Consider the following 72,089-nt stretch of genomic DNA (forward strand, 5'->3'; position numbering starts at 1 on the left):
TCCTTCTCAACATGAACAGATTGTAAATAAATAAAATGTTGTTAAAAAAATGATAATCACTAATAAATAACATTAACAAATTTTCACCATGAATATCTTAAAATATTGTGGATTGTGGTTAACACATTTATTTAGTTGATAATTCCATTGGCCAGCTAATAGATGGGATTGTTGTAATACCGTAGGTACTATTAAAACAGAGAAATCTAGTCAAAAATTATGAACTGTAAACCATATTGTCCCACATCATAATTTTCATACATAACTTTTCGAACTTTACCATTAGGCTTAAATTTTATTTTAAGTGCTGTATCGTATTTTTTATACGTTTCACGCTTATATGAAACTCATCATAACTGACTATGGTCTAAAATTTCGTTTTTATTTATATTAAAAATTGATGGAAGTATTAGAACTGTATTCTATTCTAAATCTCCACCTAAAGGATTCAACAAAGAAAAGGAACAATTCTTTCGGTACATTGTATGGTGGTGGCTCATAGTGCCTAAGCTCACAGCGCCACAACGTGAATTTGCTCACAGCGCCACAACGTGAATGTGCTCACAGCGCCACAGCTCATAGCGCCACAGATTTGGCCGGAGTGCTCACAGCGCCAACACAACCGAATAAATAATCGGGTCCATGCTCACAGCGCCACAGCTCATAGCGCCACAGATCTGGTCGAGTGCTCACAGCGCCAACACAACCGAATAAATAATCGGATCCATGCTCACAGCGCCACAGCTCATAGCGCCACAGGTCATAGCGCCAAAGATTTGGCCGGAGTGCTCACAGCGCCACAGCTCATACATAGCGCCACAGATTTGAGAGTGGGGGAAACACCCGCTGGAGGGGTAACCCGCCTTCCCTGTACCAACCTCCAAGTTATAATTCCCGTGATAACCAAGAAACATTGTTTCTATTGTTTGAACCGGTATTTTAAAACCTATTATGTGCTAATCACGTTTGTATTAATTAATTAACCTTTGTGTGTATATCTGTATTTATAATGTTTAAAAATAGATTGTTATTGTTAATGAAATAATAGTAGAACAGGTATTAATTATCACGAATTGATTGTAGTTTTTTATTTTCTGTACACATCAGCTTTATGTCATTGTGAATTTGCATGTTGTATTGAATTGAAATCACTTTAAAATTAGTCCTCACACTCGTACATGCATAATTGTTGTTAACATGCTATTTTGAACTATGTGTGGACTATGTGAATACTTTTTGGTTTTAGTTAAAACAAGTTTTATCATGTACCTATACATTTTTTAAATGATCAGATTGTTTTAAATTCTTCATGAATGACATGCGTATTTGAAAAAGAATACAGTTATTGTTTAAGGGACGTTCAGATACCTATGTAGTGTACTAGACCTGAACTTGTATTATTACATACTAACATTAACAATATTGTATGTATTTAGTAATAACAAGTTCTTGCATAATTTGAATTTGCAAAGATAAAAATGAATGTCGTGGTGAAAAATCCTTAGCGGGGATCTGTTTTTGAAAACCCTAGCCAAAGCTTGCAATCAGGCCGCCTGCTTTGGCCTGCGACTAACGGCAACTCTCACTCTTTCCACATTGTTCGGTGTTTGAACAGTTTGTAGACTTCCCTCAGTTTTATTTTGGGTAGAGGCCGTATTTGTAAATGAACTTACCCAGATTTTAATTGTTTTTAGATCTTGAACAGCGCCGTGCCAACCAATGTAAAAAGTGAGTTGTAAAAAATCTGTGAGTTTTTACATAAGAATCACTGTTCTTAAAACGTTTCTACAGCAAAAGCATGTTGGTCAGTACTTATTTTCTTGGTTACATGATGGTTATTGTGTGCAGTGTAATCGCTCACCTTTAAATTTGAAAATAGGCCTACATTTTTACAATAAACTGCTGGAATAGTTTTATTGACGGGTGAATATATGAGAAACAGTCATTAGCCGCTAAATAATATAAATCACACAAATTATAACACTTTCAGCCATCCTCATGTGCTTCCTCTTTTAGATCTCAATAATAGTTTTTCTTTAACTGTAACCAAAAGAAATGTATATGATAATAATGATTTATTTTCTTTCTAAAGTTACAACACAGTACTTGTCGGAAAAATTACTGTCCAATTATACAGTATACAGACAGCAAGAAGTGAAAAAAATATTTACAAGTATTAACGTTTAAAATATACTTAGCCTAAGTGAAATATATATACAAAAGCAAAGATACCAGACGTAAATAACGTCGGCATTCCGTAGCGTTAAAATTAATTTACAAGTAAACAGAGATCAAATGATTTTTCACACACAAAATTAATAAACCACAAGTACCTTTTAGTTTGCAATATTATAATAAGTAAGTTACAACAGAAAAGAATATTTAATTTTTAATATAAACCATAAGTTTAGGTTGATACTGAGTTCAAAAATTCAATAATATTATTTTGAAATAGTCGTAGTCTATTTCATTTAATCTTATAACTAATGTAGTACTAAAGTATTTCGGTCCGGTGTATTCAAAACATACTGTAATCTGAACTGAATAAGTGCATTTATTACGAAGCATGTGTGATCACATCGACCTCATAATATGTAATATTATGTAATAAAATATTTTGTTGTGCATTGTTGAAATTAGTTAATCCAAGAAAGATTTTTATCCAAAAATTAATCCTACATATTTAAAATTAGAACAAGTCCTATTATTTGACAGTTTCAATTTGCAAAATTAACACAATTACAATTTGAGTTGTGATTTTTTAGAGTATGTTGAAAAGTGTAGCCTCTGAGATCAAAATTAACAAACAAGGTTTTACTTACGACTTGCATTTAATTTATATTACACCAATTTAAAATGGAAAGAAGATTTAATTTAATTTCTTTTAAAAATCTCTGAATGGTTTTGTCAGAATAAAAATTGCAACATCATAGGCAAAATGTTTTATTTGTACATGTATATTCTGCTTTATAGATGTTTAATGGACATTAATAAAAGGCCTCCTGTGGTACTCCTAGCGCGACAAGCATGAGCTGACTCAGACGGTAAACGGACTGTAGGTCCACGTCGTAAAACTGCCGGAAGCATTTCTTACCTACTTCTTAAGGGATGGACAGTGGGTCCCAGGCCGGGACCGTGGACCTACTGTCCGACTCACGGGTTTCTTTTGACGAGGGTTTGACAGGGGATCGCCGTACTCACTCTACTGTCCTTGAACGGATGTTTCGAGATCTATACTCTGTATATTTTAACTATTATTCATTAGGCTACTGTGTTTTTACTAGTTCTTTCTAACTAGCTGCAGTATACAGCTACAGAAAGAATGAAACAAAAAGCTAAATGCATAAATGAAAGTCGGGTTTATTTTCTTAAGTATATTGTTAAGTAATACACCATTTATAACTTAAGAATTGCTGTAACGATTATAATGGTCTTTTAAAACAACTATTAAACTATCGTAAAATGCACGGAAAAATTAGGTAATTAGAACAAGAATTTTATATAATACGAGTCTGTTAAACTGTTCTGTTTAAATGTATGATAGCACAATCATATGTGTAATAATTTTACCATTATTTTCAATTTATTTATATTTGGTGTTGAAAGCATAGAATTAGCTTGATAGTAACCACTACTTATTTAACCTTTTATGCAACCATTGTTGAACACATAGTAACAAAAATATTCAGATAAGAAAATTAAAAGTTTTGGTAATAAAGATCTACTTTTAATTGTACACTTTAGCAAATATTGAGTATGCAGAGTTTGGTGAGTACTGTAAAGCTGATATCAAAGAAGCATTTACTATATAACTTTTACTATAAATTTAAAGACTGTTCTAAAACGCAAACTTGATCGAGCAAACAAAGTAACAAAGCGAACTAAGGCACAAAATATATTAAGCCAGGAATAAATACAATCACTATAAGTATACACTTTTAGACATATTTCCTGGATCGTAGGAACAAAGAAATCTCAACGTTGGTGTCGGAAATATGAATTATGCGAACCAGAAGTGGTCATACGACAGCTGTCTAAAATTGTGTAAGAAACCGCAGGGAACTACTAGTTTTTAACATATTGTAATCGTGGCCTTTCAACACTTTTACATCATTTGTATTTTTTATTAACTAAGATGTTCCACATTTTTAACGGTTTGATTTATTTTAAAGAGGAATAAAACTAATAGGGTTTAAGAAGCTATTAAATAGTTTATTGTGGCCGAAGTCGCTGGTAACTTGCTAGTAACTAAAAATATTATATACTGTGTTTCCGGGATTTGAACGAACTTAAAATTATGTCGTAACGGCATATAGCCATGAATAGCAACTGCAAGTTTGAATGGAACTTAAAAATCTCTTGTGTCCGGTGCAAATACGTTTATTTTATGCGTCAATGCTTAAAGGACTTCCTTCTTTAGAAATTAATTTACTTTAAGTGGATCTAATGTCCACATAAACATTTCCCATGTAATATGAAAGGGGCATGTCATCTCACCTATGTATCATCAAAACTAAAATATAATAGGTCAAATGCCTTTAAATACTGTCCTCGTTGTAAATGTAATGATACGATTGTTTAAATCCAAATTTGCTAAAATATGATGTCAGTTTTTTAAGATAATACTTGGATTGTCATAAATGTTTGTGGTTTAGCACGTATATTATGACAGGATTAAACTTGTCCCAGCAAAACCGTGAATACCAAATAACATAGCAATTCACTGAGCAGAACATGTTACATAAAATAGGTATACAGGTGTTTTCTTTATCAGCTACATTTCTAACTTTGTAAATGTACAGTTTAACTTAAAATAGAGGTATAATATTTATTTTAAGACTAACATATAAATCTCTAGCGCTAAACAATAATAAAACATACAAAGATGCAATAAATTTCATGTTCATAACATTTCTGTTGAAAATATTATTCTATTGTTAATCGTCCTCCTTCTAAAATTGTACTATGGATATAAATACATATATGAGTAATATACGTTGTTTTAATTTATCACCTATCTGGACTTTGGGCAATAGTCCCGCTTATTAAATTTGTATAAGTTATTGTTTTCTTCAATAAGAAGTATCCGTCGGTAAAGTAATTTTCTTCTAAAATTATACTCAATTTGTAAGTCGAAAGTTAACTTACATTTTAGGTTAATCTAGCGGTACTATCCAATTCAGCATTTATTTGTAAATTGTAATTAATCATGTATTGGTAATTCAAAAATAAGAATTTTTAATATGAGACCATAATTAGTTTTCATAACACTTTGTAAAATTGTCTATACTGCAAGTTGTTTTTTAATAAACATAAAGTTCGTTGTTAGTACAAATAATCAACAAATTTCCCTAATTGAGTTATACCTATTTTAAAAGATTAATTTTTAATAACGTCTTACCTCCTGAGACATGTTAGTACTCGTATATACTCGCACTCTTTTGTGTAAGCTAATATGTCTCTGAAGACAAGAGAGAAATTTTGGTTTATAGGCCAAGAGCCACTATTTAAGGTAATACAATATTTTGCCTATCTATAGTTATATATTTAAAGTAATTTGATACAATTATAAATGTGATATATTAAATATGATCTAAAGTGTAGTTTTAATTAATAACAGTAATAATAAAACAATCAACTATCCATTTCAATTAACATGTTGCCTACTATGAGTGACGTGTCTACTCGCATATACTGTATTACGCTAACGATGGACCAAGATAAGGTATAATAAAATTATAACAAACTGACTGTAGATGTTTATCATTCATTAGGATATTGTCGAATTACTCAGATAGTAATGTAGTGATGTATGGAATTTGTTCAAATTTAATCCCAATTAGCAACCCACTTCATATGTGATACCTTGAGTTTTGGTTTGAGTAAGCTGTTATATTTACTGCCTAAGCAGTACGCTGTGCGTGTGTAGTGGAAGTATCACTCACATTCTTCCACAGATTGAAGATTGAGCGCAGGTAGAAAAGTTATTTCACGGCCAGGTCAGTTTTGAAAAGTAGGACAGTTAGTTCACGCCGACACCCGTGGACTAACTGTCCTACCCTGCAGAAAAGTGACGTCAGCCACCCTCGTCAAAACTAGGCGTGGACCTACAGTCCTACAATCATTTTTGGTAAAGCCACCATAAAGTTTTGACCAAGACTTGGTAGGATTAAATTTATTAGGTTTTCCTTTTAGATTTTTCAAGATATTCCATTTTTAACGACAACAAAAAAACGCACACTAACCGACAGAGGGGAAATTAAGCAATGTAGATCCATAATACTCAGTATATAAATGTATGTTTTGACCTAAGCAATAACGCTTTTGAAAATACAGTAGTATATTTATTGCTACGTGTTTAAAAATTGTTTTCAACTTTTTTTTTTAAATTATAGTTGAACTAACTGATATGGATATAACTGAATGATATTGATTCTTGTAGATATAAAATAATATTTAAATTGTTTGTCAAGTGTGTTTGAATTATACTATTCAGTTTAAATAGTATAATTCAGTTGAGATGCGTCATTAAAAATAATTGGCTCTTAGCCGTCACAAAATTACAATTTCACGCTTCTAAATTTTCCCGCTTTTGGTTGGTATTCGAAAAATTAAAATAAATAAATAATTGTTTTTAAATTGGTTAATAGGTTGATGTAATCTCTGAACATGTATATTTATTACACATGCCGGATTTACGCAATATCAGTTCCTCTGCGTTGTTCGTACCATGATTCCAAATTAATTTTATTCTAAAATAACCCTGTATTTGAATGCCTAGAACCTAGTTGTTTACTTAAGTATATTTCATGCATAGTATTTTTACAATTGGTAATGAACTGTTTCTTTTTGAAAATATTAAGTAAACTACAGCAATGCAGTAAATGTACTCATTGCATTATATTTAAATTATTATATATATATATATATATATATATATATATATATATATATAATATTATATATATATATATTATATATATATAATATTATATATATATATATTATTTTATTTTATTTAAAAATAAATCGCAATATGGTTAAACGATTATATATTCTATTCCGTTGGGGTAATTATTCATCTCATCAATACGGCCCAGATTCAAGGGGGTGCTAAATCAGCACATGAGCACGGTCAAGGCGCTGAATTAGGACCCCGCTATTCGAAGGGGGTGCTTATTCAGGGCCTGGACACGGCATCTGTGCTGATTTAGCACCCCCTTTGGTGACGTCAAAATGACGTCAGTAGCGAGGGGGTGCTATGTCCAGGGGGTGCTAATTCAGGCGCACCATGCCAATCGCCTCCAATTTAAATAAGAAAAATAAATATACTTTCGTAAGGCTTAAAAAGTGGTATAATACTTATTTAAACTATTATTATTTATATAATAATAATTTACTATTTTATCAAAGAACTTTTTAGTAAAGGAATCACTTGTTATTCTAATTGTTCTATTATAAATTTTATGCCACTTGGAAACATTGCAGTTTCAAATCTTATCCTCTTGTATATGAACCCTTTGAACACGAAGAATAATCTCTGAAGAACTCATGACTGCAACTGCTCCTGAAGTCTCACATCTATCAAAATAACCCACATAGCACCCAATAGTATCAAAAATATTTCATTTAAATATTGGTAATGTTTCAGATACATTTCAAAATGTATCTGCTTAGTTTCAGACACGTATCTAACTGACAAGAATGTCCTCTCATGTTTCGTCACAAATATGTGTATATGTTTCAATGTAACATATCAGATACGTTGCAAAGTAACATATCTGATACATTTCAAAGTAACTTATACAATATGTTTCAAAGTAACATCTGATATGTTTCAAAGTAATATATCGGTTACAATAATGAACAAACACGTAACTAGCATGTTTCAGGTGCATTTATTTACTATTAGTCTTTGAAATGTACATGGTATTAGAAGTTTATGTGAATAGCAAGAATGAACAAGAAAAATTCAAATGCATTATTTTAAGTTTAGTTACTTGTATAATACAGTTTTTGGAAATTCTAAATCTGGTCTTAACTGTGTTTATTACAAAATATCCATTATTTCATAGCTACGAATATGATTACACAATATTTTTATTATAGGAAAAGTTTTAAATAATTGAATCAATTGAAAAACTGTTGAATATAAATAATACAGTTGACACACACACACACATATAACGAGACATAACATTGGTATTAAAAAACAACAAACACATGTTATTAAAGTTTATTTCGGACAAAAATCACAGTTGAACATAAACATATTTGAACTAAAGAAAACTGAATTAAACTAAGACTGCAGGACATTTTTCTACAAGTGTGGAAACACCGGAAAGTTGGTCTTATGTCAAACTAATAATTTTTTTTTATAATACAAATTTAAACTAACAATTTAAAAACAAACACAACTGAAATTAACTTTTAAAAATACAACAAATACAAAATATTTTATATAGTCATGAAAAAATAACATTTAAACAACAAACAAGACATTTCAAAATTTACTATGAAACATTTTAATTTTATATATTAAAATATGTCTGATTAACAAGAAAACATTAAATGCATTCAAAAAAATAAACTATGAATATAATAAAACAATTTTTAAATTAAATTAACTTTTAGTTATACAATAAATAACTAGATTAATGCATGTACTCCAATTTCCCAACATTTGAATTACTGCTTTCTTTGGAGATGCTGCTACTGGTCCTCTCCTTTCTGTAATCAAACGTTCAAGTATATTAAGAGGCCATCATGTAAGTTCATTCAATAAGTAGTAGTTCTTACTATCTAAGACACATATAGTTTAATAAAATAAAATTAGTTTAGTTCATTAAATTAGCATCTGCCTACTTTTATTCTTATAAGCTAATCGAGAGTATTTGGTCAAGATAACATCAAATGTAATCGATATTGTCAAGTCCTCTGGAGAATCACAGAAGAACAACAGCCAGAGAAATCTATAGCTCATTTCATTCTCGAGATGTTCTGCGGACACCTAAACTGAAATTCAATCATACAAAATATACAAGGTACATTACGTATTGTAACAAACCGGGGTTGCATGCACATTTTCAAATCTATAGCTCATTTCATTCTCGAGATGCTCTGCGGAAAGCTAAACTGAAATTCAATCATACATAATATACAAGGTACACTACGTATTGTAACAATCTGGGGTTGTATGTAGTTTCAAATCTATAGCTCATTTCATTCTCGAGATGTTCTGCGGACAGCTAAACTGAAATTCAATCATACAAAATATACAAGGTACAATACGTATTGTAACAAACTGGGGTTGCATGTAGTTTCAAATCTATAGTTCATTTCATTCTCGAGATGTTCTGTGGACACCTAAACTGAAATTCAATCATACAAAATATACAAGGTACATTACGTATTGTAACAAACTGGGGTTGTATGTAGTTTCAAATCTATAGCTCATTTCATTCTCGAGATGTTCTGCGGACAGCTAAACTAAAATTCAATCATACAAAATATACAAGGTACAATACGTATTGTAACAAACTGGGGTTGCATGTAGTTTCAAATCTATAGCTCATTTCATTCTCGAGATGTTCTGCGGACACCTAAACTGAAATTCAATCATACAAAATATACAAGGTACATTACGTATTGTAACAAACCGGGGTTGCATGCACAATTTCAAATCTATAGCTCATTTCATTCTCGAGATGCTCTGCGGAAAGCTAAACTGAAATTCAATCATACATAATATACAAGGTACACTACGTATTGTAACAAGCCGGGGTTGCATGCACAGTTTCAAATCTATAGCTCATTTCATTCTCGAGATGTTCTGCGGAAAGCTAAACTGAAATTCAATCATACAAAATATACAAGGTACATTACGTAATGTAACAATCTGGGGTTGCATGTAGTTTCAAATCTATAGCTCATTTCATTCTCGAGATGTTCTGCGGACACCTAAACTGAAATTCAATCATACAAAATATACAAGGTACACTACGTATTGTAACAATCCGGGGTTGCATGCACAGTTTCAAATCTATAGCTCATTTCATTCTCGAGATGTTCTGCGGAAAGCTAAACTGAAATTCAATCATACATAATATACAAGGTACACTACGTATTGTAACAATCTGGGGTTGCATGTAGTTTCAAATCTATAGCTCATTTCATTCTCGAGATGTTCTGCGGACACCTAAACTGAAATTCAATCATACAAAATATACAAGGTACATTACGTATTGTAACAAACTGGGGTTGCATGTAGTTTCAAATCTATAGTTCATTTCATTCTCGAGATGTTCTGTGGACACCTAAACTGAAATTCAATCATACAAAATATACAAGGTACATTACGTATTGTAACAAACTGGGGTTGTATGTAGTTTCAAATCTATAGCTCATTTCATTCTCGAGATGTTCTGCGGAAAGCTAAACTGAAATTCAATCATACAAAATATACAAGGTACATTACGTATTGTAACAAACTGGGGTTGCATGTAGTTTCAAATCTATAGCTCATTTCATTCTCGAGATGTTCTGCGGAAAGCTAAACTGAAATTCAATCATACAAAATATACAAGGTACATTACGTATTGTAACAAACTGGGGTTGTATGTAGTTTCAAATCTATAGCTCATTTCATTCTCGAGATGTTCTGCGGAAAGCTAAACTGAAATTCAATCATACAAAATATACAAGGTACATTACGTATTGTAACAAACTGGGGTTGCATGTAGTTTCAAATCTATAGCTCATTTCATTCTCGAGATGTTCTGCGGACACCTAAACTGAAATTCAATCATACAAAATATACAAGGTACACTACGTATTGTAACAAATCCGGGGTTGCATGCACAGTTTCAAATCTATAGCTCATTTCATTCTCGAGATGTTCTGCGGAAAGCTAAACTGAAATTCAATCATACATAATATACAAGGTACACTACGTATTGTAACAATCTGGGGTTGTATGTAGTTTCAAATCTATAGCTCATTTCATTCTCGAGATGTTTGCGGAAAGCTAAACTGAAATTCAATCATACAAAATATACAAGGTACATTACGTAATGTAACAATCTGGGGTTGCATGTAGTTTCAAATCTATAGCTCATTTCATTCTCGAGATGTTCTGCGGAAAGCTAAACTGAAATTCAATCATACAAAATATACAAGGTACATTACGTATTGTAACAAACCGGGGTTGCATGCACAGTTTCAAATCTATAGCTCATTTCATTCTCGAGATTCTCTGCGGAAAGCTAAACTGAAATTCAATCATACATAATATACAAGGTACACTACGTATTGTAACAATCTGGGGTTGTATGTAGTTTCAAATCTATAACTCATTTCATTCTCGAGATGCTCTGCGGAAAGCTAAACTGAAATTCAATCATACAAAATATATAAGGTATATTACGTATTGTAACAATCTGTGGTTGTATGTAGTTTCAAATCTATAGCTCATTTCATTCTCGAGATGTTCTGCGGAAAGCTAAACTGAAATTCAATCATACATAATATACAAGGTACACTACGTATTGTAACAAACCGGGGTTGCATGCACAGTTTCAAATCTATAGCTCATTTCATTCTCGAGATGCTCTGCGGAAAGCTAAACTGAAATTCAATCATACATAATATACAAGGTACATTACGTATTGTAACAAACCAGGGTTGCATGCACAGTTTCAAATCTATAGCTCATTTCATTCTCGAGATGCTCTGCGGAAAGCTAAACTGAAATTCAATCATACATAATATACAAGGTACATTACGTATTGTAACAATCTGGGGTTGCATGCACAGTTTCAAATCTATAGCTCATTTCATTCTCGAGATGCTCTGCGGAAAGCTAAACTGAAATTCAATCATACAAAATATACAAGGTACATTACGTATTGTAACAAACTGGGGTTGTATGTAGTTTCAAATCTATAGCTCATTTCATTCTCGAGATGTTCTGCGGAAAGCTAAACTGAAATTCAATCATACATAATATACAAGGTACATTACGTATTGTAACAATCTGGGGTTGCATGTAGTTTCAAATCTATAGCTCATTTCATTCTCGAGATGTTCTGTGCACCTAAACTGGACACCTAGGTGTCTGGCAAAAAAGGACACCTAAACTGAAATTCAATCATACAAAATATACAAGGTACATTACGTATTGTAACAAACTGGGATTGTATGTACAGTTTCAAATCTATAGCTCATTACATTCTCGAGATGTTCTGCGGAAAGCTAAACTGAAATTCAATCATACAAAATAAAGTTGACTCGAAATTGACCCACCAAGTTACTACATAATTATGTTTTATTTGTTGAAATAGTTCTACATGTGTGCAGACAGACATACAAAAATGAAATTTTCCAGTCTCTTCGCTAACGCTCCGCCAATAATACGTTATACATTTGCACGTACTTAGAAAAGACCACGAAAAGAAAAAAATGACATTTCTATTTTCAAAACACATTATGGCATGTTTTAGTACATTTTAAAAGTTAATTTTTAAACACTAATGGTCAAGTCAAGTTTCACTTACTAAATCGAATGTGAGTAGATATGTTTTAAATTGGTTATATTAAAAGTAAACGTGTCATGTAAGCTAGATTCCTAATCAGTTCCTTAATTTTAAAGCATTTACGTAAGAATTTAATGACTATGATCATGAGAATGTTCATGATATTTGGGAAGCTGTGCTTCCAGTCACTAAAATGTGTAAAGTTTTTGCATCACCTGTTTGAAATAAATAACATTCAATACAACATAAATTATCACCTGACTGTGAGTAATAACCAATCCTATAAACAACATCCATATTAGGAAAGGTGCGCTTAAATATATTTCCATACAATGCTTTTTCCATCATAGTAAGTTCGCAGGAATTATATCTCCACTATTATTTTTTGTTTTCATCATTGTCATTTGTCTTAGCATTCCAAGTAGAAGGATCATCTATGGAAAATGATGAATGGTTACCTCAACCTGTGATTGTACACTAATTTCAATTGGCTGCTGAAAAACTTCAGGCTCATCATTTAGGTTAACGTTGTTGCAGGGCTGATCAATGTGTGTATCTAGGCCTAGTAATTCTTCTTCTGTAAAGTTAAACGAGGTCGATGAAGAAGGTTAATGATAAGTCATCTCAGCATTCACAGGTAGGCGTTAAATTATTAATGTATGTCCTATTTTAGGTACTTTCTTAAATAGTTTGTTGCGACCCAGCCTTTCAGCAGTGCGTTTTTTGTATTCAAACAATAATTACATGAGCTAATAAGATGTGCAGGTGACGTTATTTGGTTGATGAGAGGATGGAAATAACACATACGCTCACGACCCAACTACAGACAGCAGTGACGATAAAATAGACTGGAAGTGTGGCCAAAGCCACCAACTGCAATTTATTGGACTTTTTTAAGCAGAGGGAACCTTCAAAAGATACCAACGTCCCGGTTATAATGGACTTTTACCCCACTAAACCACTCTGCTGCCACGTCCTTTCGTGGCCGTACAACATCTGGATCCTATGTCCACTGGTTGTAGAGTGTACGCTTAGACAAAATAAAATTGCATATATAATTTAAGCGTATTGGCTGGGAATGCAAACTGAAACAAAGTCCTGACTTGCTAAATGGTTGTGGTCCCTGACAAGGAACGCCGTAGGTCCTTTCGTGGACCCGTACCTAATAGTGGTCCACACTAAAAGTTCATACTTAATAAATAAATTAAACCTAATTAATACTTAACGAATAAGTAATAATATTCATATAATAAACTACACTGTGATTTGATAATAAAGAGAGAGGATTATAGTTATACTTAATCAATTTTAAGATATTTTTTATAATCTAGACAAGTAAATAGTGGGATTTAGAAGAACAGTTTTTATTTTTACATTATAAATTATATGACAATAGTAAACATTACAATTATGAAGAGCTGGAGACGGAATACAGTCAACTTGAAACCATTAATCAGCAACCCCAGTGAATTGTGTTCAACTGTAAAGTGTTCGATATAAAATTGTTGAGCGGACGGCCAAGAGTGCTGTAGCTTACAATGAGAAATTTGGCAACTGGTGAGCATCCACAATGTAACTTAGAACTGGACTTTGCGGATTTTCATATTAGATGGTATTTATTATCAGATTTGAAATTGACAGCCAATGGCACTTCAGACTGGAGAGTAATAGTGCAGCGGCTGCAAACTAGAATTTTGGTATCTGGTAAGTATCCACATCGGACCTTCACACTGAAAGAGCAATGGTGCAGCGGCTGCAAACTGGAATTTAGGTACCTGGTAAGAATCCACATCGGACCTTCACACAGGATGAGCAATGGTGCAGCGGCTGCAAACTGGAATTTAGATATCTGGTAAGTATCCACATCGGACCTTCACACTGGATGAGCAATGGTGCAGCGGCTGCAAACCGGAATTTAGGTATCTGGTAAGTATCCACATCGGACCTTCACACTGGATGAACAATGGTGCAGCGGCTGCAAACTGGAATTTAGGTTCCTGGTAAGTATCCACATCGGACCTTCACACTGGATGAGCACTGGTGCAGCGGCTGCAAACTGGAATTTAGGTTCCTGGTAAGTATCCACATCGGACCTTCACACACTGGATGCAACATGGTGCAGCGGCTGAAAACTGGAATTTAGGTTCCTGGTAAGTATCCACATCGGACCTTCACACTGGATGAGCACTGGTGCAGCGGCTGCAAACTGGAATTTAGGTTCCTGGTAAGTATCCACATCGGACCTTCACACTGGATGAACATGGTGCAGCGGCTGAAACTGGAATTTAGGTTCCTGGTAAGTATCCACATCGGACCTTTACACTGAAAGAGCAATGGTGCAGCGGCTGAAAACTGGAATTTAGGTATCTGGTAAGTTTCCACATCGGACCTTCACACTGAATGAGCAATGGTGCAGCGGCTGCAAACCGGAATTTAGGTATCTGGTAAGTTTCCACATCAGACCTTCACACTGGATGAACAATGGTGCAGCGGCTGCAAAGTGGAATTTAGGTTCCTGGTAAGTATCCACATCGGACCTTCACACTGGTTGAGCAATGGTGAAGCGGCTGCAAACTGGAATTTAGGTTCCTGGTAAGTATCCACATCGGACCTTCACACTGGATGAGCAATGGTGCAGCGGCTGCAAACTGGAATTTAGGTTCCTGGTAAGTATCCACATCGGACCTTCACACTGGATGAACAATGGTGCAGCGGCTGCAAACTGGAATTTAGGTTCCTGGTAAGTATCCACATCGGACCTTCACACTGGATGAGCAATGGTGCAGCGGCTGCAAACCGGAATTTAGGTATCTGGTAAGTATCCACATCGGACCTTCACACTGGATGAGCAATGGTGCAGCGGCTGCAAACCGGAATTTAGGTATCTGGTAAGTATCCACATCGGACCTTCACACTGGATGAACAATGTTGCAGCGGCTGCAAACTGGAATTTAGGTATCTGCTAAGTGTTCACAATGAAATTCCAGACTAAATGATCAATATTGTAATTTTGGCACGTGCTGGTGAGTATCCTTGGTTTAACTTCTAAACTGATGAGTAGTTCAGATTGTGAAGCAGGAATGTAGCATTAAGTTTGGTCTTGTGTTGAATTGTGGTAAGTGCAGAGATTTGTTGTTGGCTGTTTTAGTACATTCCCTGGGGTTTTTGATTCCATTTTGCATTTCCATTTTTTTCTCTTTATATTAATTTTCAGTTTGCAGAAGTAGCAAATTTAAAAAACTGCCGGTACTACGGCTTTTGGAATTTATATTTCTTCTCATTCTCTGTTATTCACATCAGAACATGGGGCACATCAGGAATTTTATAAGATTGTAACATAAATTTATCCAGACATATTTCTTAAACAACTTTTTAAATTTTAATGATTTTTTACTAAGCTATTTCTATGGTTACAAAATTGCCCAATTGTTGATTTTGAAATGACATATCAGAATGAATACCGTTTATTTTTTTTCAAATTCTACCTTTAGTATGGCCCGTAGTATAAGGGGAACAACTCCAGTTATACTAAGTATGGAGTAGTAAAAATAATACGAGATTTAGTTACTTTAATTAAATTGTTATAGTTACTCTTAGTGTCAGCGTTACTTTAGAGCAAAATTTCCACGTGAGTGTAAAATGCACTTTTTAAAATTATAGGCCTACTTATACTACGCACATTAGTATAATGTGAACTGAAATTCGTGTAATTGCCAAATTATTAAAGAATATGAAAATAGGTTATTAATTAAACAGCATTAGATAAATATTACATTAAATAATTATTTACCCAATGAAATAAAATATTATTTTGCAGAGGGCATTCGATATTAAAATACAGCTACAAAGAATATTAGTTTACTTTTTCAATATTATCATAATTAATGCGACTCAATAATATGTTTTATAAATACAGAAGGCTAAGTTAAATCATATACTAAATTTGTATGTACACCTTTACGTAAGAGTTTTTAACAGTTTGACCGCAAGGAGGAGGTGAGTGTGCGGCAGACGCCGTAAGTAGAGTCATTAAGATTACTCAAGGTTACTCAGTATTGAGCCGCAGTGAAGATGTTAAACATTAAAGGTTCTACAAGATCCTCTTCATCGCTTATCGGCTGCATTGAGCGAGTGAATAGATTCTTAATTGAGGCACTACACTAAACTAACAAAGCGACAAAGATTACTTTCAGAGAGTCCAAGATAGTTCTTGAAATCGTTTGGGGTTTTCTTGTCTTAATGTTCCTAAAAAAAAAATGCAACGTCACTAAACTTATTCCTGTTCTCAAGCCATTCTCCAATTATTATAAACATGGATATCTTGGAAAAATGCAAATAAAAAGGTATAGGCCCTTTTATCTATAATATGTATAAAAGAAAGTCGTGTTAGTTACACTATTTATAAGTCAAGAACGCCTGATCCGATTTGGCTGAAAATTGGTAGGGAGGTAGCTAAGAACTGGGATAAGAACATAGGATACTTTTTATCCCGTTCCCGATTCAGGATTCCGCCCCACTGGTCTCTAAAAGTTACATAAATACCCGTAAGAAATGCATTGCAGCAAACATATGTTATTAAGTGAAAGAGCCTTTTCAAATTTAATCAGCTGTTCTTTGTAAACATGTATAATGCGACAAAAGAAACATATGTTTATATCATTTAATTACTATTTTACATTTCTTTACACTTATAGTTTGAAAGCATAGAGTAAGCTTAAGAGAAACAGCAAATTTTGTTTCAACTGTTTCTGCAATCACTGTTAAACATAGACTTTACTATCCAGATAATACAATTCAAATTTTAATTTTTTACAATTGAAAGCAATTATCTCTGCATCTCCCAAGTCAGATTACATTATTTGCTATCATCATTTCGACATGCTTTCCATCTAACCCATCTAACCTATGGCACAAATACAAGGATAATATGGCAGAAGATATTTTACATCAAATTCGTGTCAATTCAAGAAATCCCAATCTTGAAATGAATTAGGAGATACATAATAGGGCCTTGCTTTTGATTTAAGACATGTGCTATCTCATATGCGGTAGTTTATTAGTCAGGTTAGGAATGCCAGTACCAAATTGTGAAATGAATGACGCATTTAATCGAGAATTGGAACGGAAACGTAAATATGATCACCAGGAATTAGATTTAGAAGTTCAAACGAATGTACCCCTGATGAATCCCCAACAAATGGAAGTTTATGATACATTAATGAAGGCAACTGATGATGGAAATGGTGGTTTCTATTTCCTGGATGCCCCTGGTGGAACTGGTAAGACATTCCTCATGTCAGTAATTTTAGCCACTGTTCGTGCAAGATCCAACACTGCGGTTGCAGTTGCTTCTTCTGGAATAGCAGCCACATTACTAAAAGGATGTCGTACGACACATTCTGCATTAAAATTGCCGTTAAATCTGGAATATATTGAAAAACCAACATGCAATATGGCACTCCGCTATGGCCAAAGTTTTATTAGAATCGAAGATCATCATCTGGGACGAATGCACAATCGCGCATAAACGTGCATTGGAAGCACTCTACCGAACATTGCAAGATCTACGTAATGACTCGAGATGTTTTGGAGGCTCAATGATTTTACTGCCTGGCGATTTCCGCCAAACATTGCCAGTAATTCCCAGATCGACTGCTGCCGACGAGATAAACGCTTGCCTCAAATCATCGAATCTATGTTAAGAAACTTCAGCTGACAACAAACATGAGAGTAGCATTGTTGAACGATACATCTGCTGAAGATTTCTCTGAGCAATTGCTGACTATCGGTAATCGTCGAGTACCTGTCGACGAATCGAGCGGGTTGATTTCATTTCCTCCGAATTTCTATAACTTTGTCTCATCGAAAGACGAACTCATTAACAAAGTATTCCCAAACATCATTAATAACCTCAAAAATAATGAATGGTTGAGTGAGCGAGCAATTTTGGTAGCTAAGAATAAAGATGTAGATGACTTAAACTACATAATTCAGAATGAGATCATTGGTACACTGCATTCTATCAAATCTATTGACTGTGTAGCAAATGAAGGTGATGCCACCAACTATCCAATTGAATTTTTAAACTCCTTGGATGTACCTGGCTTACCACAGCACAATTTACAACTAAAGTTTGGTTGTTGTAATCATGCTTAAAAACTTAAACCAGCCAAAACTGTGCAACGGAACACATTTGGTGGTAAGTAAATTGATGAACAATTTTATTTACGCCACAATACTCAAAGGAAAATTCAAAGGTGAGGAAGTTGTCATTCCGAGTATCCCGATGATTCCAACCGACATGCCATTTCAATTTAAACGACTTCAATTTCTGATCCGTCTTGCATTCGCCATGACTGTAAATAAGTCACAAGGCCAATCGTTAAAAGTTTGTGGTCTTAATCTCGAACATCCATGTTTTTCCCATGGTCCATTATATGTGGCATGTTCACAGGTCGGAAGACCTTCCGCGTTATTTTTTTCGCGCCTAATAAAAAAAAACAAAAAATGGTTTATCACAAGGTGCTACAATAAATGGCAAATAAAGAATCATTGAATAATTGTATTTTTTTATTTACAATTATCCTAATTTAAAAAGTACAAAATGTGATCATGTGATATTGCCTTTAAGGCGGAACAAAGTTCGCTGGGTCAGCTAGTCGTGGTATAAAATATAATATACGAGTAAAATATATGTCACAATAGAACAACATTTAATAGAACTATATTATTTCTAAGTGGAAAACTTATCAAACTTATATATCAGGATGGTAAGGCACCTTCTGGGCCCTATCCGTCATTTCACATTCATGCCGTCACCTTCAATGAGGCTCTTCAGAAATCTTTACTAGATTGCTGATAGTAAAGCATTTTGTATCTTACCAAAACAAATCAACGTGAAGTTTTCTCGGAAAATGAAGTAACTATTCGAACAATCACATAATATAAGGGTAATTCAAATTATTGAGGAAAGCAGGAAAGTTTATTACTCCATTGTTAAATTTAGTAACCTAAGGTAAAGATTTGATCTTTACCTAAGGTAAAAATGATCTTGAGCTTCGCTCTATAAGAACAACGTTAATCCTCAAACCCTTTTACGCACTAGTATTTCATTCTAGCGTTAGAAAATATGTCTAATTCTTTAAACCTTTTAAATTGTTCAATACCTTTTAATTTCTTGTAAAGTTTATACTTCATTAGCGCTGAACTGATGAAGTACCAACACGTTTGAATTTATATTTTCGAGCCCCAAGGTTCAAGATTGAGAACGTCACTGAGTCAAGGTCCAGTGGGTGTGTCTGTCTGGTGACTGTCTGGCGGGTGTGACTGTCCGGCGGGTGTGACTGTCCGGTGATTGTCTGGCGGGTGTGACTGTCCGATGACTGTCCGGCAGGTGTGTCTGTCCGGTGATTGTCTGGCGGGTGTGACTGTCCGGTGACTGTCCGGCGGGTGTGACTGTCCGGTGATTGTCTGGCGGGTGTGACTGTCCGGTGACTGTCCGGCGGGTGTGACTGTCCGGTGATTGTCTGGCGGGTGTGACTGTCCGGTGACTGTCCGGCGGGTGTGACTGTCCGTGACTGTCTGGCGGGTGTGACTGTCCGGCGGGTGTGACTGTCCGATGACTGTCCGGCAGGTGTGTCTGTCCGGTGATTGTCTGGCGGGTGTGACTGTCCGATGACTGTCCGGCAGGTGTGACTGTCCGGTGACTGTCTGGCGGGTGTGACTGTCCGGTGACTGTCTGGCGGGTGTGACTGTCCGGTGACTGTCCGGCGGGTGTGACTGTCCGGTGACTGTCTGGCGGGTGTGACTGTCCGGCGGGTGTGAAACATACATTTCTTATCTTGATCAAAACATGCACTGAAGAAAATTGTGCCTCTGTTCAATTAGTGTACATTTAGAGACTTTAAAAAATTCTGTTTTTCTCATAGTTCATTTTTTTCTGTTTCCTGAAAGAAGAAATAACATACAACACTTTTTTACAAAAGCTCTACTGGTACTGGTGGCCACTATTATCCAAATGGTGTATCTCGCGTCGTTAGATTCTTGAATATCATAAATCAAAACATTTACACTTTCCATTTACATGACCTTAGAGGACATTGGTCTGTTTAATGAGAGAAAGTCCGAAGCCACCTTGGAGGAAGGTGACTGTAATACCATTCTGCTCACTCTCAAACCCGGATGCAACCTCCACCTTCTCTCATGCTCCGCGCGAATCCATTTCGAGACAACCCTAGAGGATTCACACCTTGGAACACCGCAGAATGGTTGAGGGCCCGTCATGATTGTTGCTGAGCCCTGGTTGGCCAGGGCATCAACTCTTTCATCCCAAGAATCCCCTCATGACCAGGAACCCAACAAACGGTTACATTGTTGATTCTAGCAAGGGTGGAAACGGTCTGATAGCAATCCCAAACAAGTTTGGATTTGATTGCACAAGAATCCAGCGCCATCAGCGCTGCCTGACTGTCCGTGAAAATGTTAATCGTCTTGCCCCTATATCGCAGACGAAGATTCTCACAAGCACATTCCATAATGGCTGCGACCTCCGCTTGAAAGACTGTCGGATACGGACCCATAGGAACCACCAGCTCCCTACATGGTCTCACTCCCAGAATTCCAGCGCCTGTGCCGCTTTTTGTTTTGGAGCCGTCTGTGTACCATTCGAGCTCCGCTGGTGGGAGAGGTTTCTTCCCCTCTGACCAGTCATCCTTCGAGGGTAAAATAATCCTAAAGGGTTTGTCAAAGGATACTTATAAATTAATTTTCATACTCTTTTAGCGTTGAGAACTTATACTCATAACACACGATACTCGCATCAAGTCGGCATTACAGTTTCTATATTTTTAAAAAAAATCATTCAGTGTAACACATTTGTATTATATTTCTCAAGTTTTGTACCGTAACGTGTGTTTGAGTTACAACTTCGCTTTTGCGTTGCAATTACCTAATCTTTACTGGTTTAAAAACACGTGAAGGATGGGTTACTATCGTTAGATGGCGAAGAAGTATATAGACTTATAGTCCCTTGTTATAGCTGAACTTCTAACCCTTCCTCGTTATTTATTGTTATTCGGTCTGTCCTTCACTATAATTACCATAACTAATACTTCATACGACAGTGCAGCAAAACTAGATTTATACTCGGTTACGTATCATTATCAACGTGACTCATCAATTGCCTGCGTGGTCACTGTTGTCATTGCCATCCAGCCGGATTAAAAATAAATTCTAAAACCATTAATAATATCAAAAATTACTAAACTACTATTTTTTACTTATAAAATCATTTGTTCTATTATTAGTTTTGAGTTCCAATATTCACGACCAGAGCCTACGCACAAGTCCTAGGCCCATGTAGGCTCATCCCGGTTATACTACTCTTCTTATTTCAATTTTGAATTTAATTAAATACAATTAATGAAAGGTTTATTATAATAAGAAATAATTAACTACGTATAAGTACCCTTTTTGTTACACTCTGATACATGATTTCAGACATTGTATATATTAGCTTACATTTGTTGCAAAACGTGTATATGTGTTTTATTGTACTATTTTTAAGAAAATAAACCATTTTCATTTCACCTGATTTGGAAAAAAGTATCAAATTTATTCAGTTGCCAGGCCAAATTGAACAAAACTTTCAAAGTGAATGGGTCTTTTGAAACACTCCGATCCGGATCACTCGTTCAACTGACTGACTCGTTCGAATTGAACGGTCCAAGTAAGTAACTGCAGTATAAACAATATGGCGCGAGGGGGGCCCCTACTGCGCTGTGCTGCTTAAATATTTGCTTCTGCGCAGGTTTCTTTATTAGCAGTTCACCTATAGTAGTGTGTAATATTGCATAACAGTCTCAATATAAACCAACCAGCATGCCCACACCATCTAGCAGCAAAACAGTAAACTACAGCTATTTATTTTGCTATTTTTATGCTAGTTAAATCACCACCAACCGAGTCATTGTTGCACAATAGATTAACTCGTCAAGGTGCGTTTCCAACGTGTTGCGATACAAATTTGTTTAAATGGAAACGGGGCTTCAGCAGCCCTTCTTCCATCATAAGTCGGTGATGAATTAGATCAAATAAAGCTGTTAAGGGGGTTAAAACGTAAAAAAATTAAACATATATAAAATGAAATCTTATCTTAATATTTTGTTTGGAAATTTTGAGGGTCAAGGCTCACATAAATATAACAAAAGTTATTTTCAACATATCAACTTATTTTTATGAAAAAATCCCTAAAAATAAAATTAATATAGTGTTTGTTTTTACAACAAATTTGTGGACCAATTGTCGATTGGTCAGGTCTGTTGTGACATATACTGTTTAACAGGACTGACAAAGAACATTTATTTTTTATGTGAATTGATATAAAATGCGTGTAAAGTTATAAAAGTTTACATTTTTAGTTTCATTTGAAACATCCGGGATTGTTGGGATTTTATGCTTTTTACACATCTGGTACCCAGACTTTGACACTTGAAGGGTTAATACTGTTTATAACTCAAATATTGTGTACAATACTTAATAGTAAATTAGTATTGGAGATTTGAACCCTTATTGTGTTCCCAGTTACCAGAGACGGTGGGGGCTGTCTGTGGGGTGTGCCGTAGCGACACCGGACCTTCTCCCGTCACGTTCGGCGCGCACACACGTTCCACACTCCCTGCGCCAACCTGTACCTACACTGTGTCGAGCCTGTTCTTCCTAACATTGCTGCAGCTACCGTGCAGTGACCTCGGGATTTGTGATAAGCCTCTCTTTTGTAAACTTAATGTTTGAAACATTCCAGAACTTTATATTGTATAGATTAGAAAATGTCCCTTCGCATGAATCTCCTGCAAGGTGTTATAAAAAAATTAGCTGACACAATTGAAAAACCGTACAAGAAAGAAACAGAATTATTTAGTGAAACCAGAAAATAGTACAAAAGTTCAACAATCTGACCCACTAGTAACTTTTATCTTCCTCTATTTTAAATGACAAGTCAAGTACTGTAAGAAGTTTTTTTTCTTTTTTAATTTAAAATCTGCAAATTGTAACAGTTAGTGTAGATTGTAAAAAGTCTTTATTAGCATTCATATTCATTTTTATTCATCATATTTAAAGAAACAGTACAAGAATTTTTTCACGTTTATACACAATTGGTTTCATTCCAAAAAATTTTATAGTTAATGTTCTTCTGTTTTTATCTTCAAGATTTGAAAACTTGATATACCTTTATCCACTATTGTGGTTTTAAAAATTAAATAAACTACTTGTCAACATAAGCATAAATAGTGGTCTCTAAATATAACAATTGTTTACGTTATTTATTTTAGAAACTGCATCATTCTACTAAACATTTAAAATTTGTTAATTGAAAGTGATAATTCTGTTGACAATTTAGGATTTGTAGAACATATACAGTTGATACCATCTTGTACATGTTTATAATATTTACACTAAAAAATTATGGTTGCCTGTAAAGTCGGTTTTACGGGCGAAGATTTTACGTGACGTCTTTTTCTCGGTAGAATATTTATTGATATGAATATTATTAAATTGTACAATAGGAACAAGGAATTGAATAAAAATAAGAATTGCACAAATTTTAACTATAGAAATATATTTTGTTTACTAAAACATTGTACATAATTTGAAATTAATTAAAATTTTTTATTGTAAATGGTAAAGTTGAATAAAACATTTACTAAAATTGGAATTTGAAATTCTTGTTAATCACAGTTAAATTCTAACTCCGCGCGTGGTGATTGGTCGGTTTAGTTCGTTTGTTTGGTCGCACTGTTATGACAGGTTAGAGGTTATAATTTGTTATTTTAAATGTTTGACTAGCAATACGCGCTGTTTCTTCTCAATCGACTGAATTACGATTGATTGCAGAGTGATTTAAACTAATAATTTACTTAACACTATCAACATTTGTCAATAGTATGACATAACCTATAAACTCAGTTTCTCAACTTTTGTGTCAATCTAACAATTAATCAATCAATCATAGTTTACGATAATGAAATATCAGTGTACAATTATTTACCTTTATTGTTGTAGTTGTTGTAAATGACGAATCTAAGCACTCCACATTTTCACGAATAAACATAGTTATCTGCTTTATCCCGTGCGGCGGACCCACTGGACGGGCATCGTAACGTTACCGGGCGTTACACTTTTTCATGAGTGACTCCGAGCCGCAACCTAATTTAAGACGTTGTCACGTCAAAACCGAGTATTTAGTTTCAGATGCCACTTCTGAAACTTGGTCAGCTTAGTGATAGTCTGACTTCCATATCTTGTATCCTATATTTATAAAATACAAATAAAGGTCTGAAAATATAATATCTCAGTAAATAACATTCTTACGAATAAGTATTCTTAAAGTAAAAAGCATTTTTTTCAGGATAGTTTTTACTAGAATGCTAGAAGAACATAAAACTATTGTAGTAATGAAAAATTATTGATATATAATAGTATGAATAATATTATAAAAAAAGTATTTAAATAATAAAAACTTTAAAACCTTGTTAAAAAACTTTTATATATATATAGATAAAATTAAATATAAATTAATTATTTTTAATTAAATAAAATATATATAGCCTATGCAAATAGTAATGTATCAGGATTATCTTTTTATATTTTCAGTTCAACAATAATCTATTCATAAATGTATATATTTATAAATGTTCTTCAAAAGAAGAATGTACATTAAGACGAAATATGTAGTACACCTACTGATATATAGACTTTATACTTAAAATTTATGAATATTATGGCCATTACCATACAGTAAACATTAATGTCCCAACATTGTGAAACAACCTTCAATGTTGACAAAATATGTAGTACACCTACTGATATATAGATTTTATACTTAAAATTTATATATATTATGACCATTACCACACAGTAAACATTAATGTCCCAACATTGTGAAACAACCTTCAATGCTGACAAAATATGTAGTATACCTACTGATATATAGATTTTATACTTAAAATTTATATATATTATGGCCATTACCACACAGTAAACATTAATGTCCCAACATTGTGAAACAACCTTCAATGTTGACAAAATATGTAGTACACCTACTGATATATAGATTTTATACTTAAAATTTATGTATATTATGGCCATTACCATACAGTAAACATTAATGTCCCAACATTGTGAAACAACCTTCAATGTTGACAAAATATGTAGTACACCTACTGATATATAGATTTTATACTTAAAATTTATATATATTATGGCCATTACCATACAGTAAACATTAATGTCCCAACATTGTGAAACAACCCTCAATGTTGACAAAATATGTAGTACACCTACTGATATATAGATTTTATACTTAAAATTTATATATATTATGACCATTACCACACAGTAAACATTAATGTCCCAACATTGTGAAACAACCTTCAATGTTGACAAAATATGTAGTACACCTACTGATATATAGATTTTATACTTAAAATTTATATATATTATGGCCATTACCATACAGTAAACATTAATGTCCCAACATTGTGAAACAACCTTCAATGTTGACAAAATATGTAGTACACCTACTGATATATAGATTTTATACTTAAAATTTATGTATATTATGGCCATTACCATACAGTAAACATTAATGTCCCAACATTGTGAAACAACCTTCAATGTTGACAAAATATGTAGTACACCTACTGATATATAGATTTTATACTTAAAATTTATATACAGGGTGTATATTATGTCTGGAAACACCCAAATATATCCTTTAATAATTTAAATATAAATTTGAAACCTCTTACAATCGTGATAGAGATTGGGCATCTACTTTTTGGAACAATGTTTTGTTATGTCACACCAATAGGGAACGTCCTGCCGAGGGTATCGTGAATATTCTTAATGGAAGCCTATACCTTGTGATACATAATTTTAAAGGTAATAGCTTACTGAATTGAATGCCACAAACCGCATCTCAAGGGAATTATTATATCAGAAAATAGAGCATTTTTAGTATTGAAAATTTACTGATGTTCAACAATGTAATTTTAACATGGTTCTTGCCACAAAATGTGTTACACTAATTTTTTTAGCATTTTTTAAATGTTCAATTAAAATAAAATAAACAATTTATTTTTAAGCTGGTTTCATTAGTACAAATTTACCAGTTTTTATTACAATGAATAAAACTTATGAGTCACTTTCTCTGATTACTTATGAATCTGTACTTGGTGTTTTCCAGTCAGCAGGAAGGTTTAAAGAGACAAAGGTCACTAGCCTATGAGAAACATTATTGTGTTATTAATCATCTGGTCTACAGGTTTCAGTTTGTTGAGCATGGAGCTTTCACTAGACAGGTCTAAGCTTGGGAATTACAAATGGACAAAGGTCATATCATTCCTGTCGAGTTAATCAGTGTCTCTGAAGCATTTCTGTCAACAAGTTATCTAATTACAGTAGTTCAGTTTTTATTTGGCATTTTAATGGAATTGTCTGAAAGAGAACGAATTACTCTGTTGAAAATTTAGTATGTTTAGTATTGAAAATTTACTGATGTTCAACAATGTAATTTTAACATGGTTCTTGCCACAAAATGTGTTACACTAATTTTTTAGCATATTTTTAAATGTTCAATTAAATAAAACAAAAATTTCATTTTAAGCTGGTTCTATTAGCACAAATTTGCCAGTTTTTATTACAGTACAATTATGGAAATACTTATGTTATTGATTTCTTATTACAAATAAAAAATAATGTATGCTGTTAGAAAAGTCTTACAACAAACGTTTTACCTGCATTTGGTGTCAAAGCAATTGTTCGAACTGTGTTCCTTCTACGGTTTGACAATGAGCCAATCTTGTGTAAAATGATTCGACAGAGTTGCCTAACATTTCTTCAGTTATCAAAGCAATCTCCTCTATAATCCTGTTTCTTAGGTCTTCCAAATTATGAGGCTTTCTTCTATAAACATTGGATTTTAAATGACCCCATAGGAAATAATCGATTGGTGACAAATCCGGAGATCTTGGAGGCCATTCGATTTCTCCTCTTCGGCCAATCCATTTATGAGGAAACCTTAAATCCAAATACTCTCTTACCTGTCTCCCATAATGGGGTGGAGCACCATCCTGCTGAAACCATACATTATCAAAGTATTCTCCTGATGCAATTTGAATAGCTGGGATTATTTCATTTTGGAGCATATTGTAGTAAAGTTCGGCATTTAAATTTCCATTGATGAAAAAGGGTCCAACAATTTTGTTACCTAAAATTCCACACCATACGTTCAGTTTTTGTGGTTGCTGTGAATGGGACTCAGTAATCCAATGTGGGTTTTCACTAGCCCAGTAACGGCAATTGTGCCTGTTAACATTGCCATTTAGGAAAAAAGTTGCCTCATCAGAAAATAGTATGTTGGTCAGAAAATCTCTATTGTCATCACATTTGCGCATCACAAGTTCACAAAACTCAACTCTTCTGTCGTAATCATCCTCACTTAACTGTTGGACTAAATGAACTTTAAATGGTTTGTATTTATTAATTTTCAAAATCTTACTCACAGACATAGGGTGCATATCATGTTGCTGTGCAGCTTTTCTGAGCGATGTATGTGGGTCTTCAATAAATGTTTGCAAAACATCTAGTGCATGTTCTTCATCTGTTGCAGATTGTATCCTACCCGACTTTGGCCGATTACGTACACTCCCTGTCATTTCAAAACGCTCAATAGTTTTTGATATTGTTGAAACACTTATGGGATTCCTTTCTGGGAAAGTGTCATTAAACAAATTACAAACTTCCCGATAAGATCTTTGACGATCGCCATATCCTCGCATCATCAACAGAGTAATTCGTTCTCTTTCAGACAATTCCATTAAAATGCCAAATAAAAACTGAACTACTGTAATTAGATAACTTGTTGACAGAAATGCTTCAGAGACACTGATTAACTCGACAGGAATGATATGACCTTTGTCCATTTGTAATTCCCAAGCTTAGACCTGTCTAGTGAAAGCTCCATGCTCAACAAACTGAAACCTGTAGACCAGATGATTAATAATACAATAATGTTTCTCATAGGCTAGTGACCTTTGTCTCTTTAAACCTTCCTGCTGACTGGAAAACACCAAGTACAGATTCATAAGTAATCAGAGAAAGTGACTCATAAGTTTTATTCATTGTAATAAAAACTGGTAAATTTGTACTAATGAAACCAGCTTAAAAATAAATTGTTTATTTTATTTTAATTGAACATTTAAAAAATGCTAAAAAATTAGTGTAACACATTTTGTGGCAAGAACCATGTTAAAATTACATTGTTGAACATCAGTAAATTTTCAATACTAAAAATGCTCTATTTTCTGATAGAATAATTCCTTTGAGATGCGGTTTGTGGCATTCAATTCAGTAAGCTATTACCTTTAAAATTATGTATCACAAGGTATAGGCTTCCATTAAGAATATTCACGATACCCTCGGCAGGACGTCCCCCGTTGGTGTGACATAACAAAACATTGTTCCAAAAAGTAGATGCCCAATCTCTATCACGATTGTAAGAGGTTTCAAATTTATATTTAAATTATTAAAGGATATATTTGGGTGTTTCCAGACATAATATACACCCTGTATATTATGGCCATTACCATACAGTAAACATTAATGTCCCAACATTGTGAAACAACCTTCAATGTTGACAAAATGTGTAGTACACCTACTGATATATAGACTTTTTACTTAAAATTTATGTATATTATGGCCATTACCATACAGTAAACATTAATGTCCCAACATTGTGAAACAACCTTCAATGTTGACAAAATATGTAGTACTTCAATGTTGTTAAATTTCAAATCTAAACTTTGAACAAAAAATGTGTAAAAATAATTTTCTCCAAGTGAAGTAGAACATTTTGTACAAACAGCAATACATTTTAACATTATGTGGAACATAACAAGTATTGTAATATCTGTACGTGGACTTAAAAATGTATTTAGAATATATGAAACGTGTCACATGGAAAATTTGGCAATAAGTAAGTCAATGCTGTAAAATATAACCCTATGTTTTGTGACAGGAATTCCAACTATACCAATACTAGGTATAGAGAAGAGAACAATAAAACAAATATTTATAATAGTAATAATATTGTGATAGCATTATTTTATGAAAACAAAATATTTTTAACATTTACTTACTGCTTTGTCAATTTACAGTTTTGAAATTATAAATACAATTTCTTGCACGACGTTTGTATATAAAATTAAAAACTAACAAAGCTAACAATGTTTTGTTCTACACCTTAGGTGTAAGCATAAAATTTACAATTTTAGTGACATAAAACAAACTGGAGTGAGTAACTACTCGTATATAACATCCTAATAATATTATAAATACGAAAGAACCTTTGTTTGTTTGTTTTGCTTTCATGCATCAACCATTCAACCATAGAACTGAAATTTTACATAGAAATTTTTAAAGTATTTGGAATGAATATAGGCATATTATTTTGAAAATCTCTCCAAGCTACGCTCCACTGGTCTTTAATACAGCAAAAAAATCCCATCTTGGTCTCTAAGTTATGAAATATTAATTGAAAGAGCCTGTCAAATGTCTGTTCTGTGTAAACATTGGTTTACGACAGCAAAAAAATATGGTTAATTCATTTAACCACTATTTCCAATTTGTTTACATTTATAGTGTTTAACCTTTTAACCACCACACCCAAGTATACTCGTTTTCATATTATTAGCTCTTTAATTTTTGTTGTATCAGCTATCAGCTGTTATTTTATGTTACTTTGTGTTCTTTTATATTAGAAAAGTCTATAAGATAGCTGTCCAGTTTGTGGTGCCATCTAGTGGAGATTACTCAAACTACTTGGAGACCATGTGCTTTGTACCGTACACGAGTTTGGGAATGGTTACGTTGATAATTTACAAGATGTTTTCCCATGTTTATTCGTAGATAGTTGTGTGATAGTGGTAATATATTGTAATTATTTAAGAAATTTACATTATTTGAGAAGTATATAAACATTGTTGATTGTTTACTTGATTTATTAAACTTTAAATAACGTGTTAAACATGTTATGTAAAAAAACTCCTGAAATGGGAAAAGATACTCGCGTTGGGAGTCTTAGTACGTAACTAAACCTGGTGCTCGGGTGTCCCCGCAAATCCAAGAACACGGCAGTTAAAGGGGTGAATTCTATACAGTAAGGAGTAACCATTAGACTTCATGCCGTTTTTAGATTTCAGCAATTAGGTAAGTATTCTACCTTAGAAATCTACCTTATAAAATGTCCTAAAACATAAGATGATCAGAATTTTACTCTGAAGACTGTCTTTAAAGCAGTCAGCATGAACTAAGGCAGATTAAAATTCGCTGAACTGTGCATTTAAACTAATGTACCAATTCCAACTCTGAATTTTCTGAAATATTGAAACTTTTTCAGTTTATAAGAGACAAACAAGTGAGTAGTGTCTTGTTAAAATGTACTTTTAACTCTATATTTTTATAAAATATTAAGTATTAGATATAAAATACAAAGTTACTATTCTACTTTTACTATAAATTTGAAGACTGTCATAAAACACACATTAGTTGTCTTTTGAGAAAAGTAGACACATTTTCTTGATCGTGAAACAAGGCAAAATAAAATATGAAACAAAAAATACTAAGAATGAAGTTAATTACAATGGCTATAAATATACACTTTTTGACGTATTTTCTTGATCGTAGCAACAGGGCAAACTCATAATTGGCATCAGCAATATAATTCACTCAAACCAGTAGTGGTTATACAACACATGCAACGCCTATTAAATTGCATGCTAAGCAATGGTTAACTGCTATCAGTGCAGATATAAATGAAAAAGTATTTAAGAGTATTTACTTTATCAGGAAAAAAGCAAAATAAACTACAGAACACAAAATATCAACACCGGAGTTAATTCCAGTGGTCATAATATACACTTTTTAACATATTTTCTTGATAGTGGTAAGAAAGCAAATTCAACATTGGCGTTGGAAATATGATTTACTCGAACCAGAAGTGCTCATACAAGTGCAAAACCTATAAACTTGCGAGTGAAGCAGCGGGTAACTGCTAGTATATAATATTTTATAATAATGTTAAGACAGAACTAAAACACAAATAGGTCTTTAAGTCTACAGGTGGAATGAAGAGAATTTTCGTTGCCAAAGGTCCGTCTGGATTAGCAACGATGAATATTCGTCTCCAAAGTACAGTTATTTAAATTTTAGGTATTTCAGGTCATATGATTTTTACTTGATATATTCTGGCAGAGCATTAACTATAGTAACGATTTATTGTTCTTATTTCGATTATCGTACATCATAGAAAATTGTTCTCAACAGACAGCTGACATGAATGTAATATGCGTCAGCCACCTTGTTGTTGTGAAACTGTAAACAAGTGCCGGGTATTGTGTTTGGAGTTATGAATCTAATAGTTTTTGTAAAAAAAATTATTTGATAATGTTTTAGTGTTGTTATTACTGTGCTTAGCTGTCTTAGGTTATAATTTTAATTGTTTATTATAGGTGAAACCTTTAGAAACCGATTTATGTGACCTTAGAGAGCTTGTTTTGGATCATCCTATTTCTAGTGATGACGAAGTTTATTCTGACATTGAGATAAACCCGACAGACTATGTAGCAGACGTGATATGCTAGTAAATGTTTATTACAGTTGTGGAGTCAGACAGAGGTTGTTCTTCCACCTGGTGAGTTCTTGGCCCTGCTCATGAACTCACGAAACTCCCAAACTCGAACTGTTGCTTAAGTGTTTGTAGGTATAAAATCTCAAAAAGAATACCAATTTCTTTTGCCTTGGATCTAATTGTGGAGTTTACTCTAAGTCCTGCTATCTGCTCAAACACTATGCCAGACCAATTTCAAAAGAAGGCCGCAAATGCAGTCATAAGATTATGTTTACCTATAAAACATATTATTTATTTAGATATCACCTATTAAAAAAAAACAGTAATTGGCTTGCTTTTTCATACAAAGCCATACAACAAATACATTTTGAGGTAAAAATTGGGATAACCATATATTTTTGGAATTGGCACAAAATTTAAAATAAGTTAGACATTTTCAGTTTTGATTAACTTATTGCGAAGCAGTTACACAACAGAATATTTACAAAAATAAATTATACTAAAAATATATTTACATGGAAACTAACAACAGGTTATTGTTATTATAATATTTTCCAAATACTGAATATGAATAAATTGTCAGATAACCATTTACAATTTGGCTAACAGTTATGAAATGAGATATATTATAACAAAACCATATGTGTGGCTGTTGAATAGAGCCACCAGTACAGTGCACCATTGCCAGTTGTAGGGTTAAGTAAGATCATAAGTTGGTATTTAAATTGTAAGAGTAAGTTAATTTTCTATTTAAATATTAAAAGCTACTATTACACAGATGTAACACAAAACGTTTTTGTTCTCAAGAAAATCATTTTACATCTTTACAGGTTTTGTTTTTTTTGTATGGATTAGTGAACATCTTTACCTTTAGTAGATATAACGGTAAAATCCCTCCCAGGCACATCAGTATGGAATATATTGATGCTGTTCTTGTAGCCACACAACAGGAGTTCTCCAGAAGGGTTAAATACTACACTCAGTGCAGCATGCATCTCATCCAACCTGAAAGTTATTAAGTACACTAAATAATGGATAATATTTATATAAAATAAAACTATTCTTTCTTTTACTTTTTTCCCATCCTAAAAGAGATACAATTCCGTAAAGTAATACCAATCCAGATTATGGTACATTATTAAAAAACAAACCTTGTACATCAAGGTGTAGAGAGAAAGAAACTAGTGTTATAGAAAATATTTACTAGGTCTGACGGATTTGCTACATAAAACTTAGAAAACTTAATTATTTTCGGTGTAACAATTTTTTATATTATATTCAAAAATCATATTCACTAACCTGTGCTCTCCTTCTCCTTTTCCTTGCAAAACCCCTCTCTACTGAGAACCAATACAGAATATGTATATAATTTCTACTGATTTAACTTAGATGACATTTTTTTTTAATCCATCTTCAGATTTGGACAATCAGATTAGTTATGGATACAAGGTCTACAAGATCTCTGGAAGTCTTTAGCATCAAGAGACCTTTTATAGTTTGAGGGGACAATGCAGTGATTGGACCATAAATCAGTCTTATTGAATACACGAACAAAGTTGAATATAACATATCTACAAATATAAAGTCCTCCTCGACTCACATTGATGACATGAAGAGTGATTCTACTACTCCAAGCATCTAAATTTTGGCTATAGGACAACTAAAACCCCTATGGAGAAGTGTAAACTTCTTGGGACTGTATTTCCTCTGTTTTCAGTGATACAATTAATTGGTCCAGTTCCCTGTAGTAACACCAGTGTATTATTTCACCAACTGATATTGAAAGAATATATACAGAGCTTGATATCAGTAAGAGTGCTGGTCCAGAAGGGATACTACCAATAATATTATTCTGTACTCCTATTTGGATGCTCACCTTACTATTCTTTTCTATTCCTTTCTTAATTCTGGTATTCTATTCTCAGTGATCAAACATAGTTTTGTAGACCCTGACTTTAGGTTTGGTGACCACAGTAATTTGAGGTATTATAGACCTATCATAATCCAGTCTGAAAGCATTTGTAAGTATAATCATGGATCACTTACAATTTCATCTACATAAATGTATACCTCTAGTACATAGTTTTGTAGACCCTGACTTTAGGTTTGGTGACCACAGTAATTTGAGGTATTATAGACCTATCATAATCCAGTCTGAAAGCATTTGTAAGTATAATCATGGATCACTTACAATTTCATCTACATAAATGTATACGAATCTAATACAATATGGTTCCCTAAACTATTGCTCAACAGTCTCAAACTTACTTGATTGAGTTTCAGCCTTTGGGGCCTTTCCTGTCAGGTGGATTGCCAGTACTTAGATCTATCCAAAGTCCATGACAAAGTCAATTTTTAATTGTTGCTCTGCTTTCAACATGAGGCTAAAGTTTAAAACTGTGTTATATAGAGGAATTTGTTTCAAATCCATAAATTTTTCACTATATAACCTTAGATATTAGTGTCTCAATGCTAATAAATTTTTAAAAATACAGATTACATTAGTACTAATAGTTTATAAATTTATATTCTGTATAGAGTATCTTATAGGAAAATCTATACTATCATGGTCAAAATAAGTGTAGACAGTCAAACTTTGGTGAAAAGTATGGTAAAAATTACATGATCATACTTTCTTGTAATTTTATGCAAGTCTCCGGTCCACCCTCTTCTTGAGTATTGATCAGTAATTTGGTCACCTTACCAACTCAACCATATTGATCAACTGAATGGTTTACAGAGGCGCTTTATAAAGATGCATTTAAAATAATGTATAACTTCTGAATCTTACGCAATTAAGTAATGTAAGGATGTTAGCTTGCACGATCCTCTCATTAACTCCAGCACTCATAAGATTACATTATACTTTACTTGCTTTACATATATTGCGATGCTAACCTTCTTAGCCTCGTTGTAACACCATTATGTGCCATGATGAGAGCTACTTGTATCATCCAGGTTTATCATCTCTAGCACTCTTAGTGTTAAGATATAGAAATATATTCCTAAATTTAAATTAAACTATACAGCCTCATTTTAAAACAAGAATACTTTTGTACTGGAGTTTTAAAAGAATTGCTGCAGAAAGGGTGTAATTTGCTCACCATTCAAAAAATTTTTAACAACCACACATGGAGTTAACCTAAATTATAGTTTTATCATTTTTTTGCAACTGAACTATTATTATTATTACTTTTGGTGAGATTTTCTATTCATAGTATATACACTTACGCATTATAGCCTTTATAGGAACAGCGTAGTTTGCCTGAAAATGCATCCCACAAGTGAATTGGCGAACAGAAACTTGTAGTCACAAAACTGCGACAAAGCAAACAAAAATTAAATTAATGTTAGAATTAGAATTAAAGTTTTTATTGCATTGTATCCCTTACATTCAATATCAAGATTTCCACACCATCATGATATTCTGTACATCATCTGCATGATATTAAACATCTACATATTACTTGATGACTCTTCATGACTGTGAATATTCCTTTGGCACAGTCGGAAGAAGCAGGTAGATTTTGTGACAGCTGAAATATTATTATGGTTTATTTTATAAATATAATATTCCAACTACAATATCACCAAAAAGTCCACAAATATCTAAGTTGTGAATTAAAATAAAATATTTTACTGTGCAATATTGGAACAAAATGGCATACAAAACTGGCTAATAAACTTAGTTGATATTTCAAACATAAATTTTTGTAACAAGTTTGAATTTGTTTCAGCATTTCTTTAGTAAATTCTTAGTGATTGACAATTTTTTTTAAATTTACGTATAATCAATATACTAAAATTTATTTAAGATTAAAATAAATATTTACAACATGGTTCCCTTTAGGTTTGTACTACTTTTCCCCACGCCCTACGTGTCCTTAACCCTCTCTTTCTTAACCACCCACCCCCACCCGTCAGTCACCTTAATATAGTTGCTGAAGAAAAACAAGTACTGTGACAATAATTCACATAATAATTCATTCACATTGGTAACATATTTCCCTGTATGCATATTATTTTAAAACGTCTATGATATAAATCTCAAGTTAAATTAAATAAAACTATATACTATGCACTGTTCCTGATGTTTTAAGAAGAATGTCATTACTATTTTATTGTTAGACTTGGAATAGCAACAAGTAAATAACTATAGGTAAGTAAATAAACTTCAAAAACGTTTTAAATTTAAAATATTGTTTTAATAATTCAATTATTGATTTATATAAATTATAGTTTAGCTAGTTAGTAATATTTACTTAAATACATTACAGTTCATAACATTTGTTTAGTTTTACACAGGCCAATCGAATACATTTGCTAAAATCTAGCACAAAGAATGAGCTTATTTTCCTTTAAGTAATACATACAAATCTGGACTTATATTTAAAATTGCAACACACACTTTTTAAATTTTTAATTTTGGTCTATATTTTGATTTGATGGCTGCTACAGCAGAGAAGCCTACATCACAACAGTAGGAAGTAGTAAACAGAATTTCTGGAAATTTGCAGGTTATTTTTTGACATTAAACTACAGCTCTAGCAAAGAGTCCATTTTGAATCCAGTCTTTAACTCATCAAAATACAATTTCAGTTTGGAAAGAAACTTTAAAAATACGTCATTGGGCTCGTCTGCCACAGTCAAATAATTTTCTTCAATAAACTGTTTCAAGGCGGAAAATCTTGTGTAAATACCTTTAGCCATGATAGCCTTCCTCAGATTGAGTTTCTTTTTAAAACCTTACCCTTTATTTGACAAGTTTAAGACACTTGTGTATTTATGTTATTATGTTCAGCTTTTCAAACCAATCAGTAAGAAAAGTTTAATAGAAAGTCCATAATAAATTTGTTAGTACTGGCATGGTTTTCATCTTTCAGGTACCCATATATATTTAGTACGTCAGCTCAAACATCCTAGAAAGGGAGTTTCCAGGAGACAACCAACGAGAACTTCTGTACAATAAAACATAATTGGGTCATGTCCTTACATATTTGTTCAAGAGATCTTGTCTTTTTATGAGTGTTTTTAATGTAGTTGATTGTAATGACCAAGTATATTGTACAGTTCCTTTCTGAGATGTTCAGCAGCCAATGCTATAGGTAAGGGTTCCAAATCGCACTGGTCTCTTTTGTGTGAGCCCTTTTTTTTATCTGCCATTGAACTACCACCAACAATACATATTCCAATACATTTTTGGCCGTCAATACAGACCCACAGTTAAATAAAATATTAAACCGATCTTGGCCTGCAGCAGATCCCTTGATTTGTTTACAGGATTAGATACTTTAATACATGTGTTATCGTTAAATCTTACATAGCATATCAAGAATTAGTGTTTCTGCTACAGTCACTCATCCTGCTGTTCAAACTCCTAGAATAGAAGTACAAGCAGCTGATCATTAATATTTTATGTCTTGTTGTCTATCCTATGAGTCATTGTACTCAGGGTTTAAGCTGGGATGATAATTCTTAGCAAACATGATACAATAATATACTTATTGGAAAACCGTCTGCAGTTCTCTAATACTTTAGTCTCCAGTACCAATATTTAGTTGAATAAAAATACTGTTGTTAAAATATTTAGAACCTCGATAATCAAAAGATGATATATTTGTGAAGAGTTTTGATTATAAACAGTTTAGTTACAACATCAAATTTGAAATTTATTGCAAAAATAGACATGCAAAATTAAAGGTCTTCTTTCAATATAAAATAAAATCAAATAGTATAGTGATTTTTTAATTTTTTTATAAAACAAGTTATTTTTAACATCAGTTTATCTTTAGAAAACTAACTAGGCCCTAGCTTAAGAACCAACCTAATTAAATTTGTAGTCTTCTTTGGTTTGTAAATAACAAACTTCAAATTCTTTGTTATTAGACACTTAACTTTTTTTGAATGTCTGTCATTCCAAGTAAAATCTGACTATAACGTAACCTCAAAAAATCTCCAACACTTTTTACAGACACCAAGACAAAGAAATGTATAAAGTTCATTTTAATTTGTATAAGTGTCAGCCATGGCACACAGCACTGATATCATATTAACAAAGCATGACCATTCGTTGAATACTACTATTGCATTGTGTGCAGCTTTAGTTGTAAATGTTTCAAGTTGTTCCTTTACACTTATAAGACAGTACAATATATACATACAGTAGACTCCCGTAAGTTCGGCCACCTCGGGACCGGACCCTAGGCCGAACTTAAAAGCGGCCGAACTAACCGATGCCTATTTAAAAAATGCCCATTTATTGTTTGCAAGGGTAATTTTTCAATAAAAGTTATGAAATAACCGTAAAATTAACCTTTCCAAACATTACCAACACAGAATTAACTACTAAACTAATTTTAAATTTGTACTTACCAATAAAAACACGGTAATACTGCATATGTTGGGAATCAATGCGTGTAGGAATCAAACACTTGCACATAGAATACAACACAGAGTAACGCTTTATTTACAAAACCACAGACCTAATGAAATAAAATAAAATAATACAGTACTGCACTGTACATTGGTGGTTTAGCTTCTTAACACTTAAAATAATCTGTCACTTTTTCTGAATTTTTGTTTCTAATGATTTTTTATGTGCAAACTCACGCCACTTTCTTAATAAAAATTACATCGACTGCAGTTGCTTCTTTTTGCTGTTCGATGTAAGTAGCTGCCAGTTGCAAAGCTGCTTTTCCTTCAGCGTGGCTCATTTTATTTTCTTCGTCTTCCTCTTCAATCTCAGCACCATCTGCGTCGTTATTCATCTCGTTGTCCTGGCGAATGACACACTCGACGATTTCGTCATCATTCAGGAACCTCGTTGTCTAGCTCCTTTTCCATGTTGATCCACTCCAAACATCTTCTTCAACAATGGGACCACAGTTCGGTAGTTGCTGAAGGTCGTGCAATAGAGCTGCATTGTCATCAGGTTCGCCATCAAGAATGTTGTTTGGCTCATCTGCTGTTGTGTTGTTTTGATCTACGCTATCTTCTATATTTGGCCAAAGTTTTTTCCAAGACTTTACAAACGTGGATGGTGGTATTTCGTCGTATGCCTTGGCCGACATGTACACAACATCCTTCATGTTAACTGACTTCAACACTTTGGTAAGGTCTAAGCTGTCATCAGTCTCCAGTTTGGAAAGAACTTCCGAAAGTAGCTTACGACGATACTTCCTCTTGAAGCACTCAATGACCCCCTGGTCCATCGGCTGTTGAAGACTGGTTACATTGGGTGGTAGGAACAGCAGTTTAATTTCTTTTTCATCGTCACACTGAAGATGTTCATCATGAGTAGGCGCGTTGTCAAGAAGTAGAAGTGGCTTTGGCGGGGAGTTTCGATTTTGCCAAATGTTTTTTTTCACTTTGGGAACAAATTCGCATACAAACCATTCTCTGAACAAGTACGTGTCCATCCACGCTGATTTCTGTGACCGATAATACACTGGGGGAGAGCGTCCATGTTTATGTTCTTAAAACGCTCTCGGTTTTGCTGCTTTGCCAATGACAAATAGGGGTAAACTTGTGAGTCCCCCGAAGCATTTGAACACAAGGCGACTGTTATCCTGTCTTTGCTGGTTTTTAAACCCTGGAGCAGACGTTTCTTGCGGGGTGGCAAATGTTTTTCTAGGCAGAAGTTTAAAATTTAACCCAGTTTCGTCAATGTTGTATATTTGCTCCTGGGCCAAAAGTTTTCATCATCGATAATTTTTAAAAATCTTGCAGAAAAGTCGGTGGCCGCTGTTGGGTTTGCTGATAACTTCTCACCACAAACTCCAATAAAATGTACGCCGTGTCTCTGTTTTCCAACGAGAGAGCCATCCCATCACTAGCCACGAACGCCTCTCTGTTGAAGCTTTGAGTGTAAGATCATGGCCTTTTCTTTTAATATTGGTCCACTTAAATGGGCGTTCCTCGTCTTCGTTCTTGAACGAACCACAACCATAGAGCATCTTCCACCAATTCGTGTTTGGCCTTCCTTAGTGTGCAACGCTTTTCTAGAACTTTTTCGGTATCAATTTGTGTACAAAAGCCTTCAATACTTTTTCTGTTTGCGTCGCCAGTCGTTTGACTGTACTTTTGCCCACGTTTAAATCCTTGCAAATACTTTGCACGGATTCTCCTTTGTCTAATCTCTCCAGAGCTTGTAGTCTCTGTTCCATTGACTTGTACTTACGTTTTACGCATTTCACTCATTTTAAAAAACAGATTAAAACACGATGCAAAACAGTTTTTGTTCAAACACACACGCACACGCACACACACAAAAAACTATGAAAACAACAGTACTGTACATACACAAAAGAAATCACAGAAACCCACGAGTAAATAAACAACAGTACAAAACGCAAACTAAAAGAAAATAACTGACTTTGTAGGTCTACTGTAAAAATGACGAGCACCACCCAGTATGAATGTTCGAGACGAACTGATGAGCTGTTTGACAGAGCAGTAAACTAACCAAAGAATACAACGGCAATGTTAGTAGAGACGTGCTGCCCGCTTTCTGGCTGGCGCCAAGTGCGTGTGACTCATGCTCAGCCGACCGGGCCGGACTAAGCGGCGGCTCCCGAACTAAACCGAGGCCGAACTTACGGGAGTCTACTGTATTAGGAATAGTCATTATTTTTAATTCCTTAAAAATTGGAACACAAGTCTCTCTTTTTGAAACATTTTTCATACCACGTAATGCATGTTTTTGCTATTTCAATACTCTTACTGCACTTCTACTGTTCCCCCATAGAGTTATACCATAACTTAAGTGTGAATGGAAAAATGCATAATAGGAGGCTAGGAGCATATCCATAGTTATACAATGTTTCAATTTACTCAAGAGATAGACCACTCTAGATAATTTTTTACACAGTTGATCTATGTGATGTTCCCAACTTAATTTGCTGTCAAGGTATACCCCTAATAGTTTTACAGGTTTACTAACTTCATAATTCCTATTTAAAGTAAACAGTATTTTCTCAGTCTTTTGATCATTTACTACTGAGCCAATTTTACCGCATAGTTTTCTTCCATAATAAGATTCTCATAATTTTCACTGAAATTCAAGAGTATGGTGTCATCTGCATATAATACTGAGGAGCATGGTACATTAAACGAGAAATCATTAACAGCAACAACAAACAAAAAAGGGCCCAGGACAGAACCTTGTGGGACTCCAATTTCAATAGCTTTTAGTTCGGATCTATCTTTATTTTGCACAACTATCTGCTTTCTATTTTTTAGATAGGACATTATTAATTGCAGTTCTTTGTCTCTAATACCATATCTATAAACTTTGGATAGTAATAACTCATGATCTATGCAGTCAAATGCTTTGGTCAAGTCGATTAATGTTGCAGATGATAACACCCCTCTTTCAAAATTCACTAAAATTGTATCTACAATATTTTCAACTGCTTTTATTGTACTTCGGTTTTGTATGAACCCAAACTGTTCTTTACAAAATAGATTATTATTAACAAAAAATGAATTTAGTTGCCATTTTATACATGTCTCAAATATTTTACTAAAAATTGGTACTAACGAAATCGGCCTGTAGCTAGATGGGCTAAATTTGTCTCCTTTTTTGTACACAGGAGTTACTTTAGTAACCTTAAGGGCATGAGGGAATACACCTTGCTCTATCATCATATTAAACAATAATGACAATGAATCAGCTATTTCATTTATAATTTTCTTTACAAGCATATTAGAAATACCATAATAGTCTTCACTAAATGATAGGTTTAGATTGGCAACAAGTTTTAATACATCAACTGTTGTAATTCTTTGCCATGTTAGAGTGTCACAGTCATTAAAATTATATAAATAGTTTTCTACCAACTCTATTCACTCACACAAGTGGCAAAAAGGCAGACTCAAATAGTTTTGTTGCTAGAATAAAAGTAGGCTCTTACTGTGAATCAATAATTATCCTTCTCTTGGCTATTTTTGTACATTATTGATATTATGTCACACCACTGATGAAAGATAAGTCAACTTGATACTCATGACTGAGGTTCCCTACAGACTACATGATCAACATACAGACTGTGGCATGATCAATACGGCCCAAGTGACCAAGGATGGGGTGCAAGCAGGTATATTCCTCACAACACTTTGATTCTATTTCACACTTTGCAGTGTTCAGAGACGTATTGAATGTGTTAATGCCACTGCCTAGCGGACAATATTGGTTGTAGTTATCTAGGTATTATACAAGGCAAATAAACGTAGAAGATGCTGAGTGATGATACAACTAATCTTAAAGACAAAGATATCACATACATTGAACAGAGGGTTCCTCTTACATTGATATCCATCATGGCATACAAAGGAGGAGCTCTTGCCTCACTTTGGGAACAAAAACAATTATTTTGCAAGTCCCCAATAATAAATGTTTGTTGTAAAAAATATTTTAAATTAAAGTTTGCTGTGAAATTGGCCACGTATCTGAGTTTACTTTGAGAGAAGGATAACACTTTCATAAGGCATATTGGGCCTAGGGTAGCAAGGTAAACGCCATAGAAGATCCCATCAAATGTGAGGTACATGGGGTTATAAGACGAAAGGTCATTCTGAAGCTGATATTCATTGTTAATTATGTCCAATTTATGGCCCAGACATTATTTACTAACAATGTACAAAGAACATCTGGTATGAACACATATAAATGTCATAAAACTTACCAGCACGTATCAGGGTTGGTGGAAGTCATAAGAGGATACCAGCTGTAGTCATACACCAGACCTCCCACCTTGGTCTTCAACGATGGCTTCAACTCAGGGAAATCAAAAATAGTAAGTTTATGACAATTATAAAGGTTCATCGGCAAATCAAACAGTCTCATTAATGAATCATTGCTGTTGGTCAGAAGGCATGTCCCGTCCGGTGACCTGATACAGGGAGCAGTAATTAATATCCAATTTAAAAAGTAGAATTAACATACTGATATAATCCTTAGTTAGAAAAATTAGCTTACTTACATTACTATGTAAAACTAGGCACACCACATGAAATTTCTCAATAGATCCAAAGACTTCCAAGATATTAAAAATAATAGTAGTATATTATATAGTAGTAATAATAGTATTAGTTTATTTATTAACGTTATCCTTGTATTCTTTTGAAGACTTTTTTTGTTTCAATATGTAAGTAACTTTTAAGCATTGTTGGGTATGTTTAGAAATGTATAAAATCCCCTTAAATTACCTAATAGTTATCTTAACTAATAACTGCCTTGATTTAAAAATTATTTTAACTTACTCTGTAGAAGGCTACATAGCCAAATCTTACTTTTTCAGTGAGTGTCAAACTGATTTTTATGTTTTAATACATATATGATAAATTTATATTGAGATTTATTGTGACGCTATTCTTGTAATCTGTTACATGTCTGAATAAAGAAATTTTGAATTGAATTAAAAATAACATATCTGGTTTGAAAAAATTATCAAACTTATTCAGTTGGCAAGAAAAAGTGGAAAAAACGTTCTAGGTGAACGGGTTTTTTGAAACACTCTGATCTGGATCACTTGTTCACTTGACTGACCCGTTCGAATTGAACAACACATTTGTAATGGCCACTGCCACTGCACGGCTAACCTAAAAACAAAATGCAAGCTTCCTGGATACATTTATAGCTACATTAATCTGTTCAATTAATAATTTAGGCTTAGACTGCGACACTTATAATACACCTACAAACAAAAAATATATAGTTATAGAACAGGTAAAGTAGCTGCAGTGTAAACAAAACTGTGAGAGCGAGACACGATCCACACAGCTGACAAACAGATACAAGAAGGTGCTGGTCCCACTCCCCACCCCAACTCCGGGAGGGGGGCCCCTCCTGCGCAATACTGCTCAGAAATTTGCTTCTGCGCAGGTTTCTTTAATAGCAGTTAACCTATAGTTTGTAACACAAAGATTTAATTAGCCACAGTCCCTTAATTTTTAGACAACTATATTTCGATACTTAGTGCAATTAATTATACAAATTACAATAAATGCAAATAAACACATTCATAGTCTGTTTTTTTTAGTTTATTCCCCAAAAATATTATAGAAAATTTCACTGTTGTTCTGATTAGAACAACAAAAAAGTATAATTTTTTTACTTTTATGCTAGATAAAGCTTTACATTGTAAAGTTGAGACTGTTTTTAATATCTTGGAAGTTTTTGGATCTATAGAGAAATTTCATGATTTCACCGCTAGATTGTGTTATATACTGAAACAAATATTCATTTTTTTATTCCCAAAGAATAAAATTTAAAATAGTATAATTAATGTAAAGTATCTAGACATCTTTGACCACTACTGATGTCCTGATAGCATATTTAATTCTGTTCCTCAGAATGTTTTCAGTTCAACCTAGTAGCAGAGGCATTGAAGAACCCTTTTCCTTACTGCTTTCTTTGTTATATTATCTATTGAACAAAATTAAATTGATTTTATATTAGTACTATATTATTAAGGAAACCAGTAAAGATTATATTTGGTACAGTTTTTAATTCTTTGGTCTTTCCTGATAAACTAATATCAAATGGCAAGGCATAAGTCATGCTGTTGTTTTGGCTATGGTAATGGTGACCGTATAAGTTTCAATTTTGAAAACAGAACCAGGATAACAGTAAATTGTCCTGATTTTCTCTGACGAGCTATGCTTCCTTATGATACTGAGATGATGATCGAGAAACTTTTCATGACTTGAGAATCAAACACATAACGGTTCACTCTGTTACCTGATTTGGAGAGAATTTTACAATAAGGTTCAGACAGAAATACTACATTTAATTCCTTTGACTTTCTACCACAATATATATATTGTGGTATATATATATATATATATATATATATATATATATATATATATATGTGTGTGTATACATTTTCCCAGACTCTTGGCCTGTAATATACACATTTTACAAACAATATCAGTTGTTTTAACATTGACCTTAACCATCCCCATAGCTGTTAAGCACTCTGCTTGTTTATTAAAATTTTTCTAAAGAACATACTTTATTCATAGAAATAATACAATAATAACACTTTAATACAGAAAACAAACTTAAACAATTTAATAAGGACTAATTTTTTAAATTAAAACTTAGAACATAACTACATTACACTTAAATAGCTGGACACAGTGAACAATATTTTACATAGAATGTAAGAACAAATTACATGGCAAGGATTTGTTATATAAGTTATGGTAATTATTACCAATTAAAGAACAGAAATGCCCATTAGATTAGCTTTGTTTCCAGAAGTTCTATTTCGGACTTAATTTTCTCATCTTTTTGAGTGCTTTCATTTTTTAAAGATTTCCTTTTATCTTCCAATTCCTGTATTTCCAAAGTATGTTTTCTTTTTTTTTCTTTTATCTTTCTTTCTCTTTTTGGATTTTCTTTGTCTCTTTTAAATAATTCCTTGCACCTCTAATGTAAGTCAACAATGTTAAGCAAATGGGGACTTCTGAATGCCACCAAAAGAGAGCAGTATTCACTCTCCTATGGGCAATAAGGTTCAATTCAATTCAATTTAAAACAGGTTTATTCATTTAGCATATATACATATATACAAGAATAGTGACAAGATTTCATTCATTTTCTTACTAGTTAAAAAAACAAGAATATATACAGAAAATACTAGATATATCACAGGAAATAGAGAGAGTTTAAAATACAACTATTAAAGTGGTTAAAAGGTTACAATTGAAATTAAAACAGCTACAATTTAAACAGCTTTTGGCACAAAACTATTACTTATGGAGTACTCAACCTCCAGAATCGTCACAGGAATTCATTAAAGGAATATATAGCCTTGTTGATGAGAAACTTTTTAAATTTAATGAATGTAGTCTGTCTTGATTTCAATAGGAAAATTTGTATAAAGTTTTGATCCAATACACTTTGGTTTCTTTTTAAAACTTTGTAAGGTATGGGGGCTTATTGCTAAACTATTACGATTTCTTGTGAAATGGTTGTGATTATCTCCTACCAATTCCAGTTCCTGAAATTGCTTTTAATTGACAATATAGTTTCAAAAATATACATCCTATAAATTGTCATATTTTCTTCTTTAAAGTATTCCTTAACGGATGTTCTATTATGAAGATTAAAAATTATTCTAAAGGCTTTTTTCTGCATTTTTAGAATAGAATTTAGATTATTTACAGCAGTAGCTCTGTAAAGTGACATTCCAAGAGATATGATTCAAAAGTATATGAAAAACAAATAACCTTTAATATTTCTTTTTCGCACAGGTTTCTCAGTCTAATTAATGCATATAAACCTGACGGAATGTTGGAAAGTAGTTTTTCTACATGAACATTCCAATTAAGAGCTTCGTCTATTTCTAAACCCAAAATTTTAATACCATCCTTATTTTGATTATAGGGTGAAATTTGTTTGTAGTTTGACGAGTTTGAAAATGAATTAAATTAGTTTTGTCTGCATTTAGGAGTAGGTTATTAGAATTAAAAAAGTAATTTAATAAATTTATATCCGAATGTGCTTTGGTTTCTAGTTTGTTAGTAGTTGAGGCTGTAATTTTCAAATTAGTGTCACCAGCATACAGACATAATTTACTACCCTCACTGAGTTGAGGGAAATCTTTTACGTAGCAAATGAACAATAAAGGACCCAAGATATATCCCTGAGGCACTAGATAGATCCCTTAGTTAGGTTATGTGGGATGACAATAAAGATTCTTGATTCTTGATTCACTCCATACTTACTTCAATCCACTGAGGATTAGTAATAAATTTTGTAATTGTTTTTAACTTGAAGAATTTCCACGAATTGTTTTCTATTGCAAGGTTATGACCTTATCCAGTTCAATGTGTTCTTTCGTATTCCCAAACTACTAAATTTTAATAATAATAATTCATGAGATATCGAGTCAAATGCCTTACTCAGATCAATAAGCAAACCAACTACTTTACATTTTCTACCTAGACTGTCAACAATTGATTCATCAAAATCTGAGGCTGCTGTTATAGCAGACCTCCCACTTTGAAATCCATGTTGAAAAGTTTCAAATAAGTTTTTTTTTTTTTTTTCAAGGAAGTATACAAGTTGATTATAAGCTACCTTTTTTTTATATTTTTGAGATTGAAGGTAACAATGCAATCTGTCTATACTTTGATCTTGACTGTTTATCTCCTTTTTTGTATAGAGGTTTCAGTTTTGTAATTTAAGTTTGTGTGGAAAAATTCCAGGCATTAACGAAGCATTTATTAAATGAGTGATTGGTTTCAGTTGGCTCTAGTTTAGCTTTTTCAAGAGCACCACAGGAATACCATTGTATCCAGAACTACATACATTTTTCAACTTGCTTATGATTTTCTCAATCTCCTTCTCATCAACAAAGCCAAATTTAAAGCTAGGTGTACTAGGAAGTGTACCAGCCTCTGAACTTTCCCTCATTACTCTCGAGATGTTTCCAAGTTTGGTATCGCAGTATTGTTAATTACATTATAAAAATAATCATTAAATATCTTACAAACCTGTGAAGGATCTGAGCACACTGTACCATTAACTTTTAGAGTTAAATTTTGAATTCTTGTCTGGTTTGTCCCTACTTCCGAATTTATTAATTGCCAAGAAGTTCTGTTTACATTATTTGAGTTATCTTTGTTTTATAATATTGCTTTTTTTGAAGAGATCAGTTTTTCTTTAACTGTTTGTTCATTTTTCTAACTTCCTTTGACATTGGCTTTACAGTTAGGCTCTCTAGCTATACTGCTAAATTTAATTGTGTTTTTTTCCAATTTGAGCTCATTTGATATCCGTTTTAGATTGTTATGTTGCCTTGAAAAAATTTTTATAAAAACAAGAATTGAAATTGTGCATAAAAAGTTACGGAATGTATCATATTTTACTTCAACTGGTGACTAATAAAAGATCCAGCCATGATTCAGCTAGCAAAGTTTGATTGATAAACTGTTCCTCATTAGAGTCAGTAAATTTCCTCTTATACTCCAATAGTGTTAGAATATTTATTTACTGCAGTTGTAATAGTTAGTATTTCAAGCATCTTACCATTGTGGTGATCGTAAAGTTGAGTGTTAATACCTGTTATTTTATACACATTTTTATCCAAATTAGTGAAAATATTATCTATAGCAGATTTTGAAGAATCTGTGATACAAGTTGGAAAATTCAACCAGTGAACAAAATTCGTTGACGGTTATAATATGTAGTAAGCTATTTCTTAGTTACTCTACTACATAGGTGGATCTATTTCTTTTATCAACGGCCAGAATATCAATGTTTATGTCTCCCATAAAAACAACATGTTTGTATTTTGATTTTATTGTTTCAACCAAAATATTTAATCTTTTAATAAACTCGGGTTCGTTTTGTTTAATAGGATTATAACAGCCAATTATAGATTTTTCTGAACCTAAAACATTACTAATCACTTCACTATGCCCCATGCTGACTTTTTCACCTCCCTCCACACAACACACCACCGGCGACGATATAGATGCAGCGGATGCACGGAGAAATGATGGTTTACTAACTACATTTCTAAAAACTATTGCCACCCCGGCACTCATATTTCTTTCATGATCAAGGTCTCCAGAAATGCAGTAAGCAAAAGCCCAGAGATCATTGTTTGAGTTTTGTTTTAATTACATTTTTCATGTCAGATTTAATTACATCTATCTGGCACCCCCTCTCCCCCACTTCGTTGAGTTAAAAGGATCATCTTTATCACCAGTTTTATTATCAGCACATAAATGAGCATTACTAAGTGAATCTATTAACATGTGAGCCAACTTTTTTTTACCTCGATAATTTTATTAAGCCATGTTGAGTAAAGTGAAATCTTTTCAGCTCTTCAAGATCAATGACAACTACTCTGCTCATCCTCACTGCAAGTTCTCTTATATAGCTGTTTACCAAACGTATTTCATCATTAATAGGATCACACAATTCTAGGTTGTAACGATGGGGAATAGTGGTTATTAGTATCAACTCTTCAAGTATTATCTCCAATACAGTCTTTATAGGAAATTTATTTTCTATACTTTCATTTCCATACAAAAATTAAGGCTTAGGTTGATAATTTGTCACAATTCAGAAAATTGTATGCAAGTAATAATGATGAATAAAAATTGTGTAATTATTTTAAGAGTTTGAGTTTTCTTCTAAGAAGAATTCAATAAAAGATATTTTCAAGCATGTTATATAATTTTAAAAGCAATGTATATTATTGTACATTTTATGCAATACTACCAGACATTCTGTTGTTTGCATAGAATGCATATCTAAGAGTATATTAAATCTAAGGTCTCCTTGATCTGGTAGTTAAATAAACTTTGGCCCAAAGCTGATTAACCTTGAACACTCTTGTATTTCAGAAGGCTTCTTTCTCTCAATGATTTTTATGATCGTTTTGACCAGTATCTTGTGGCATTCTTGTCTAAATGTACATCTGCCTTTGTTATTTCACATCTTTGAGAAATTTCTTTTGTCTAATGACAAGAATTTTGTAGCTCAAAAGGTTTCTTGCTCAATAAGGTCTAGTTTTAAAAGTTTAATAAGCATGTTATTTGGTCCGATGTATCTTTTGATTAAGTTCTTTATTAGAACCTCTAGATCTGAGTACAAAAATGGACGTAACGGATCTGGAGCCTGAAGTGTTCTCAAACTATTGAAATTGAATTAAAGCATTAAGAATTTTGTGGTCTTTAAACACAATGTGCAATGGACAAAGCCAAAACTATATAGCAAAATAACAATAGCAATAATAATACTAATAAAACAATCAAGATTCTAATATATAAAGATAATATAGTCAACAATACCAACAAGTCTATAATAGTAACAATAATTAAAATAACAACAAAACCTAAAATAATTTAACATATAAAGGTGCACGTCATTAAAATAACAACAAAACCTAAAATAATTTAACATATAAAGATGCACGTCATTAAAATAACAAAATAATATAAATACAAATGTATTATGAATAAAGTGAGTAAAAAACAATGTAATTAAAAACATATCACTAATATCACAGGCCAAATATTCATGTAGAGAATAAAATACTTTTTGTTTCAACCAGTTTTCTGTTACTACTTTAAACCTATGTAAAAATATACAGACCAAGCTTTCTCAGGAACTTATCAAAAAGCTTAATTTTCATGAATATGAGGCTGCTTTTACACTTTTCTAGTTTGAGTGAGAATATATCAAACATATGATTTTTCCTGGTGTTATGACTATGAATATCTTGATGGGTTGAAAAATGCCATCATATTTAAATTTATCAATAATTTTCATTGATTTGAATGCTGACAAACCAACAATGTCTATTAATTGTAAGATCACAATAATTGTAAGCGTGATTAGTCACAAAATATCATCTACAAAAATGTATAGGACCATGTAATAAAGAAAACAAGGATAACACAAACTTTTATTTCAACTCAAAAGTATGATTAGAATGTTACTAATAATCATAAGCAGAAGTAATACTGTGACCCAATTTATTAATGCTATCAGTAATTGTAATACACAATATTTTCTTAATAATGTAAAAGAATAATTATATAAACAGGTAAAGTGATTATATTTTATATATTATGCTTACACTTTGAAATAATCTTGTCTTAACACTGAGGTACAGAAAAATTGTATTGAATGAAGACACACATGAAAATCATTTTGAGATTTCAAATAAAGTTTTATAGTTTAAGGGTTTTAGACTAACATAAATTGAAAAAATCCATTCTCATTTAGGCTACCATGTATTATACAATGTCAACATTGTAACCAAAGATTTAGTATTAGGTGACAGCTTGAATATAACAAAACAAAATTGTTTCTTCCAAATATACTTTCAAATAGAATTAAAGATACTTCAATATAGCACACTACACTTTTAATACTTTAAAATACAATTTGAAAGTTGCAAATTTCTTAAATTCTATTGTCTATCCTGAAGTCAATGAAGATCCAGTTTGTCTCTAATTTCACAATAGAAATCAATGTAATCATAGTTTATATAATTATTTGAAATATTAATTATGTACTTTACATGAGAATTTGTTTTTAAACATCAAGCATCTTATGTTCAATAGTTCTTAATACATTTTGACATTTGATACACTTTTATGTAATAAAACTAAACCAAATCAAATTACTTGTTTTTGTATATTTTTACACCAATAATAATAATGTTAATCAGCCATATTCAAAAAATTACAAATAATTCAACTCATTTTAATATTTTGAAAATAACATAAAAAGAAACCACAATTGAACGTTTCTAAAACTTTCTATTTTTGTAAATAAAGACATTTATTTATAACAAGGCAACAAAAAAATAAAAACATAAATCCAATAATTTAATTTTAATGGTACCAGCAGATAACTTAGCCTGAGGTTTTATAGACATACCTGTTTCCTTAAACGTTTTATAATAAAAACCTATTATGATGGCAGTGAATTTGTAATAGAAAAGATAGTAACTTTTGACTAAGACTTACCACTTGCAACCTTTTAAAAAATTTCATGTTTTTCACTGTGGATGAATTCATTCCATGCACCAGTTAATAATGTTACATTTTGTAGATTAAGGGGCTCATTATTTATGTTTTCTTTTACTGATGTACCTTCAGTCACTGAACAATTTACCTCCTGTCCACTCATATGAACACCATCAATAGCCTTTCCCACTGTATCAGTTGTATTATTCTCTATCTGTTTAGTTTTCAAACTGACCTCTTCAGAGCAGGTAATTTCTTGTATTACTTCAGTCTCTGTGTGTGAAATTTGTCTAATACAATCGTCCATAGCTACTGCTGAAGTTGGCAAAAGGACAACATTTAATTCTTCCATCACAGTTACCACTTTTACTCACAATTTTTAGAGTGCTTGAGAAAATGGTTTCATTGTATAACATGAAGTCATTTTTTGAAAGCCTGTAATCATAAAATACAAAAATCTATTACAGGCAGGTAATAATTATGTTTCTCAGTACAGTATTAAAATGAAATTATATAGTTGCTTAGACTGAATAAATCATACATGTAATAATAAGTTTATATTTAATTTAGCCTTTACACTTTTAACTCAAAAACAAAACAAGTACTATTTTTTGTACAGGGTAATTCAAAAAGAATATCACAACTTTAGAAATTTATAACTCTGCAGAGAATAAAAGGAGAGCTAAGCACTACCTGTTGGAGAATTAAGGAAGCTCTAAAATTTCATTTAGTTGCTCATTTGTTCACTTGAGACGCTGTTGACAAGGCGTCAGCATCAGTTATTGCTAATATGGCAACTGCTAAACAGAAAGCTTTTTGTGTTATTGAGTACGGCAGAAGTGAATCGATAACAGTTGTTCAGCATGCATTTCGAACGAAGTATGTGTTAAACTTCCTGATAGGTGGTGTATCAAACGTTGGTATAAACTGTTTATAGTGAATGGGTGTTTGTGCAAAGGGAAAATTTTTGGACGGCCGCGCAAGAGTGATGAAAATGTAGCACGCATACAGTAAGCATTTGTTCGCATTTTAGGTAAATCGACTCGAAGAGCTAGCAGAGTGCTGCAACTTCCACAAAAGACTGTATGGAGAGTCCTACAAAAAAAGGTTAGTAATGAAACCTTATCGTCTGAAATTGGTTCAAGCCATCTGCAGCTGATAAGATTAAAAGAATCGATTTCTGTGAGTTTATCCTTGCTCAAATGGAAACAGATGAATCTTTCGTGTTAAAGATTGTGTTTAGTGATGAACACATACGGGAAAGTCAGCTTGCACAATTTCCGTATATGGGGCACTGATAATCCGTAGAAAACAATTGAACATGAACGTGACTCGCTTAAGGTGAACGTTTTCTGTGCAATTTCAGCCAATAAAGTTTTTGGTCCCTTTTTCTTCGAAGCTGCTACTGGACTACAGTATCTGGAGATGTTGGAGAATCGGCTGTTCCCTCAGATCAAACAAGGCTCACAACAATCCATATTTCAACAGGATGGAGCGCCAACACATTGGCACTTATCTGTCCGTGACTACCTAAACGTCAACTACCCGAGGCGATGGATCGGCTGCCAGGCAGCCCGCGAAAGAGCCCTACATCACTGGCCTCCAAGAAGCCCTGACCTTACCCCCTGCGATCTTTTCTTATGGGGGTATGGTGTTTCGGCCTCCAGCCACCATTGATGTTTTTAAACAAGAAATAACACAGCTATCCAAACTGTTACGTCCGATATGCTACTGAGAGTGTGGAATGAGTTTGGGTATCAGGTTTATATTGCTCGAGAGTCTGGAGGGGGTCATATAGAACATCTATGAACTTGTTTTTGAGTGAAAAAAAACTTGTTTTAATACTCATTGTAATGATGAATAACAGAAGGTTCTATTATTTTTCTTCCATTAAATACAAATTTTTTAAGTTGTGGTATTCTTTTTGAATCACCCTGTACTTTAGATCAAAAATAGTTTTACTATAGACAACTCTCAATGTTGTTGAGGTCAAGAGGAAGAAAGGACTTTATAGTTCTAAACTCATCCACCCAAAGATGTTTTCATTACACAGCATAAAAACACTTACTGTAGGTCATTTATTAGATTTTGTATTTTTTAATTATTTTTCTTTTTGAAGATACATTTTCCTGTCATTTGATATGAGCAGGGAAATACATGAGTTGAAATGAAAATAGCAAGCAACTATAAAGCATAGTTAGAAGTAATAACATTAAAATTTAATGTTATTTAATACAGAATTTTTAATGTGAATATATTCTAATCTCACTATCTAATCTGTTTAATAGACTTTACATAATCATCTTATATTAAAGAATGTAGCTGTATTCCACTGAAACCTTCTATACTATAAGTCAGAACAACATTTCCATTTCTCCTATATAGGCAGCGTAGACACACTGGTTTAAAACACCACAGTACATTCAATTATGCACCTGATGAGACAATGAGAGTACCTCTTAGATTATACTATATTTGGTAGTTTGGATGTCTCTGATGTCAAAACAATGTAAATAGTTGATTTTGAATTTTTTATTTGCCAACTTTTTTTGGATCTCTGCAGACGAACATGGCTCTAGATTCCATGAGTCAAGCCTGTGAGTCAGATTCCAGATGCTGCACTAAGAGGGAGGTGAACTGGAGTTAAACTTAACGTTCACATTAAATCAACCCTTTCCACCATACCTACACTATGTGTAGTGGTGGGGCCCATTAAGGATTTGGGGCCCTCCACAAGGTTCTTTATGCAACCCCACCTCTAAAAACATATATTACATTGGGACTCTCATACCTGCAGTCCCATTATTGATGCCACAGGTTCTAAGGCCACCAGATCCAGAGCAGCAAGGTACAATTATACCATCGTCAAATCTAACACTTCCAACTCCTAATGTTGTTCCAATGAACCCTACAGGTAGAGTCTGTATGAGAAAATACTTGAAAGACGTATAAATCTAAAAAAAAAATTCAAGGGACAGAACACAGGGCTGAGACACACTGCACATTTTTTATGCACTTAAAATTTTTCTTTCTGTATATGAATGATGTTATTTGGGAACTGGTTGGCTCAGGATACCATCACACAGTCAAATAATTCATTTCAATCATCAGGAAAATTCTGCAGGAAGTCTAGCTTGCGGAACTGAGAATTCCACTTAAACCAATATGTTTATGCTTTTTCTTCTCAAAAGACACACCTTTTACCTGATCCGGTTTTTGTGATGTTGCAAAAAATGCTATACTATAGTTGCTATACTATACTTTTCGTGCTAAAAATGCCAGCCCTAATTTAGTTAAGTGTAGCCTCTTGTATAAAAATGTCCTATTTTTCATCAGAAAAAAAAAATTGTGTATATTTTTGCTGATAAAGTAATTTTAACTATACAAATTTATATCTACATTTTACAAGTAAAAACACATTAGAAAAAAAGTATTTAAACTAAAATTGTATTTACTTTTATTATTTGGAAGCACAATAATGTATCCAAAATTGTAACTGATTCATATATTTTATTTTTTATTATTACATACGAGTATTAAAACATAACATAACATATATCACTGTATTAATATACAGTATGTTACCACACAAAATGTCAAGTACTTACATTAGTTAATACGGAAGTTATAATGACTTTTTAAAATTAGAGTGTGGGCTAAAATTATCACGTGCTACACATAGTGTACACTAAGTTACTTTGTACTGAATAAGGGGTACTTTGAAATAAATAATGGGTACTTTGGTATTAACCTGAGGCCACTATTTTTGGAACAGTTTTTCTCACCTGATACCTAAAACACTGCATTATTACAAAAATTCAGACTTTATTTGACTTACTGTGAAAATGACATGACATTATGACAATCGGTCCTTGTTTTCTGCCTCCCAAAAGATAGTGATGTCAGCGAGTTGGCTACTCTGTCCCTATCTAAATCTTATTATTAAGCAAAATAGGTAGGTTTAGATTACATTATCATAAATATTTTATTAACAGTACCAAAGATGAAGAGTACTATCTAGAGGGAAGTTTTCTATTTTCACCAGAAGTACAGAGTGGCGCGAAAGGCGCCATCAAAGCCCACACTGATGGCCAGGGGCAATTATGTTATCAGTTTTTTCCAACCTCAGATCACGTCCTAGATCATCCAACTTCTCCGAGGTCAGATCATATCAAATAGAGTCTGTTCTTTCTATTAATGCAGTTTTTTTAGGTCCCGAGTAAGAAAAACTTTTAAAAAAATAGTGGTTTCTGGATAATACCAAAGAACCAAATTTATACATAAATAAAATTAAATAACAAATAACCTTTTTCTACCTTCTTCTTTTACTAATTTTCAATATTAACAAAATAAAAACAACAAAACATAAAAGAAAAATCAGGAATCAACACTCACAGAGAATATCTCATTCATCGCCTTTAAAAATTTTCCAAACAATAGTTACTTCTTATTGTTTATTTTTTTATATTAAACATTATTATGATTTATTAATAAGTTTAATTCTTAATTTAAGTTCAATAAATTGTAATATCGGATAGTTCATTTGATAAGAATAACGGAATAATAGCGGAGGTCCGCTTATTAAATGTCCACCCTAGGTCAGAAAATAATGGATTGAGTAAAATTTCATTCTACCATATGTTGTTGATATTACTTTGAAAGAGAGACTCAACACATCATTGAACGCCAACTAGAAAAAATCTAACCTGCGTGATTGCACATTGCAAAGATATTCTCCCATTTTTAGACAAGTAATTGATGTGCGAAAAAAGCGTAGCCGGCATTAGAAGGATTAATGACCTATTCTGTATTAATGTAAGTTATTTATAGTTTATAATTTTAAGGAAACTAGTAGTTGTTTCCTAGGATTTTCTGACCCCTCAAATTAAGTTGGGGAATGAAACATCTTTGGTGCGATTTAGAGAAAATGGACACTGAAACATGTTCCAAAAACTTTATAAAAATTAAACAACTTTTTAAAATAATGGTATGGTGCCTACGCTTCAAAATAAATGGAGGTGGGGGATAAAATGTACATTTTTATGTGTTGGTGGTAGTAGGGAGGGGTAGGGTATGATAAGCGGATCCGGTTTTTTATATCGAAATTGGTGAATGATATTAATTAATCATAACCATCGATATAATAAATCACTACTATTTAATTATTTTAAACAATTAACTTAAATCACCTTAGAACTACTGTAGTTTTGAGTTGAACCATACAATCTTATAGGCTAGCAAGTTTTGTATATACTAGGGCTAAAAATTATATTTAAAAACGTGATTAGATTAGCTGATGGAATTTTTCCTAATTAATAATGCTCATCAGATCTCTGGCAGTCATAGAATGACATTTGATATTTTACTACATGCCTAGTAAAATCGTTTACTTACTTCAGTCAAAGTTTAACTTTCATTTATTGTAACTTAAGAACTAGAACTTTTATTTCAATATTTTGTATTTTTTTAACCTTTGTTGATTATGGATAGTGAACGTTGCCAAAATTGTATGTATACCTGATTAAAACAGAAATAATTCTCTTAACAAGTATAAGGTTAAGAAGACATTTTTATAACAGTCTAACCAAGAGTTACAAACATGATTTTTCCCGGTTTACTCATAAAAAGAGGGCTTTGACAATGCCATGAAGCCCCAAGATGTACTATGTGGACATGTTGTTTTGATAGAAATAATGTTGGATGATTTACTGACTTATTCTCTTTTCTATTTGCCTAAATCAGGCTATGATTGATGTTCTCCCACTGCTCTCTATCTGTTATACTGGACTTCGTTCTTTATTCTTTGTTTGTGGCTATTATTTTTCTCTATACCTGAATCAATACAATACACTAATAAATTAAATTATTTCTGTATTTAAATTTGGATAGTTATATGTGTTGGTTACGACGCAATTGTGTTTATATGCCGTGGATTACTAACAGAGTAGGATGTATCTACGACTCGGAATTGAGCAACAAAACGATTACAGCGGAATAACTAACAGCTATTGTTTGAACAAGACCTTCTGCCAATATATTGTCTTAATTACAATAATTACTTTAAAATCCAATAAAAAATATATAACTTATGAAAATAATTATTAAATAGCTTTATATAAGTGAAAATTAAGTTATTTAAATCTGGTGGGGATGAAAAAGAGTGTGTGTAAGAGTGACGGTGGAGAAAACGAGAAGCAGAGAGAGCAATGTAGTAAGAGAGGGATTACGTAGATGGGAGGAAGAGAGATATAGATTCACGCGTTCAAAAACACTGCACGACTTCACCAAATAATAGAGGCTAACTTTGTTTCTAATGTTTTAATCCCGTCAGAATGGAACAGTCAGAGTAGACTCTCCTCAAAGTATCGTTGCAAATACTAGCTCAACAGATTCCAGTAAATTCCTGCCCGCTCCTAGAACTTACCTGTAGACCTGTTTTGCACATGGAATCTTCTCAGACTTACTGGTGACAGAACTGGACTTATAATTCGTCTGCTACACTAAATTATACAGGACGAATAAAAAATTAGTCAGGACATCTTCTACTATTTTTTTCTAAAGTTTATACAAGGAGATATCCTTTAGGTAGTGATGTAATGAGGAAAGGAAATTTTATTTGGTGATTTTTAAGATGTTTTGTTTTACCGAAAAATGCAGGAATTTGGAGGCAACTCAAAAGTTTTAAATGAAAATGCCAGTGAAACTCCCTCATTTTGAAAAGCATAAAAATCTTTAAGAATGGTGAAAACCAGAGATCGCTATCTCTTTCCCACACAAAATAACAGATCATGAACATTTTAATTAAGTTGTACCGTTATTATAGTACATATTATTTATAAAGTCTGGAGCTATCTATAAATCAGAACAACTTTTTGGAAATACTTAATTTATTCCGAATTTTAAATTTCACTCAAAATTTAACAAAGTTTTAAAAAATCTTGATTTGCTTTTTCTCTCAATCGGTCAAATCTAATTTAGAGTCTGATCAAAATTAAAAATGAAACTAAAAAGGTATACTTCACCAAAAAGGTTTAAATTAACAAAATAAAATAAAAAGTTCTCTTCTCAAAATATTCCAATCAAAATTACACAATGCTTGATGTAAACTTTAGGATCAAAATATAACTTACAATACTTCAAAAGTTGAATTAATTATCAGACTCTGTTATATGGCAAAATTTAGAAAATTTAACACAACAGTATAAAACAAAAGATGTTAAACCAAACGCTGGTACGGGACTTACTACTTTGAAGACTATGGAGGCTGAAAAACTATTACGCACTAAAAAAAAAAAACTTAAAACTTGACTTAAAACACACCGGGTAAAAATTAACTCTATATCCCAAATGTATAGGAATAGAGGAAGTACTATGGCTTCTGAACTGCACGTGTAGACGCTCTGCACTCGACTTGAAGTCTACCCTTCCCTCTTCAAACTCATCCGAACTATCTTGCGATGAACCTGTTGGATAATAGTGCGTCAGTTACACGTCTGAAGAGACACTCAATCCTGGACTTACCTCTTAGGTTCTAATTTCAAACTTTCTTGTTTATTTGTGTTAGCTCTATCGCTGGATAGAGTCTAACTCGTGTTAATTTATTATTTTATCTAATTTACTTATTGTTCTAAGAATGTCTGAACAGATTGTAAATAAAATTGTCAAAAAAAAAACCAACCGGCTCGGGAACCTATCACCGTTGACATCTCTAACAGCTGGAGAGGTCAAACCAACAAAATAATGTCCACGTACCGCGTCTAGTTAACATAGAGCCTACTTCCTACCGCTATTCAGCAGAATGATTATAACTACGGTTCAAAGTCTTCACACTTACTTGTTCAAAAATGTTGCTGTCTGCGTGGAAAGCGGTTTATTGGTCGTTTGTGTTCTGAATCAATTAGGAATGCAATGGATGAACGATCCAATGAAGATCAGAAAGTACACTGATAAGAAGTTTATTTGCAAGGAGTGACCGAGCTATCCCGGTTCGGTGGTGGCTCATAGTGCCTAAGCTCACAGCGCCACAACGTGAATGTGCTCACAGCGCCACAACTCATAGCGCCACAGATTTGGCCGGAGTGCTCACAGCGCCAACACAACCGAATAAATAATCGAGTCCATGCTCACAGCGCCACAGCTCACAGCTCATAGCGCCACAGATTTGGTCGAGTGCTCACAGCGCCAACACAACCGAATAAATAATCGGATCCATGCTCACAGCGCCACAGCTCATAGCGCCACAGGTCATAGCGCCACCGATTTGGCCAAAGTGCTCACAGCGCCACAGCTCATAGCGCCACACATTTGTTGTGGCGCTGTGAGCTGTGGCGCTATGAGCTGTGGCGCTATGAGGCCGCACCGTAGACAGCATGATAAAGGAGAAATGATATTTATTTTTCGGGCTTCGGATGAAAATTATCATGATGCAGAAAAGCGGTTTAATGTACACATCTTGATAGACCTGTGACAAGGAAATACTTAGGAACTTTAAATATTTATTTTTCGGGCTTCGGATGAAAATTATCATGATGCAGAAAAGCGGTTTAATGTACACATCTTGATAGACCTGTGACAAGGAAATACTTAGGAACTTTAGTAAATAAGTTTCGAGTATTTGATTCCATTTCAGATGCTCCACGGTCAGGTCGGCCTCCTTTAGGCGAAGACAAAGAGTTTGCAATTGTAGCACAATGTATTAAATATCCGCAGCAGTTTTATTAGATCAATAGCAAATCTATGTGACATTTCCAAAGGACTCGTGGTACGTTAACTAGAAAAAAATAATTTTCACCCAGATAAAATTCAGCTTGCACATGAGTTAAATGAAAAGGATCCAGTCCGTCGTATACAGTTATTTGAGGAAATGAGAGCACTAATTACTGCTCATCCATTGTTTGTTCGAAACGTTGGGTTGAGTGATGAATGCGGTTTTTTGTTGTCAATATGGCTGTAAACAAACACAACTGCATGTACTAGGACACAGAAAATACCATGTTTTCCGTGAATCCTGCATCCAATACCCAGAAAAAATTTAATGTGTGAGCCAGGATTTTTGGGAATCACATTTTAGGACCATTTGTTATTAATGAGTATCTGAATGAAGAACTGTATTTGCAAATGGTAAGAAATAATTTTCGCCGCAATAACTACTGTTATTAGGGGAAATGAACACGAATTTGATGAACACATCGTTCACTTCCAACAGGATTGTGTCCCAGCACATTTTCACCGTGTTGTACAACATTTCCTGGGAACGCAACTACGTTGTCAGTGGATTGGAAGGTGTAGTATAATAGAATAGTCTGTGCGGTCTCTGCACCTTATACCCATGGTATTTTTATAGGGTCACATTAAATCTATAATTTACAAAATACCAGTAGAATACGTTGAAGATTTAAGAAACAGGATTGATGAGGCCTGCAACCAAATACTACTCCAGACTTTTCAAAACGTGAGATAGGAGGTCATCCTATGCTTGTCCCACTGCCAAATAGTATGAGGACTTTGCTTAGAACATTTTATTTTACTTGGCAATATTTAGTTTTCACAATTAGTTAAGTTTTTTTATGCTGTTCAAAACGAGGGGTCACTTGTGAGGGGTTTACGTTTAAACATTTGAGTTGCCGCCAAAATCGCGCAGTTTTGGGGGACACAAAATTGTCAAAATCGCCAAATGAAACTTCCTTTCCACATTGCCGTACTACCGAAAGAATATCTCCTTATATAAACTTCAGAACAAAATAGTGGGGAAGATCCTGACTTTCTATTCACTCTGCACATCTTCTACTCCTGCATTACATCAACTAATACGACTGACTGCATTATATTTATAGTGCATTATAATTATAGTGTATTATTATAACTAAACGATTACTTAACTATAGATAGACCGTTTACAAAAGACTCTGGGTGATTTGAGTTCAAGCAGGGTGGGGCAAATATCCCTATGTCGCTGTGATGTCGCCCTCTCCCAGTATCCCAAGTTGAGCACACAAAATTTTTAGGACTCATAATTGACGAGAATCTGTCATGGAACAAACACACTGAGCACGTAATTTATAAAATGTCTTCTGGTATCTATGCACTCCGACAGATGTCGCAGATTTGTAGTATACAGACATTGCGGACTATATATTTCTCACTAGTACATTCACACTTAGCCTATGGAATTAGTATACAGGGTGATTCGGTTAGTGTTACCGGAATAGTATTATTGTTTTTTAGTTGAGCATTAATCTATTAAAATCGTATTTACAATTGTATGCTAATCAATTATTTGTGTACCTTATATCATTACATTACGGTGTTTATTTACTAAATACGTATTTCTTGCTTGGTAGAATGTTTGTTGTAAAATTAAATTCCAGAAACTAATACTTCGCTGTTAATAGCCGTGTGGCACATAATTTTATTCAGAATTAAATTTTCTGCAAGTTTCTTTGTAAAAATGTGGGTCTTCAATGCCTATTTAACAAAATAATTGTCCGTTAAACCTTAAAAAAGTGTTTTCAAAATTATTTTATTTCTGTTTTTTGTAGTATAACAAAAAAACTAAATGAGATACAGCTATGAGATGAACTTTATTCAATTTCTCATCTAAAAATCCGTTAGAAAAAGTTGCATTCGCCTATAAATATCTCTTCATAAACACGCGGCAAATCATCATTTGACCTCCTGCACACAATTTTTGGTGAAATCTTCAATTGACCATAACCCAGTAAGGAAGCATTTCCGGACCCATGTTTATATGAACTTTTTTCTTTATTTTTTATAGTAAAATCAGCTCAGAAAGTGCCGGTAACACTAACCGAATCACCCTGTATATGGTGCAACGACAAAGAAAATTTAGACAAAATTTTACGCCAACAAAAGAGAGCTCTTAGAGCAATGTTTAGACTAAAAAAACAGAATCTGTCAAAAATTTGTTTTCAGAACACAAAATTTTAACTGTTTACAGTCTATACATATATGAGACAGTGATATATATAAAACAAAATGAGAGAAATGCAAAACCTACAAAAATTTTACATCATTGTAATACTAGATTTAAAAGAAATGTCCCTCAGCACAAACTAGAATTTTTCAAAAAAAAGAACTGATTTTATGGGCCATAAATTTTTAACAAAACTACCAACAAAAATAATAAATGAAGAAAATCTTATTAAAATGAAAAAAGAGTTAAAAATATATTTGATAAATTTGGCTCTGTACTCCCTTGATGAGTTTTGGGAGGTAAGGTAGATTGGGAATGCCTGGTATGTAATTTTAGTATTTCATGTATATGTTACACTCAAACACCGAATTCGGACAATGTCCGAAATTTTTACTCACTCCGCGATGTGGACAACGTGAATTACCCACGTCGCGTATTGAGCATTTTTTTCGGACATTGGCCGAAGCGAAATACCCAGAACGCGTTGTGGGTAAGCGAAAGTACTCAAGAGACGAAATAAACACGTTCATCGGAGATTGAGCAAAACCATAATACCCATAACCCGACGTGGGTAATCTAATTTGCCCACGTCGGGTTGTGGGTATTTGTAATTTGCGCAAACGCCGAAAAGCCTCCAAACACAACCATACCATACCCTACACTAATTCCATTATAACAAGTAAAATAAAATCAAATTTTCCTTGAAATTCCATTTATTTCAATCAAAACAAAAACTAAACAGTAAAATACAAGTATCTTATTATTGAAAATAGAAAAAAAAGTTATTTTTCACACATGTACCACTTTCAATGTTTATTAAAGTTCTTTTCAGAAAGTATTCACTTTACTTGTTAGCACAAGAAGTGCTACCGTGACATTTAGAATTGCATTTTAAATTTGATTTTACACATTTGCAAGATCTGCCCGAACACTTCTTCTTGCATCCACATCTGATGAAACCTTGTTTGGACCCGGATGACTTCATTGCTTCTTTACGGACATTGAGCTGTTCATCAGGTACATCGATGTTATTAATAAATTTATTAGGAGCTACCTGGAACTGGTTTCTGGAAAACTGTTTGTCAAGAACTCCATGCTTTGTACCAAGGGTATAGGAATCATCGTTCTTATTTATTACAACAGCCATTACATTTCTTGGAGCTAGTCGGCCCCGGTCGACATCAGGAATGTTTACCAAAACGTTATCGCCGACTGAGACTGGAGTTAATTTTCTTTCAGTACGCTTTAACATTTTGGCTGCCTGACTTTTCAATGCAGTTACACAGTTTTCTCGTATTGTGTCTATGGCAGATTTTCTTGAGCAAAGAGTGCACAAAGGTAAGCCTAGGTCTTCGTTATTTAAAACTTCATAATGTATGTGCTGACCACATTCAAAACAGCTGTTTGCTTTGTCACAATCTATTGCTTTGTCACAATCTATATTACAGAGTGTTAAGTTATCGCTGGACATAGTTTCTTTTTCTACGTGTTCATTGTTTTCTACAGTCCTTGTCAAAATCTCCGAAGCATCTTCATCCACAGCATTTATTTCTTCGTTGTCTTCTTCATTAAAACTTTTTTCAAGCTTAGAGAACTCTCCTTCTAGTTCTTCCTCAGTAGTTATTTTTTTTACGACGTCGGCTGTCAAAGGGGAATCTAATAATCCATTTTTCTGTGGTGAACCAAACATTGCCTCATAAGGGGTTCTCTTGATCCCACTGTGGTAACTGTTGTTCTTAGTATTCTGAATGATCCTGAGACCATTTGCCCATCCTGAGGTGTTGTTATCAGTCATCCAAGCCACAAGACTATCTCGAACGTCTTGATTGGCCCGTTCGACAGACCCTTGACTCTGCGAGTGTCTTGGTTTTCCATGTACTAGTTTTATGGCACTCCATTTACTGGCTAGGTTCTCGATAACCTGAAAACCGTACCATTACCATTACAAAAATACTAAATTCTAGGGTGGAATCTTTTCACTACAGTAATTTGTTTTTACCACTTACTCGGTTACAAAATTCCCGTCCATTATCACTGTGAAGTATGTATGGAGCCCCAAATAAGCAAAATATATCCAAAAGGATGTCGGATACTTCATCAGCAGTTTTAGTTTTCAAGGGACGTAGAACAACAAACTTGGTGAGATGATCTTGATAATTAAGGATAAACTTGTATTCGCCGTCAGGCTCTGATTGCATATCAATTAGATCCACCTAAAATACAATAAAAATACATAAATCGACTCAACATAAATGTTATGTCAACTATACCATATACCTCATTATAACAACTGCCAGTGCGTAATACGCTTAGGTATTTGTCAGCAAAGGAGAAACTGTCTTATTTAGAGAAATGCTATGATATCTTACCTGGCAGCGTGAATTTAATGCTGTCATAATGATGGGTTTAACAACCAGCCCTTTACTTTTTGACTTTTTCTTAAGTGCGCAAGGTTCGCAAAGATCCAAATATATTTTAATTACCTCCCTGGTAATGTTACAAAATTTCTTTTTTAGCTCGGCTTCCATAGCTTTTTCTTTTTTATGACCAACTCGTAAGTGAGCTGAATGAATTGTGTCATACATTTGATCAATGCGACAGAAATATTTTATATCTGTCATTTCTTCAGTTGTTTTTTCAATCAACATTTCTTTATCGCCAATGTTTATGACATCAAACCGATTGATTCGGCGATAATCTTTAGACATCAAGGACTGACCATTTTTCCTCTTCTGTTTTGCCTCCTTTACTTCGCTGATAATTTCTTCATAGCGTGGCTCCTCGATAATAAAATTTCGACTTGTGAGACCATTCTTCTTGGACATCAGATCTTCCAATTTACTGTGAAATGATTCCTTCATTTCAAACAAAATCACAAAACACAACAGCACTTTAAAATAAGTCAACACACGCCACTTACGCACAGAACAAAGAAAAACTGCTTGTGTATAACGACAGTGCACTAATGTCAATGAAAATAGACAGTAGGCCTATTTGTTGCTAACAGTGACGATAGTGGGGGGGGGGCGCATGTCTCGACCTGCACGTCTGGACTGTGGGAAACGGATTTCGGCGTTTGCGCAAATTACAAATACCCACAACCCGACGTGGGCAAATTAGATTACCCACGTCGGGTTATGGGTATTATGGTTTTGCTCAATCTCCGATGAACGTGTTTATTTCGTCTCTTGAGTACTTTCGCTTACCCACAACGCGTTCTGGGTATTTCGCTTCGGCCAATGTCCGAAAAAAATGCTCAATCCGCGACGTGGGTAATTCACGTTGTCCACATCGCGGAGTGAGTAAAAATTTCGGACATTGTCCGAATTCGGTGTTTGAGTGTAACATATATAAGCTTCTGGATTGTTTATTTCTTATTACATTGTATAATTTTAATTTTAAATGACATATAGATTAATTAGTATATTGTAAAAAACTTATTGGCACTATTCATGTACACGCTGTACTATGTACGAATAAAGAATCTTTGAATCTTGAATCCCCATCACTGCTCGGCATTCGCTCTATCGAGTCTGTAGGATCATCTGATTGATCCGGCTCAGTCGGTCTCGTTCACTGCTGCGATTCGCTCAGTTGAACCGTTCAGTACATAGTTACTGAGCTATCCCGCTAGAGCGTGTTATACCGGTCATCGTGTTCACCAAACAAAATGAACGACTGAATTTAATGACCGAGTGAACGAAAGGATCCGCTTGTAAAAAAGTGTTCAGAAAGAGGAAGAAACAGCATATCGTACATTGAATGCATATAACAATAAATGTATTGTTTCAGTAATCTAGTAAATGTAAATAGATCTACTAAAACTGATAAAAAAAGTATTGTAAGTTACCAGATCCATTACTAAATATTTTAAATGCTAATACTTATAATCAATGGACTTAGTTAATTGATATATGCCTTTGATTTATCATAAGTAAGGTTAGTCCCTTACATTAAAAAAAAAATTACTAACAATTAAACAGACACATAGCTAGTTTGAAAATAATGTATTTTTATAAATAACAAGATATTTTATATCCAACCGATTAACCACCACTTTTCATAATACCCAGACTCCCTACTCATCCTGTTGTGTTATACGATTACGGTTTTATTCTTAAACTGTTAGCAGTCAACGAAAGGAACGACTGAACAATTTTGGGTACCTAGTGTAATCTAACGCATAAACTTTATAGTTTTGGATATGATGTTAAGTTATTTTTTTTAATAAGAGTTTTAAAATGAACTTAATTACAATATTGTAAGTTTTAACGATCATAAAAATAATATATCTGATTTGAAAAAATATCAAATTTATTCAGTTGGCAGGGAAAAGTAAACGAGTTCGAGGTGAACGGATCTTTTAAGACACTCTAACCCGGGTAACTCGTTTACTTGACTGACCCGTTCAATTCGGACGGGTCAAGAACGAACTGCGCTTCTTTATTGGCTACTGCCACTGTGCGGCTAACCTAACAACAAAATGCAAACTCCCTGGATACGTCTATGGCTACATTAATCTGTTCAATTAATATTTTACGCTTAGGCTGCGACACTTGTAATATGTCTGCACCAAAAATATAATATAGTTATAGAGCAGGAAAAATAGCTGCAGTGTAAACAAAAAATGTGCGAGTGAGATGCAATCCACACAACTGATGAACAGAGAAAAGAAGGTGCTGGTCCCACAACCCCCCGCCGGAGGGGGGTCTCTCCTGCGCGGTACCACTCAGAAATTTGCTTCTGCGCATATTTCCTTGCGAGCGGTTTATCTATAACCTCTTAGCCGTACGGACCGAGCGGTTGTACAGTGCAGGGACTCGTGGTAGGTCTCCCAATGTTTTGCTCTCCTGAATAGAACCATGACTCTATTCTTTAAATAGGCCAGTTCAGAGTTCCACCAGGCTACGTTGGATCTTCTCCTGTTATTAACTAAGAGATTAGCCTGGAATAAACCGTGTAATAGGTAGGTCTTGGAAATTTAGGCTGAGGGTTTTGCATTAGCTTTATGTCTCCATGGTTAGACCTGCACTAATGTTTGGGGCTGTTGTCTGGTGGCCAAAAACGGAGGCCAATACGGCGTTAGCTGGTCTGGACAGCATCTAAAGGTTGGCTTGCCTTCTATCACTTCACAAGTGCGCCAGGCCCAGCTCTAGACTGGTGCCTCAACCTCGCCCCCCTGGACATCGTCATTCGGGCTATGGCCAGGAGGTGTGCCTAACTGTTTTCAGCAGGCGAGACGTTGGTCGCCCTCAGGTTGCAGCAGAGGGAACTGCATAATTAGCATCCTGATTGAGGGAATGCTTTGCGTATGAAATAGGATCAGATGCCACAAAGATATTCCTTCGACAAAATCTTCAGGATTGTCATACCCTCTAGGGAGGCTTGGTTGGAGGGAAAGAAACCTCTTCCACCAACGGAGCTTGAATGGTTTACATAAGGCTCTAAAACAAAAAGTGGCACAGGCGCCGGAATTGTGGACTGCTGGAGGTCGCTATGGATCCTTATCCCACAGTCTTTCAGACAGAAGTCACAGCTATTATGGAATGCGCTTGTGAGAATCTTTGTCTGCGGTATAGGACTAAGACGATTAGCATTTTCACAGATAGCCCGGCAGTATTAAAAGCGTTGGAATCTTGTGTGTTCAATTCCAAACCTGTTTGGGATTGCTATCAAGTCGTTTTTTCCATTGCCAGAATGTGGCTGTTTGTTAGGTTCCTGGTCATGGGGGAGGGAGACGAAAGGGCTGATGTCCCGGCTAACTTGGGCTCAGCGTCCAATATGATGTGACCTCAAATTTTATGTAAAATTTCTAGATATTTATCCTTTGGGGCTGTCTTGGAATGGGTTCATACTGAACATGAGAGAAAGTGGAGGCTGCACCCGGGTCTGAGAATGAGCAGAATGGTTCTACAGTAGCCTTTCCCTAGGGTGGCGTCTGACCTTCTCTCACTCGGTAGATCGGTGTCTTCTCAGGTTAAGGGTCTGATTACGGGACATGGCCACACGAGAAAGCGTCTTCACAGAGTCGGTATCGTTTTGGGAGGATCCGCTCTGTAGAATGTGTGACGAGCAGAATGAAACTTCTGAACACCTGCTTTTTGACTGCCCTGATAGCAAAGGAGTGGTACGCCATATTTTGTAGCTTGGACAAGGGTGGCGAATATTCCCCAAGATGACCTAAGAGCTTTCAGCGGTTTGTAGAACTGCTGAAACCGTAGACTGGTCGGCCTCATGGTGAGCTTCTGGGGTGCGCAAAAGGCCCTTGAAGCAGTTAAGTGCATGACAATAGGCCGCCCCTTAGAAGAAGAAGAAGAACATATATGCATATCTCGATCTCAGAAAACCATATCAGTCAAAAAATATCTGCTTACGTCTCGCAATCTTCTTTTGTTCTAAGATATTTCCAGCGTCATGGTTTAGTTTGTCGTGTTGTCACGATGAAGAAGGTATTCATGTACCTTAGGACTGAGAACAAGAGTTTGATGTCTGTTAAATATTGATTATGAAACATAAATATTATAATTTAATAGTGGTTAAATAACATAAACATATTATCTTGCTGTCATAACACAATGTTTAAACAGAACAGTTCATTACATTTAACAGGCTCCTTTAATTAATATTACACAACTTTAGAGACCAATATAGGATTTTTCGCTATTTTAAAGACCAGTAGGGCGTAGCCCGGAAGGATTTTCGAAATGAGAATAGGCATATATTCCCAGGTTTTTACTCTCCTGGATAGAACCAATGAGGACAAATGAGATCAAAGAACCCACAATTGCAGAAGTTAAATTGTCAGCAGATTCGTCCAGCTGCATTGTGTTGTGAATCCATTTCCGATTAGTACTGTCAGATTCCAGAACATACACAATGATAATAGCATAGGAGTTGTGACTAACACTACTCCTAGCCTTTTCTGGTCCAGGGATGGTGACATCTACTTGTGATTGAACCATAAATATAATAATAGTCTGTGGACATTGACGTCGCAAGAGTTACTCAAAGCCTGCTTTTAGCAAGTTAAAAAAAGAAGAATATTGGCGCCAATAAGTAGAGATGAAATGAACTGTTATTTGTCAATTACCTATTACCAAAATAACGTGGTCAATCGGTTTAACGTTCCAGTAACCTGTTACCAGCCTGCCCATGCCCAGTAAGAGCACATTATGCTGTTAACGAACTGGCGTTATAAGTTGCAAGTAAACTAAGCCGGACTAAATCCACATGTGTGGGGCTATTTACACATTAATTTGAAACTCAAAGAAAGTATGTTTTTATTCGAGTACAAAATTTGAATCGCATTACAAAAAAGATGATTTTACAATACCAGATAGGTGCAGTGTTAAAAATTCAAACTGAAAACATATACACATGTATTCCTAAATTTCAAACATAGCCTCCATAACAATTATTTATTATATTCAAATTGATGATCCAATAAATATGTTTATTATTTTTATTGTATAAGATGTGTGAAGTATTACAAAGTAAAAAAAATTGAATATTAAACCAAAACAAGTCTGTAAGGTCCGTTTCTATTTTATATCAATATATTGATCTATTTGATAATTTGACGATTTTTCCATGCCCTCCCACTTACTAAATTTATCATACATGACTACTTTATTGGTTTTGTAGCAACGCAATACCAGGAAAGCGTTACCAGAACGATGGTGTGAATTTATTGAGTAATGCCAAAGACGTTATGAGAACGCCAAACCATTCAGCTCAAAATGTTACTGAAATATGGCGTTTCTGGTAACAAGTTATCCCGTTAAAAGTTTACCTCCGAATAACTCTTACTGACACTAAACTAATACGTTTAGAGTTGTTCCGATACACGAGCTCCTCACGTGTGAGATTTAATGGGGTGATCAACCGAGGCGGAGAGAAAGAGTGGGGACAGAGCCGAGCAGTACCGATAAATCCCGAAAATTCCTGACAAACTCTGTACATGCGGCTAATAGCGACCTCAGTTCGGAACGGTTCTGATTTCTGTTATCTTACGAATTAATGAGTCGTTTTATATCCGAATTAATGAGTCTTCAATAAATTTGTGTAATTGTAATTGTATCATAAATCTTTATATTCGTAGCATTAGAGATCAGTAGGACTAAATTATTTTCATCATCCGTATTACATAAAATTTCTGTAATATAAGTGTAATATTTCTTACATAAATATAAATGTTTAAAATTGTAAACCAAAAATATACTCATATAAGATCTTAAACTGAATTTGTCAGTTACAGTAATATAATATAATTAGCAAAATTTTGTATTTATTAATGATGTCACGTGCTATGTTAGGTATTTAAGTCAGGTAGTTGTCATTGGTTTTGTCATATTTCTATTATTATGTTTTTGGTTGAATATTTACTCGCAAGTTTCTTTTTTAATCTTTTTTAATACCCTTAGTTTATTACAGCTATTACATAACTCTTATTACAGATTTTGTAGTGTAATTATTAATTTATTTAGTACCAATTAAGGACTCAACATTATAATATGTTGCTTTTGCCCTATTAATTTGAATATATTCCAATAGCACAAAAAGATTATGACATTTTATTCGTTGTGCACCATCTCACATTTTGTAAAGTGTCTTTGGAGTTATAAAGAAAGTTCAATATTAATATAATTAATTCCAATTTAGAAGTAAGTAAAAAGAATACGAGTAAAGAAACTCTAAAACAATTGTGGTTAGAAAAAATGTCACTATCACATTTAGGTTATGTTTATGTTTATACTGATGGATCCAAAACTGACACGAGCTCCTCACACGGGCTATCTGTAGTTGGCAGGAGGGGCCCATCCATCCCCACTCTTTCTCTCCGCCTCGGTTGATCACCCCATTAAATCTCACACGTGAGGAGCTCGTGTTCCGATACAGTACCACGAAAGTGTCGATACTAGTACTTGTATCGGTATTGGTAAAAAAGTATTCGATACTACTCACGTATTGGGTGAAAAATATCGATACCTGATAGTATCGAGTACAAAGAGTCAATCCACGTCCATCTGTAGTCATTTGTGGTAAATTGCGTGTTTTGCAGTTATCTTCATACTGTTGTTAATACACTATATCAAACAACAACCCCAAAGGATTATTAACATTAGTTTAAGGTTAAAAACATTAATTTATTCAACTAACAGTTGATGTAGTGCATGTTATTGAAAGAAAAAGCTCTTAATAATTAGGGAAACTATAAAGGAACATGAGGTGAAAAACAGACTTAATAGATGTGTCTTTACAACACTGTATTTAGTAATATTAACTTATACGTTGCAAATTGTATTTTGTAATGTTAACATATAAGTTCAAAATTATATGTATAATCATGTACACATACATTACTTGAACCATTCATCGGCTGATAACTCTCCGAGAAGCAAAAGCATATCTAAGTGCTTGCTTGAAA

The 72,089-nt window shown here is 33.7% G+C and overlaps 1 protein-coding gene across 2 annotated transcripts; it reads right to left on the bottom strand.

Annotated features, from left to right (window-relative positions):
* Positions 1-8,534: 8,534 nt before the first annotated feature.
* LOC124371115 (telomerase Cajal body protein 1-like) lies at positions 8,535-57,440 on the bottom strand. Of its 2 annotated transcripts, none has more exons than XM_046829430.1 (6): positions 57,247-57,440; positions 51,730-52,164; positions 42,906-43,112; positions 35,452-35,538; positions 33,089-33,225; positions 8,535-8,730 (listed from the first exon to the last, which is right to left on the bottom strand). In XM_046829430.1, the coding sequence occupies exons 3-6, from the start codon at positions 43,064-43,066 to the stop codon at positions 8,624-8,626; spliced, it is 492 nt and encodes a 163-aa protein (XP_046685386.1). In that variant the 5' UTR covers positions 43,067-43,112; positions 51,730-52,164; positions 57,247-57,440; the 3' UTR covers positions 8,535-8,623. The 2 variants fall into 2 exon arrangements, with proteins under 2 accessions (XP_046685386.1, XP_046685385.1); XM_046829429.1 differs by having other exon boundaries at positions 57,124-57,323.
* Positions 57,441-72,089: the final 14,649 nt, after the last annotated feature.

Source organism: Homalodisca vitripennis, unplaced genomic scaffold (assembly GCF_021130785.1).
Source record: "Homalodisca vitripennis isolate AUS2020 unplaced genomic scaffold, UT_GWSS_2.1 ScUCBcl_943;HRSCAF=3927, whole genome shotgun sequence".
NCBI lineage: Eukaryota > Metazoa > Arthropoda > Insecta > Hemiptera > Cicadellidae > Homalodisca > Homalodisca vitripennis.

Excerpts from the sequence above, each read along its gene's own strand:
- LOC124371115 (XM_046829430.1), bottom strand. The coding sequence starts at position 43,066 with ATGAGACTGTTTGATTTGCCGATGAACCTTTATAATTGTCATAAACTT. Across the intron at positions 35,539-42,905 it reads ACCAACCCTGATACGTGCTG|TTTTGTGACTACAAGTTTCT; the intron begins GTAAGTTTTATG and ends GCTTTGTCGCAG. Across the intron at positions 33,226-35,451 it reads TCCTATAAAGGCTATAATGC|GTTGGATGAGATGCATGCTG; the intron begins GTAAGTGTATAT and ends AATAACTTTCAG.